The sequence below is a fragment of the Pistacia vera genome, unplaced genomic scaffold (genome assembly GCF_008641045.1).
Source record: "Pistacia vera cultivar Batoury unplaced genomic scaffold, PisVer_v2 Contig1118, whole genome shotgun sequence".
In the NCBI taxonomy this organism is placed as follows: domain Eukaryota; kingdom Viridiplantae; phylum Streptophyta; class Magnoliopsida; order Sapindales; family Anacardiaceae; genus Pistacia; species Pistacia vera.
This window is the reverse complement of record NW_022195158.1, coordinates 5531-77619: the sequence shown is the minus strand read 5'-3', so window position 1 is coordinate 77619 and position 72089 is coordinate 5531. Positions and strand designations below refer to the sequence as shown.

Below are 72089 nucleotides of genomic sequence, written 5' to 3'. Positions count from 1 at the left end.
AAATATGCCCAGATCTATGATCACTTAAGTGATCATTTTGTATCGCTTAAGCGATTTTCGCTTTTACTCTTCGTCGCTTAAGCGATTTTAGATCGCTTAAGCGATCTTTTCCGAGGCAGAATCAACATCATCTATGATCGCTTAAGTGATCCTTTGGTATCGCTTAAGTGATTTTTCGCTTTTACTCTTGGTCGCTTAAGCGATTTCAGATCGCTTAAGCGATCATTTCCGAGGCAGAATCATCTGCCCAGATCTACGATCGCTTAAGTGATCCTTTTGTATCGTTTAAGCAATTTTTCGCTTTTACTCTTGGTCGCTTAAGCGATTTTTTCCGAGGCAGAATCAACATCTGCTCAATTCTATGATCGCTTAAGCGATCCCTTGGTATCGCTTAAGCGATTTTTCTCTTTTACTCTTGGTCGCTTAAGCGATCATTTCTGAGGCAGAATCATCTGCCCAGATCTATGATCTTTTAAGCGATCATTTTGTATCGCTTAAGCAATTTTTCACTTTTACTCTTGGTTGCTTAAGCGATTTTAGATTGCTTTAGTGATCTGTTCCGAGGCAGAATCAACATCTACCCAGATATATGATCGCTTAAGCGATCCCCTGGTATCACTTAAGCGATTTTTCTCTTTTACTCTTAGTCGCTTAAGCGATCATTTCTGAGGCAGAATCAACATCTGCCCAGATCTACGATCGCTTAAGCAATCCCTTTGATTGCTTAAGCGATTCTTCGCTTTTACTCTTGGTCGCTTAAGTGATCATTTGAGGAAAACTCTTGGTCGCTTAAGAGATATATGTGGTCGCTCATATATCACTTAAGCGATCATGGGCAAAACAGATTTTTCCTACATTTCTCCTGAATTATGTAATAATCTGTCTTTAGAGAGCTAATTTCGAAGTAACTGTGATTGTGATACATTTCGACCTCACTCATTTTCCTCCCAAATTCGAAAAGAATAAGCAGCAAAATTAAGTAATTTATATCAATCTAATTCATCACAAATCAAAATAGACATCAATGTAATTGAAAGTTTAAACTTAAAATCATCCATAATAGTGCCAAAGCACAATAAATCCTAAGACATTTAACTCTAGTTCTGATTGTAATAAAATTTCCTCCACCTAGACAATTGCAAAGAAAAACCCAATTCCAAGTACCATTTTTCCTCTCATTTCCCTTCCATACATTCTCATTTCCCTCATGTGACAGACCCTGCCACTTTGAGAAGTTTTTGAATTCTATATAATCACTGTCTAAGACCATTGTTTCATACCATGCCTTGTCAGCAGCCTTGATTACAGATGCCGCCACTTTGAGAAGTTTTCAAATTCTGTATAATCACTGTCTGATATCATTATTTGGTACCATGCCTTGCCAGCAGCCTTGATTGCAGATGCCGCCAATTTGAGAAGTTTTCAAATTCTGTATAATCACTGTCTGATATCATTGTTTGGTACCATGCCTTGCCAGCAGTCTTGATTGCAGATGCCTCCTCTTGGCCAGAAGTTTTCTAATTCTGTATAATCATTGTCTGAGATCATTGTTTGGTACCATACTTTGCCAGCAGCCTTGATTGCAGATGCCGCCATTTTGAGAAGTTTTCAAATTCTATATAATCACTGTCTGAGATCATTGTTTGGTACCGTGCCTTGCCAGCAGCCTTGATTGCAGATGCCTTGCCGGCAGCCTACTCTGACAGCCCAAGCCAGTTTGAGAAGTTCCCTCTCATTGTTTACCAGCAACCTGCAAAATTATGCAGCACACCTGCAGCCACGTCAGCTTTTCTAAATAAATAAAAAAATCAAAAAGTTTTTCAAGGCCAATTTGTTAAATGCATACTTGGGATGTCCGGGGAGTAAAATTTTCTCTCTTCACAAATCCAAGTTATGGAGTGCAAGATTGAGAAGTTCACTGACTCCGTCTATTTCGGTAAAGCTCTGTATAAGCATGACACATGTAGCATCAGCACTACAACCCAAGTATCAACATCAACATCACATAAACTACAAAATTCAAAGTCCAAGTTCCATACATTTTGATTGGGTTGTGGTAACTCCAAACGGATCCATTTCCCCATGGAAGAACTCAACAGCCTTACGCTCCCGACAGTTGCTCATTGTTTCGTCATTCAAGCCATCCACTGAGGTATTGGTCGTGTCGAACTGAATAAATTTCAGGGCATATGCCCCACAATCAGCACTACAATAAGAAGAATACATTAGCATTAGAATCAGCTTATAGAACAATTGTATTATGTAAGTTAGTTTTATACAAAATTTACCTTGACTCATTTGTTGGGACAGGAATGCGCTTGACTGGCCACTTTCCGGTCAGTACTTGATCACTAAAGTGCTCAAACATCCCGTTGTCACTTAACAGACTCAGGAACAACATGGATAGTGGCTCCAACTTGGTCTCTAACTGCTTGTCTTGGAAAATAGTTGGGCTGCAGTCAAGGATGTTCAGCAACCCCTCATCTAGAAGCGCGACGACTGCTATCCAGTGCATATCCCTGATGTTGATGATGCAGTAGACTCTTTTAACCTTTGCCCAACTGTGGCCATATTTAGGCCTTTCCCCCCGTACATACTGCATCATCCTGTCATCAAACTTAAAATCATTAGGGACGTAGTCCAAGTCTTCTAGGCCCAATCTTTTTCACTTGGCTCCTTTTGCTGCACCTCTACCAACGACCTTTTTAATTAAATTTTGATATGTCAAAACAAGCGTTTGGTCAAATGCCACAGTGGTGATGGCACAGTCGGGATACAATAGATCACCATTACCAGTCTGTCGTAGCCTTATCAGTGTCAATACCTCATCAATGTGCTGCATCAAATAAAAACAACATAATAAGTATGAAAAACATAAGCAAAAATAACTCACCGAGTTCTCAAGCCACCTGCCCATCGTCAACAACTGTTCAAACCATTCCCGACGATAATCCCTTGTCTTACACTCTACATGGGCATCACTTCCTGATTCATTGTAATAGACATAGAAGAGTTTTTTATTTTCCTCCTCTATTGGTCTATACAGATCGACCTTTGAGTCCATTTTTGCTTGCCGACTTCCTCCCCCTTCCTCCATTTATACATCCTCGCTTCCTTCGCCTCCCACCTCACCCTAATCCATTATCACTGCCCTACTTCCTCCACCAACCTCCTTAACCTCCTCCATTTTTTCTTCTTCCTCCATTTGTTTCTTAATTTTCCTCTTCTTTCCATGTGTTACTATCGTGTAAGGCGATTTGACAAACTTGCTTTTTCGGCTCTCTCTTTTCAGCCCAGGTTGCACTTCAACCGCCTTTAATACTCCACCAACTTCCTCCTCCACCGTACTAACTTTCTCTGCCACCTTATCCACTTTGTCCTCCACTTTTTTCATCCTCTCTTCCATCTTGTCAAACCTGTCATAAACGGCTGTTGTAAAACTCTCAAACAGGCCATTTATGAGGTCAACCACCTCATTCTCCTGACGTCGACGTCTCGGCAAAGCGGTACTTGTTGTACCAGTTTACTGAGGAATACAAACCTCTTCCCTCCCGCCGATTGGAGCTTCATCATCCTTAGCGTCAACCACGTTCTCAAGCAGTGGCCCTGCAACTGCCGTCACATGCGTGACCCCTGCTAGGTCCCGCATCAGGTGGTCTATTCGTTCATCCCTTTCATCCTCCAGTGGTTCAAAAGATGTGACATACTTCTTTTCCGCTTCATCCCTAGTAGCGGTGAGAAAGGGACGAACGACTCCCTGCAATAAGAAACAAAATCAATCAAATTGAAGCGACATTTTAAAGCAACTGCATATTCAAAAGCTTAATCCTTTAATCTTACCCGAGTCGCTTCAATTTTAATGTCTATTTGGTCGTATGGGTACACTTCTCGACATGCCACCGCAACATCCTAGGAAATTATTGTCGCACATCCGAACTCCTCCTCCTCCCCCCCTCTCGCTTTAGCGAAGACAAGGATGACCTCATACATCCAAGCCTACATTGTAAAAAAACAGTCCATATCATAATTCAAACACATATATTACAAAAAATATAACAAAAAGCTATTAATATTTACCTGCATTGCCCATGGGAAGCCAAACAAATTGTACGTGTTCGGTTTATCCTTCCTGACCCATTGAGACTGCTTTAATGCCATGTCCTTCCCTTGCAGGGAGTCTATAGTTCACTTAAATGATACCCGTCCCCACGGATAAGAATTAAAGAAGTCCAAGTTGCTTGCAAACCTCACCCAAACCATATCAACAGCTTTTGTTTAGTCACCAGCCATTAGGATCGAATGTAAGAACAATACCAAGCACAGGTTGAACTTCTTTGAATCCCTAAACCGAACTCTTTCTATCCTCTACTCTAAATCACGTCCTATAATAGACGCTTCCCCTTGTAAAACCTTGTTAGCCAACCTTATGGCTACCGTACTCTCCTTTATTGCCTTTACCTCATCCTCATCTGGTATTTTCCCACATCCTAAGCCGATCACCAAGGCATATTCCATCATCCCAAAACGTAATGGCTTTCCATCCACCACGAACCACATTTCTCATTTTTTTTTTTTTGCATTTTACTGAGTGCAGCAACATATAATGCACTCAATGCCCCCAGAATGCCTTTTTCCAATTTGTTTCGATTTTAAAAAACTGACCGAAACAGGTCTCTTTAAATCGTTCTTCACCATTCCTCAATCCATCTAAAATCCCCTTTATTCTCTCAAAAACGTCCCAACTCGACCTGATCGTCACCCTTACAAGGAAGTACGGTACATTATCGCTTACAATGTCCAACCCGTAGCCTTTATAGTTTACGGTCCGCACAATCCGCACAATCGATATAAACAAAATATCAGCAACAAAAATAAACCAAAACAACTAATAAACAAAATATCAGCAAAAAAAAATTACCTTTGTGGTCGCTTAAGCGATTTCGGATCGCTTAAGAGATCTTGATTCTGCCTCGTGCAAGATCTCTTAAGCAATCTAAAATCGCTTAAGTGACCAAGAGTAAACTGAATGAATCGCTTAAGCGATACAAAAGATCGTTTAAGCGATTTTAGATCTGGGCAAATGATTCTGCCTCGGACAAGATCGCTTAAGCGACCAAGAATAAAGATGAATCGCTTAAGCGATCTTAGATCTAGCCAAATGATTCTGCCTCAAACAAGATCACTTAAGCGATCTGGAATTGCTTAAGTGACCAAGAGTAAAGATGAATCGCTTAAGCGATACAAAAGATCGCTTAAGCGATCTTAGATCTAGGCAGATGTTGATTCTACCTCAGACAAGATCGTTTAAGCGATCTGGAATCGCTTAAGCGACCATGAGTAAAAGAGATGAATCGCTTAAGCGATACAAATGATCGCTTAAGCGACAGTACAGAGCAATACTCCCAAAACAAATACGTACCCTTTCTTCGCCAGCCTCCTTGTCGCCTACATTCTCGCTGGCCTCCTCCTCTTCAAAACCGTTTTGCGATTCTTCTCTCAGTTGTTGTGCCTCCATCATCTCCTCTGCCTGTGGACCACCTTCACTGATCGGATGATCCACCGGAGCAGCCATTGAACTGCTTGCGCCACCGGACTCTAGGATTCAAAGTGGCGTTGGGTTTTCCTTTTGATTGTGAATGTCAGCCATGGTATAGGATTGAATTTGGTGTGAAAATTTGCAGTTTCGATTGTGAATGTGGACTGTGTCGCCGGAAATGGCAGAGATTCCGTTTACGGTTCAAGAAATCGATTTTAGGATTGAATATGGTGTGAAAAATTGCAGTTTCGATCAAAAATCACAGAGTCTCCGTTTAAGGTTCAAGAAATAGATCTTTGCCCTAATCAGTTTCGATTAAGCGATTTGAATGGGTGGGGCTCATTTTTAAATTTCAAATTTTAAAAAACTTTCATTAATTATGATTTTGCCACATATGTTTTAATCTTTTCATTTTAACCCATTTTACATGTTTAATGAATCCTAACTGTGTCACGTCAGCTTCTCTAAATTAAAAAAAATGAAAAACATTTTCAAGGCGATTTTGTTAAATGGAAACTTGGGATGGCCGGGGAGTTAAATTTTCTCCTTGTTTTTACACCCTCATGGTAAATTAAAGAGAGCGAGGCGATGTTCATAGTGAAAAAGTTTCTGAAAAATTATGGCACTCTCTTGGTCTACAGAGTGCAGAGCATATGGTTACAGAGTTCAATTATATATATCGATTAAGCGATCCTATATACATAAGCCATGATTTGCTTAAGTGATATCTCGCATCGCTTAAGCGATCATGCCTAATTTCCTTTGTATTGTACAATAATCATTCTCAAATTTAAGGCTAGAGATTTGGGTCGAAGAGAACTAGATAAACATGCAAGCTTAGTGAATATATCTTCTTCTTCTTTCTTCAGAACATAAAGGGTGTGTTTGATTGAATATTCCTATCCATATTCCCAATCCTATTCCCAAAATATTTGTTTGTTTAATTATTTAGGAAATATTAGTTAATTTTTTTAATTAATTAAGACCCCTTAAGTTTATTAATTTCATTAAATACCCCCAAAAAAAAGTTTAAAAATTAACAGAAACACCCCCACCCACCCATACTTGCCAGATTTCGGAAACCATCGTTGGTGGTAGCTGGAATCTGTATTAACAGCCTACAAACAATCGTCGGTGGTAATTCACCGATGTGGCCTGTTTTGGCCAGATCCATAGTGGATCTCGCCGGAAAATGCTAGATATGGTCGTCGTTGACCGACAACGACGACAATATATTTGGTCGTGGCTGATGGCCAGATCTAGACTTTTGCGGCCGTCGACGGCCAGATCTGGCCGTAGATCTAGTCTTTTCCGGCAAGATCTATGTCGATGTGGCTGGAAAAGGCCATATCGACGCCCTACCCACCAGATCCGATTGGTCTGTGTCGTAACGCCCTTTTCCGGCCACATTCCGGCAGTGGTGGCCAAAATCTGGCACCGTGGGTAGGTAGGGGTGTTTTTGTTAAATTTTAAAATTTTTCCTAGGGGTATTTTGATATTAATGAACTTAAGGGGTCTAAAAATAATTAAAAAATAAACTAATATTTACTAAATAATTAAACAAACAAATATTTTGGGAAGAAGATTGGGAATATGGATAGGAATATTCAACCAAAAGCACCATTTATGTTCTAAAGAAAGAAGAAGAAGATATGTTCACTAAGCTTGCATGGTTATCTAGTTCTCTTCGACCAAAATCTCTAGCCTTGAATTTGAGAATGATTATTGTACAGTACAAAGGAAATTAGGCATGATCGCTTAAGCGATGCGAGATATCACTTAAGTAAATCATGGCTTATGTATATAGGATCGCTTAACTGATATATATAATTGAACTCTATAACCATATGCTTTGCACTCTATAGACCAAGAGAGTGCCAGAATTTTTCAAAAACTTTTTCACTATGAACAACGCCTCGCTCCTATTATCACAATAAGCGTTTCAGCACAACTGTTGTAACCTTCTTAAGTGACCAAGGCTAAATAGACGGAATCGCTTAGCTGATTAAGGGTAATTTACTTCAATATTTATCTCCCAAGTTTATGGACATATGTTTAATATAGACGTAAATATTCTACACCATATATGTTTAATATAGACGTAAAAGAACTATATGTTTAATTAAAATATAATAAAGGTCATGTTCCACTGAACGAATCATACACCCTATATATTTAATATAGACGTAAACATTCTACACCATATATGTTTGATATAGACATACAAAAACTATATGTTTAATAAAAATATAATAACAGTCATGGTCTACTAAACAAATCGTAAACCCTATATGTTAAGAGTTCGAGCAATAAAATGGCTTCACAGTTGAGATATGGATGAAAAAGAAGACGGTGAAATTTTTAGAGCATTGATAAATATTACACTCTTTTAAGATTCTTCTCGGTCTGATTTTAAAAGAGTTATTATTTTAAGGAGTAAACGAAGTTTGAATGACTAATCAATAGATTGTTTCTGCAGATAGTTTTGCACAATTACAGCTCCGTACGATTCATTCAATAAAGAATACTTTATTGCCAACAACTAACAAAAATAATAGAATAACAATAGATCTTTCAGTTTTATGTATGGTGTTGACCGACAAAGACCGAAGTGTTACTTTCACATTCTATTGAAATGAAAAAAATAATTAATCATAATAAATATTAAAAAAAAAGGACTAACAACAGTAATATAATAAGTGTAGATATTTTAATTTTATGTACAGAGTTGTAACTCTGCAAAACCATTAGCACAAACAATCTGTTCAATAGTCAAAGGAACTTCATTTACACAGGGTCGCTTAAGCGATTTTCTATCGCTTAAGCTATCAAGTCCGACACAGAATAAATTTGCCAGATGCTCAATTGCTTAAGCGATTTAGGGTTCGCTTAAGCGATTCTTTGCTTTTACAAAGTGTCGCTTAAGCGATCAAGTCCGAGATATAATCAATATCTGGCCAGGTGCATGATCGCTTAAGCGATCCATGATATTGCTTAAGCGATTCTTCTCTTTTTCACATGGTCGATTAAGCAATCGTAGATCGCTTAAGTGATCATGTGATGGGCAGAATCAATATCTGCCCAGGTGCATGGTCGCTTAAGCGATCCGTGATATTGCTTAAACGATTCTTCTCTTTTTCACTTGGTCGATTAAGCGATCGTAGATCGCTTAAGCGATCATGTGATAAGCAGAATCAATATCTGCCCAGGTGCACGATCGCCTAAATGATCCATGATATCGCTTAAGCGATCCTGTATGAAAAACCCTTTGTCGCTTAAGCGACTAAGTATATCGCTTAAGCGATCATGGGCAATACATACTTTTCCATCTTTTCTCCTGAATTTTGACATACAAAAATTACCAACACATATTAATTCCATACTTTCTTCTCAATTTGACAACATATTTCCAAACTAAAATCACCAACAAATATTTATGTCATGTAACAAGAATACTAAATATAAAGAATGATTTATTCAAGGTAACAATAAAATTTAAAACATCAATAATTGAAAACAATAACTCATCAACGGTTGGCCTTGGCAACTCCTTGAATTTCATCGTTCTTCGAACCTAATTTTTTGGATCTGCATGTGATTACTTCTGGCAATTGCTTCTCTTGTGGCCAGGTTGCTTGCAAATTGAGCACTTATTCATCTTCCGGGGAACCTCAGAGGCTGATGGAATACGCTTAACTCTTTTTCTCCCCTTTACTGTCTTCTTGAATGGCAAATGAATGGTAATGTCAGCCAACTTTGGCGGCACTACCCACTGCTCTTCTGGAGGCACTAGATATATCGTTTCTGAATAAGCTAGCATGTAGTGATTTGCCATGTAGAGAGGGGAGCAAAGTCCCATGTACATTCTTGAACCAAAATCCGGCTTCCGTTGGTGTTTCAGTGCTGCTAGGGCATGAGGACATCGTAAACGTTGAATGTCAAGCACTTTACAGCTGCAAGTTTTACTAACAAGGTTAACTAGGGCATCCGGACCATAGCCGCGCACAGTGAACTCTTGAGCATTAAGAGAATAGGCAAACAGTGCATTTGACAGTTCCATACGTTCTCGCAATAATTTTTCAGCTGACGGAACAAGGGTTGTAGTAAAATTATCTGACTCCGTACGACGTTCATGGAACCACCGTGACAATGTCTTCTGGATTGCATCAAAAAGTGCAACTATTGGAAACTCTCTTTCTATTAACAATTTTGAATTTATGGATTCGGCTATTTTTGTGGTCATGACATCAAACCTTCTTCCAGGAAAGTAAGCTCTACTCCATCACTCGAAACCAACATTATGCTCAAGATACTTAGCAACTCTATCATCCTTGATTCGGATTTGATGGAAGTGCTCTTTGAACTCATCAACCTGATAAGCTTTTGCTGCCATGTAGTATGTTTGAAGGAGGTCGACACACTTAAACTTTTGTTTTAGGTTCTTACCAAGGTGCCTCATACAGAATCCGTGATGTGCTTGACGGTAAATAGTGGCAATCCCCTTCTTTATAGAGTTGTGCCTATCGGATATTATGCACAACTCGTCACTATCAGGCACTATCGTACGTAATTGCTGAAAAAACCAAGTCCACGACTTGTCATTCTCAGAGTAAACCACACACCATGCAACAGGATATGTGTGATTCTCGTTGTCCTGTGCAATGGCCATAAACAATGTACCTCCATACTTTCCCGTCAGAAAGCAACCATCAACAGCCAATACCTTTCTCATGTTTACAAAACCCCTTATAGTAGAACTGTAAGCAACAAAAAAAAATTGAAACATCATATTCTTATCCCACTTCAAAGCCGTCTTGCTACCTTGGTTTGTCAACTCAAGCATATAACGGTACGCTTCTAATATTGCGTACCCGTGCTCTGGCGTGCCCCTCACAAAATCTTGTGCATGTTGTCTCCCTTTCCAGCATTTCTAGTAACTAACAACACATCCCAACTCTGTGCGCACAAGTCTCTGAATATCTTTAGGAGACGGACCTTTCCCTTCAACGAACTGACTCTTGACAAATTGTCTAATAACATCAATGGAGGCTTGTCGATGCTCACTTGAAATATGTCCCAAACCACATGTGTGCTCACGGGTATATGTGCTAAGAATAAATTTTTCCGACTCCGCCAACCTTCTACAATAAACCCGCCACTTGCACTTTCGGTCACGACATGCAACCGTTACAGCCAATGAATTTGACTTTTTGGTGATGAACTCAAATTACCTCTCACGGCAGCAAGTTTTAGCTTCCTCACCACTTCATCTTTGTTGTCAAATAAATACCCTATGCGTAACTCTGATCCATCCGTAAAAACATGAGCTGATTCATTACTACCTGTAATTGCCCCCTCTAAACCTACATAAACGGCCAATGTGTTCTCTTCCTCACAAACTACACCTTTTGCATAATCTGTATTTAAAGGAATCTCTACATCCGTGGGAACATGTACGGGGTCCTCCTCCTTAACATTTTCATTATGCCCCCCATGACCAACCTCTTCTACAGTGTCCTCCTCACCATCCAATTCACCATCTACTCTTGATTTTTCAACTAACAAATCATTGTCGCCCTCGTAGTTCAAATTAAAACCAGGCAAATCTCTGCCAACTTCCTCGTTATCCCCTTCCTTTGAACCAACTTCCAATGGTTTTTCTACAAAAGAAACCCTTAAAATCAGCCTCGAACCATTATCGGCGACATCAATCATGTATAACTTCACACTTTCATCCGACTTTAATATAGCAGGAGGTACCTTATAATGTTGAGGAACTCTGCTTAAAACATACTTCACAACTATATCACTACGTGAGCAACTCAATTCACCTCTTCTAATTATTTCATCAATCAACTCATCAAAACTAACCTTTAGGCTCACAACAATTGGTATAACTTCTTTGCTCTTCCCAATCCACTTCCAGCGGCTTTCTTCCTCCACCCACTCACCAAAATATTCAACACCCAAAACAACTTGTCCCATGTCTCATAATAGCCAACTACCTATAATGTAAGAAAAAAAAAACTATTCTTAACTGATGTACTAAGGGATGAAATATTTTAAAAAGCATATGCACAGTCGCTTGACAGATCTGGTGTATCGCTTAAGCAATCTGATATATCGTTTACTAGATCACTTAAGCGACATCATGGATCGCTAGTATAAATAAGCATGATCGCTTAAGTGATCTTATGCCATTTACTGATCGTTTAAGCAATCTGCTGCTATACACCAGACTTTTAGCAGATCGCTTAAGCGATCTTATGCCACATACCTGATCGCTTAAGCAATCTATCTGCTATATTACCAGCGTACCAGATCGCTTAAGTGACACACCAAATCGCTTAAGCGATCCATCATATCCAGAACACATTTTCAGTCTCTCTGCCTACAATCGATGCTACCACCCCCAGATACCCATAATGCAAGACATTTTTTAACAAATTTACTCATTTCAAATTCCATTACATCAAACACAACCTAAACAACTAAATCAAAATCATAACCCAAACCCAATCCATCATTAAATCTTTGTAAATCAAAATATAAAATCGAAAGGGGAGATACACATACCTGGACGAAATGTCACGAGGAGGAGGAAGAGGACGACAATGACGACGATCTGTGTTGGAGAAGATGTCAATGGCAGAGGAATGTGTTAATGTCGCGGGAGGAAGAAGAAGGTGTTTGGGTTTGTTTGCAAGAATTTTGACTCTTTGGGGACATATCATAATTTTTAAAAGATTACACAATTATTCATTATTCGTAATTAACCCCTAATCAAGTTTAATTAAGCTTAATAAAAAACATGGCTATTTAGTTAAATTTTACAAACTGTATAGCCTTTTACTTAAATTTTAACTCTAAATGGTCTTTTAATAAAATCCCCCTAAATTAAAAGCTTTGTAGAAAAACCTCATAAAAAAAGCGCGAAAATTAAGGAGAGATAAAAAAATTATTGTCAATTTTATATTTTGGGGAAAGCTATTTCCAAGAATAAAATCTACTTCTAAGTAATCTATTATTAGGACTTCCCTTAGAGTAAATTTTTTCTCGTTTAATAGTACAATCACGTTCTCAACCACATCCGTGATCATACTTTGACCGCCATCTGCAACCGTATTTAAAATTGGTTTTTCCAATGATTTCCAAAGTTCCTTCGGAAAACATTGCTTCCTTACAATACATTTGGTTGCTCCTGTGTCTACAAGAACATCTAGAGTATATTCCTCATATTCTGGAAAACAAAGTTTAGTACGAATGCAACTGTCAATAGTTCCCTTAACTATTGCATGACAATGCATTTCATAACTAAGGGAAGTCCTAATAGTAGATTACTTATAAGTAGATTTATTCTCGGAAATAGTTTTCTGCGAGGACAAGCGAAAGTTAGATTGTTTACTCAGGATAACGACCACATATCCTTGGAGGTCATAAAATCCCTATTCTTGCTAAGCCTGAAGTTTCAAAAGTTAGGAGCGGTTTTAGACCAGTGAAACTAAGGCAAGAAGTTGATCACATTGTTTTCCAAATTTTGGAAAAGGAAAAATGGTGGTTGAAAACTTTTGAAGTAGAAGAAGTGGATGAGGCTTGTAATGTTTTCTTTTAGAGATTGTATCCTAGTCATCATACAAATCGGATCGCAGGAGGTTGGTCCCTCTGGAGCATGCCCTGAGAGCACAGATAAATTCACACATAAGGAGATAATCTTGAAGGCCGAAAATAAAAGCCAAAAGGACTCTTTAAAGATTGAGGAACTTGTAAAATCTTTTAAAGAGGAACTTTCTCCATGCTTTGATGATCAATAGTTAAAGTTATGGGAAAGGAACGGTATATATGCTTCGCTTAAATTAAGGAATGATGATGATACGATAACTACCAAGTCCTATCCTTATACTCTTGATGCAGAGGAAGAATTTAGCAAGCAAATACCAGAATTGCTGGAAAAGCAATTAATACGCGCTAGTAAAAGCCCACACTCCTCACCAGCATTCATGGTTATGAATAGAGCTGAGCGGGAAAGAGGAAAAGCGTGGATGGTTATCGATTATAGGCAATTAAATGATAAAACTATTAACGATGCCTATAAGATACCAAACAAATCAGCTTGTTTGAATAAGGCTAGATTTGGAAAAATCTGCTCAAAATTCGATCTAAAGTCACGTTTCTAGCATATTAGAATGGAGGAGTCAAGCATTCCTTTGACGGCTTTCACCAGTTCAAAATGATTGTTTGAATGGATGGTTTTGCCTTTTGGGCTTAAGCAAGCACCATCAATATTCCAGAGGAAGATGGATAAGGTTTTTGGAGACTTATCTAACTTTTATGTAGTCTATATTGATGATGTTCTGGTTTTTAGTAAAACCAAAGAAGAGCATGTAAATCATCTTAGACTAGTAATCAAAAGGTTCCTTGGTAATGGAATGATTATATCTGAAAGAAAGGTAGAATGGTTTAAGAACAAGGTGAAGTTCTTAGGCATTGAGATAGGTGAAGGAGGTATTCAACTTCAAGAACATATCTCAAAGAAATTGTTGGAATTTTCAGATGTGATGGAAGATAATCAAATGTTACAGCAATTTCTTGGATTAGCCAATTACATGCGCGAGTATGTTCCTAATCTCGCTAATGTAATCAATGGCTTGACGCTTAAGCTTAGTGATAAAGTGCCCTGGGATTGGACACTTGAAGATACTAATTGTGTTGAGCGGACCAAAACCTTGACAAAGCAATTAAAACCTTTAAAACTCCCGGAAGATGAGGATGCGCTTATTATAGAAAGTGACGCGTCTCACTTGTACTGGGGAGGTGTGCTTAAGGCTAAGGATACTGATAATATTGAACGAATTGTTCGATATGCGTCAGGAAAATTCTCTCATGCTGAGATAAACTATCATGTTCATGAAAAGGAAGTTTTAGCAACGAAAGAATGTATTGACCGATTTCGATTGTTTGTGATCAGTATGGAATTTACTTTAAGGACAGATTCTAAATATTTAAAAACTTTTATGAAACTATCTTTAAATGATGACAAAGCTAGACTAATCAGATGGCAGATTTGGTTTGCAAATTATATAATCAAATTTGAATATATTTCTAATAAATCTAACTTTGTTGCTGACTTTTTGTCCAGACATTTCTCTGAAAAACCACAGGATAATGGCGGACAGGAAGGAAACTGGAAATCACTTCTCATACTCCAAGTGTAGACAACGAGGACACTTGAGAAGGAATTGTCCCTTAAAGATAACTTCAGCTCCAAGGGTTACTGCTAAAAAGGAGAAAACTGCGGATAAACAGGTAATCTCTACTCCTAAGCAGGTCACTGCAGCAAAACAGGTTAAAGAAGGAAATAGTCAAGATTATGACTTTGATACTTCGGAAAGAAGAAACCCAAAATTTCAACATTTGAAAGGTACTTCTATGAAGGAAATTAATTCTAAAAAGGAGGATACTCCTAAAAAGGAAAAACAAAAAACTCATAAGAAAGCAATAGTTTGCTAGTCTTGTAAATAGGAAGGACATGAATAGGCTTATTGTCCATTACCAAAGACAAAAACTTCTGAGGATTCATCATCAGGCACTACAAGCGTGGTGACTCCACACACTCCACAAAAAAAGTGGTTAATTGATGCGGATATCTATGAGAGGTTTAGCTTTCTAGAAGGCTTAAGATTAACTTCAGCTAGTCAAACACTCTGGGAGGATTTGGAAACCCAAATTAGAATCGCATTGGCGACAAGACAATGGGAAGTATAGCTGCAAAGGTGTTTAGAGAAGCTAGCAAGAAGGTTAACTTGGCTGGAAGCTGATAAACTGCTTTATGAGGACGAGGAGTTTAGAGGAACTGCTCTGCTTTATGAAGCAGGAATTCAAAAACTCGAGGTAATTAGAAAATGTCATTTGTTTGACATGGTAAATCTCAAACTCGAAAATTTGAATGATCTAATAGTGAAATTGGGAAAAACTAACTTGGCGGATTTTGTCCAAGGATTAGCAGTTTATCCTAATAGCGCTATGGAATTGTACATTCCATGGAAAATCTTTAGAAAGGGTTATTGCAAAAACCTTTTGGATAGAGGATGGATCGATACAATGGAAATTGAAGTACAGGAAGCGATGGTGGACCCAAATATGTCGAACGCAGTTAAGCAAACGCTCTGTGTCTTGAATCGAAAGGTCGACACTTTCACTTGCATGATTACTTCCTCATTACAAGAGAGCAATAATGTTCAATCTGTACAAATATGGGAATTTCTTGTAGGAGAACCATGTACCGAATTATGCTTGATAACGAGGTAAAAATGAGTTCTTATGCATTAGAAGAAATTCAAAGGAAAGAAGAGGAAGATTGGACCAGGTTGCATATTGCAAAATTGCTATTGGTTAAATCCAAACTAGATGAGCTTGTTAAACCAAATGCTACTGTCCATATCCATAATGGGATGGTGGTAGTATTACCAGACAGGTATGCGACAATCGAGGATACACTCTTCAAGCATAACCAAGCCCAGTTAAGAACGTTATTAGAAGGGTTTGATTTAGCCCATCTACCAAAGCAAGCTTTAATGGAAGGTACTATTAATCTTCTGAGGATGGTCTTAGCCCACGACCAGGAAACCCAAGAAGATAAAACTCTAAAAGATTTTATTGATCTTATAGAAGTGGATAACTTCAAAGACTAATAAAATCTAGAAGATGGAGATTTGGACAACCGAAAATGTCCAACACATAATACGCTGACATGTATCAAACAAGCGGAAGAAAATGCGTGGACATCCAGGATTTTGCCGACAAGATTCAACGATCCAGATTAAAAGAAGGCATTGGATGTTGTCCTCTATAATAATTATATTCTGACTTTTATATTTTGTCTTGTCTTTTGTAATAATTAAAGATGTAATAATTTGTCTTTGTATGACATGTGGGAGACATGTGGACCCCAATGTCATTATCTTTGTTTTGATTTGTTTTGTCTTGTTTCACAGATTTAATACATTTGAAATCCAGACTTCTCTATATAAGGAAAAGCTTATGTACAATTTTAATCAGAGAAAAACTAATAATATTTTCAGTTTGTGAAAAATTTATTCTCTCAATCTCTTGCTTTACTTTTGAATTACAAACTTGAGGCAAAGAAAAAGGTTCATTCAAGAAGATTGATGCCCATGAATGAATTAATCTTTAAAACTGAATCTATGTCTTTTTCTCTCCAATTAATTAACTATGTTGTTTAGTTATTAATTGTAATAATATTTGTTAGACTGGGTATAACAAATATTATGTGGGTGTAAATGGCATCAGAGCTTTGGAACACGGGGGGTATTTAAACCTGTTAACCTGTTGAAAGTTCTGTAGCATGAATAATGATTCTAATGATGAAGTTTGTATGAATAAGACTTGTTTTCATTTGGATCATGGACTTGAGGGAAAACCGGAGATCAGTTTGTTAAATACTGTCATAGATAAGTTAGAGCTTTTGACCCAGAAGCTTGATAACTTAGACAGGAGAGTGAATTATACGGTGTATTGTATATTTGCTCTAAACGAAGAACTGACCCAGATCGGAAAACATATTGAAAAAGTCAATTCTGCACTTCAAAAGGTCAAGACACTAGAACGTATCATAACTATTTTACTAAGTCAGTAAAATAGGAGATGTCCTTGGTTCTAAGTGACATCGAGCAAGTGTGGCCTATTGAAGGATATACACAACTAGAGGTTAAACGGGTTGTGATAGACCTCTGTAACGGGAACCCAAATATTCGAGAAGAGTATTTGACTCGGCTAGGAGTAAAGCGACTTTTGGATGTTATCCAAAAGGCTTTTAGTCAATGGTGCACAAAAATTTTGTGCTTTATCTGCTGAATTTCAACCATTGAAGTTGCCGAGTTGAAACTTCGGAATAAGTGGTTAGAAAAGGCTGAGGCGATAATTCCTTATTGGTATGGCGAATCCCAGCCGGATCCAGATCCTGAACCATATAAAGAGTCAGACTTTGCAGCTAGTTTAAGGATTGATTCAGATTGAACATGGGTGGTCAAGACGTTCTGGATCAGTTTGCGGCAAGTCTGCAGGAAAAATATCATGGATTGCCTCCAGTGTATGCACAGTTCGTAGCCAAAGAAACCCAAGGTGATTGGGAAAAGGCGGAAATGCTCTTTATGAAAGGAGTAAAAAAAGAAGACTTCGTTTCTAAAGTGGATGGCAAACGGAAGGTTGATATTCCAAAAATTTTTACCTCTGATGTTGAAAGAATCAGTAGGTATTATGAGGAAGAAATGAAGAAACAAAGGAAAAAGGAAGAAACTGGAGGTTTGAAAATTACTCCAGGACCTAAAAAGGCGGAGCTCGATGAGTTAATCTCTAGACTTAGGGAATCTAAGTTTAAAGATGATCCGCTTGAAGGAATTCGTAACCCTTTAAATTCTTTTGAAGGATTCCTTAAGGAATCTCCAAACCCAAATATAAACAAACTTATCCCACAAGGATAAGGTCGAAATTTATACCTAGGGGAGTACCTATAATGGTGGAGATACAGTCTAGTGGAAGTTTCCTAAACATCGATTGTGTTACAGATGCAATTGAGGCATAGGAAACTGTTAACTGGGTTCATGTGCAAAATAAAAATGGTGGACTCAGTGATACTTATAGATTTCTCAAATCCACACTGTAGGGAGCTTTTGGCGAAGTTTAGAAGCTGGTACGGGTCTGTTAGATACTATAAGGGACTTGAAGAATGCAGAAGCTATTTTTGCACTCTTCAAGGATATGCTCTGTCGAGAATTTACTGGAATAACCATAACCATAACCAGTAGGAATCTTGCAGAGGTAGTTATCTTAGAAGCTTTGACAAAGCTTAGGCTTTGTGATATGTGTCTGTTTGAAAATTCCGTCTATGAATATAGACGATATTTCTATCAGTTGCCTAGTGGCACACAGGAAGTCATGAAGAATACTTTCTTTGTTAAGCTTCCCCACGGATGGGATAAGGCAGCAAACGAGGCATTTAAGCTTCTAGTCGAAAAGAATCAGGTTGTTGATTCTTTGGGAGGAAGAATAGAAGCTGTTAGACAACTCGTGAGAACAAGATGTTTGAACGCCAAATTGGATAAAGAGGCAAAAAGGCTTGAGTTCAATGAATCTTGTTGTCAAAACTTTGATGGAGTGCCAGGACAATATGGTTGTGAGTCGAGGAATTCGAATAAACATCAAGGTTGGAAAAACCATATAAAAAGGAAAGGATCATTCGGTAAAAAGAATTTTAGGCCGAAACGTTTCCGTAATATGGTAAAAAGACATGTTACTAATAAACGAAATCTTCCGGATCATGGAAGGTTTATTAGACGAATAGGGAAAGGTAGACTCAATGCTAAGGAACGTGGAGCACGTAAGTTTTGTGTTACCTGCCCATCTGGAAAAAACGCAAAAGATTGTAATTGTTGCTGGATTTGTGGTGACAAAAATCATTTTGCGGATAAATGCCCACATAAGGGAAAGAAGAAGGCAGCGATAAGATTTTTGGAAGTTAACGCTGAAAGCCAAACTTCTGAATTTGAGCCAGTTTGGGGATACGAAATTGATTCAGATGATGAGGTTTATGAATTAATTTCGGATTACTTTGACAATTCAGATTCTTCAGAGGATGACTCAAAAGGTATGACTTTTGAGGAACAATCTTCATATCTTCAATGCATAGGTATATTCATGCAAAGGACTAGCAGTCTTAGTGAATATCCTAGGAATAGCAGAATTGGTGATGAGGATGATCTTATCCCAATTAGAAATGAAGATGAAAATCCTAACTCGGTAATTAGTTCATCATCTAATTACGAGGATCACTCAGGTAGCCTAGAGAATTGGGTAATTCCGAGGTTAACATCTAGAGAAGTTTTAGAGAAACGCTCTAAGTCGTTATTTAAAGCTGAAGGCTGGGAAGATGTACACGAAAAACCTATTCGTGTAGCTTTATCTCAGTCTCGAGAAGGTGAATTGGTACTCTCGAACGATGAGTGGCTACAGAAGGTTAGAAATCTTGCCAAACGGGCAAATGGCAAGTATAATTATGTACAACTTGGTGCTGTACAGATACATGTACAAGGATTATTCTGTGGAGGAATGAATGTACCTGTTCAGGTTGCTTTACTGGACAGACGATGGCTTACGTTTGGAAAGCTTTAGTTGGCGGTTTTCATGCTAACCTGGCTTTGGGAGATGCCTACGGGACTGTTAAACCAGGATATATGGTTAGTCTCAAGGATCCAAATCTCAAACAAATTATGGTTCTTCATATTCATACTTCAGGACTAGAAGACTTAATGGCTTCTAGTGACGGAATATGTAACGCCCCGCTTGAGGTACGTTGTTATTGTTTCCTCTTTTGCCCTTAATCGAGTTGGTTTTGTTATTAATTGTTTGATTGAGTGTTGTGTTGATGTTTGCCCTGAAAATTGGTTGAAAACAGAAGAAGTTCAGTCTGCCGTTCTTCGCCGGGGCGAAGAAGAAGCTTCGCCGCGGCGAAGATGTGTTGAAACCAAGGGGAACTCCCTGGACAGTTTCGCCGCGGCGACAGAGGTTTCTTCGCCGCGGCGACGGGCCGAATAAAAGGTTGATTGAGTTTTAGATATTTTCTTCCTTAAGGACAATTTGACCTTTCTACCCCTAATTAGCAGGAAAAGTGGGGAGTTAATTGTAAGGATTTTTCATGGAGAATAGGTTGAGATAGGGGTGAGTTTGTAATGAATCAAAGGATATGGATGGAATTCCCAAAGTAGAACAAGGGCAAAATGGGAATGAGTGTGTTAATATTTCATTAAAAGGAATTAGAATCAAAGAAACCCCTCATTTCTTCTTCTCAAACGTGACTCTTCATTCTTCTCCTCTCAACTTCTCTTTTCTTTTGATCAAGGTTTTCCAAGGGATTTTTGAAGGATTTTGGGGTAGAAAAGCAACCTAAGGCTTCCTAAGGTAAGGATTTCTTCTTAAGTTGTGTGATTTGGGAGTTTTAACCCATATTGAAGTTTGAGGGTTTTCATTCTTTTGGTTAAGATTTGAGGAGAAATCAAGCTAAACAAGTGAAAGGAAGAATTTGTGAAGTCTCTCCTTAACAAGTAAGTAAAACCCAACCCAAGTTGAGATTTATGAATTTTCTTGATTAGGGTTTTGATAGAAATGATGTATGTATGTGATGTGCATGTAATATAGCATGTATGAAGGATTAAATAGAGATTTCTATGCTTTGTGATTGTTTATACCTTGCAAATTTGAGAAATGGGTTGTTGGTTTGGCAAGGTAGTTGAGATGGAATTTAAGGGGTATTATGTATTCCCTTTTTGGAAGTGTTTTCTATGGCAGGTTTTGTGACTTTGTGAAGGGGTTTTTCCCCATTTTGGATGGTTAAGAAAAGTTTTAGAATCATGGCTATGATAGAGTTTTGTAGTGCACATGAGTTGTTTGATGAAATGCCTAATAGAGGTTTGAGTGTGAGAAATGAACCTTAATTCTTGCAACATTGCATGTTGGCATCTCATAAGTGCATTGGTGAAGATGAACCATCCATAGGCACTAGTTGTACATGGAAAAGTGACCTAAGAAAGTGTAAGGAAATGGTTTATGCAATTACCCTATGAGTAGAGAGCTTAGTGGGTAAAATTACTCTAAGGGTAGAGAGCATTGAAAAATGCTACAATAGAATGAATTAGAAGAGTAGTATAGTTGGGATGATGCTTTGTGATCATCACCCGACCGTTATGGGAATCGGATTGATGCTTGGTGATCATCATCCGAATAGCCCTTAGAGTGATGGGTCGATGCTTTGTGATCGTCACCCGATGAGTAGTAGAGATGGGTAGATGCTTTGTGACCGCTACCCGGTTAGTGATAGATAAGTAGGTTGATGCTTTGTGATCATCATCCGATATTTAGTAGAAACGGGTTGATGCTTTGTGACCATCACCCGATAGTGACTAGAGACGGGTAAATGCTTGGTGATCGTTACCCAAAATTCATGAGGAACGGGTAGGCGCTAGGTGATCTCCACCCGATAGTTAGAAAGAACCGAGTTGGTGCTTTGTGATCCTCACTCGGTAGTCACTAAGAACGGGTTGGTACTGTGTGAATTCCACCCGATAGCCATAGAGAGTGAGATGGTGCTGTGTGAACGCCATCCGGCCGTACCTCCGGTAAGATGAGGCCATGATGTTATTAGAAACAGAAATAGAATCAGAGATAGCATAAGGAAAGAATTAAGAGTTATTCATACGGGGACAGACAGATAGAGAGTTTTACTTACTGAGCATTATTTTGTGCTCACCCCGTTATTTTCCTTTGTGGATGCAGGTTCTAGATGATGTTGCGGTCGGAGGGGCGTCGGCAAGCAATGAGGAATAGCTACACTGTTTCCCCTGTTTTGTCTTTTAAAATACATTTTTGTAAACAGTACTCTTTATGTATAAAAGACACATGAGTTGTAATGAAAAGAAAACTTTGGGCCCAACTTTTCTATTGTTATTATGCATGCATTGTACAGTTTTCAGTAGGTGTTACAGAATAGCAGTCCAATATAGGTTGATTTATCGGTTGATAAATTCTGTTAATCATATATGAATGAACTCCTGTGCAGATACTGAGGTTCATGGCCCAACACAGGATTCTGTAATTCCAATTCGACCTACCATAGTCAATGATAAGGCTCTTTCATGGCCGAAACGATGGGTTTTAGAATATTTGACATAACCCAACGTGGTGGAATTAAACCCAAATCGGGGAATTCAAATCCAGGAACTTGATAATGAGGTTGAGGTTACTCTTCCTATGCCTAGAAACTCGATGTCTCTAGAGCGGAATAAGGAGGTTCAACCTATCATATCAAGGAAAAATATATTGGAAGCAGATGACACTGTTAGTGAAGCTAGGAGCAGCAGTAGCAAGAAAATAGTTGGATATAAATCTGTACAAATTCCAATATATGAAGATGAAACTCCAAGCACGAAAATGATGATGAGTTATGAAATGCATTGTCATGCAATAGTTCAGGGAACTATTGACACTTGCATTCGTGCTCAACTGTGTTTTCCAGAATATGAGGAATATACTCTGGATGTTCTTGTAGACACAGGAACAACCAAATGTATTGCAAGGAAGCAATGATTTCCGAAGGAACTTTGGAAATCATTGGAAAAACCAATTTTAAATACGGTTGTAGATGAAGGTCAAAGTATGATCACGGATGTGGTTGAGAACGTGGTTGTACTATTAAACGAGAAAAAATTTACTCAAAGGGAAGTCCTAGTAGTAGATTACTTAGAAGTAGATTTTATTCTCGGAAATAGCTTTCTGCGAGGACAAGCGGAAGTTAGACCGTTTACTCAGGATAACGACCACATTATCCTTGGAGGTCATAAAATCACTATTCTTGCTAAGCCTGAAGTTTCAAAAGTCAGGAACGGTTTTAGACCAGTGAAACTAAGGCAAGAAGTTGATCACATTGTTTTCCAAATTTTGGAAAAGGAAAAATGGTGGTTGAAAACTTCTGAAGTAGAAGAAGTGGATGAGGCTTGTAATGTTTTCTTTTAGAGATTGTATCCTAGTCATCATACAAACCGGATCACACGGGGTATATCGCAGGAGGTTGGTCCCTCTGGAGCATGCCCTGAGAACACGGATAAATTCATACATAAGGAGATAATCTTGAAGGTCGAAAATAAAAGCCAAAAGAACTCTTTAAGGATTTAGGAACTTGTAAAATCCTTTAAAGAGGAACTTTCTCCATGCTTTGATGATCAACCGTTAAAATTATGGGAAAGGAACGGTAAATGTACTTCGCTTAAATTAAGGAAGGATGATGATACGATAACTACCAAGTGTTATCCTTATACTCCTGATGCAGAGGAAGAATTTAGCAAGCAAATACCAGAATTGCTAGAAAAGCAATTAATACGCGCTAGTAAAAGCCCACACTCCTCGCCAGCATTCATGGTTATGAATAGAGCTGAGCGGGAAAGAGGAAAAGTGCGGATGGTTATCGATTATAGGCAATTAAATGATAAAACTATTAACGATGCCTATAAGATACCAAACAAATCAGATTGTTTGAATAAGTCTAGATTTGGAAAAATCTTCTCAAAATTCGATCTAAAGTCAGGTTTCTGGCAGATTAGAATGGAGGGGTCAAACATTCCTTTGACGGCTTTCACCAGTTCGAAATGATTGTTTGAATGGATGGTTTTGCCTTTTGGGCTTAAGCAAGCACCATCAATATTCCAGAGGAAGATGGATAAGGTTTTTGGAGACTTATCTAACTTTTGTGTAGTCTATATTGATGATGTTCTGGTTTTTAGTAAAACCAAAGAAGAGCATGTAAATCATCTTAGACTAGTAATCAAAAGGTTCCTTGATAATGGAATGATTCTATCTGAAAGAAAGGTAGAATGATTTAAGAACAAGGTGAAGTTCTTAGGCGTTGAGATAGGTGAAGGAGGTATTCAACTTCAAGAACATATCTCGAAGAAATTGTTGGAATTTCCAGATGTGATGGAAGATAAGCAAATGTTACAGCAATTTCTTGGATTAGCCAATTATATGCGCGAGTATGTTCCTAATCTCGCTAATGTAATCAATGGCTTGACGTTTAAGCTTAGTGATAAAGTGCCCTGAGATTGGAATAGCAACAATAGACTTAAGCTAATTAAATAATAATAAGGTCCATCATAACTAAGGTTAAACAAATTATCTTATTACTTAGACTTATAATTAGTTATGTATATAAATTATTTATTAAATTATTCACATTTAAAAGATAAATTATAATGAAGAAAATTAAATTCTACATATTTAAGATAAATAATTTGAATTGTAAATGATGAATAAGATAAATAATCTTTACATAGTGGAGTCGTTACAGAAGCTAATCATAATTTAATGTGAATCACTAAGTTCAACTTTTATAAAAAAAACTTATATTCTTATTATAAAGAATACGAAAAGATATTGTGAATTAAATCACGAGTGGTTTAAATCAATTGCAATTGATACCTTGAGAATGATTTATTAAACAATTTATTAAATCACAAAAAGGGGACAGCCACTTAAATCCTACCCTTGCTAAGCTCCCTAATAAATATATTTTCAAAGCTGAGATTTTTCATATGAGAAATTGTGGAAAGTTTCACAAAAATTTTTAGTTATTAGAGTACAACACTGTACACAGGACATGCACTTGTGCAGACTACAGAGTGCTTACGTTTAGACAGACAAAGCATATACAGTCATCAACCATAATTCATTTAGTGGATGGAAAAGCCTTTCATATTTTAATTTGATTGGAACCGACTCATAATTTAACTTGACAAAAAGTTTTAAATTTTGCTCAAATTATGAGAGTTACTCTGGGCCAATCGGGGTTTTTCATATGTGTATATCTTCAAGACCCTTTTTGGTTATCTGAAATTCCAATTTAGTGAAAGAAAATTTAATGTAGGTGGTTAAGAAAATTGAATACCACGCGTAACAGATAAAAAATCAGACTGATAACTGATTGATTTAATGTCGTGCCAAATTAAATGACATATACCAAGTGGAGTATCATTGAAGGGCAACATTCAGCCTATTTTTTTGCACTTCAATTGCCCTACACCCTCAGGCAGAGGGAGCTCTATCCACCATAGCTCCTGCTAAACATCCCATGACTTTGAGGTTCATATTGCTTGATTCTTAGCAGAACAGACCCCACAGATCAATTAAAACTTGTCCAAGTCCTTCTCCTTCTTCATAAATGATGACCAATCAACAATACCATCTCACAAAGATACCGTTCTTCATAAATGAACGACATGATGTCAATTTGTCATGTATTATATATATTGCATTATATCAGTCCAAAAACTGTTATTCCTAGCAGCTGAATAGTGAGTATTCCAGAGATTTTAAAATGAACACTTTTGAGTTTAAGATGTGTTCCTGCGGGCATATAAGTGAAATCACAATTCTGTAAGTTGTAAATGCAAGAATAGAAGAATACATTTTATTAACCAGCTTTAATTTTCTTCTTCTTCTGTTTTGGACAATTGGCAAGTGCACCAGTTGTAGAGAAAGAATTTCGGAACTGATGCTATTCTCCGCCAACTAACACAAAATATGGTAGAAAAGTATAAAGATCACAGCGGTGACAGATACTATCTGTAATAATTCACTTACTGAAATCAAGATATATAGGAATATTTTTACAAGATATTAAGTCCAATATTGCATCAGAACGTGACGCTAGCAAGCTTCTCTTTGAGTATTGGTGGAATATTGGTGTAAAAATGGAGCTAAACTATTCGGCATCAAATTGCCATAAAACATTGGCTTATTTTAGCAAAGGTTGTAAATAACGTTATTTAACTATTAACTATCTAACTAATGTTTAAGTAAAGTATCTTCTTTATTCGCCATGGAAGATCACTAAAAACTTCTTTAATCAATTCTCTAGTTTTTTCATAGCACATCCTGAAACTTCATATTATAAAAGGGTTTGACAAAATCTGAAAGGGCTTCGGTCCCACAAATTATAAAAACTCTTATAATCGACAAAGCCATCACTAACTTGGACGATTCTCCATCTATATAAACTCCGTTGTTAAACTTGGATCTTTCAGTCTTCAATAATCTTCAACAGGGTTGTCCTTTAGGAGAGCCACGTACCTCTTCTCTCCTTCATAACCTGTTTCCTTCAATATCCAGACTCCAGTCATGCTTATAGTAAAATAAATCAAAATTTTCAACACAATACCACTTTTGCCTTTTATTACATACTAATGGCAACAACGTACCACGCTGAATCGGTATGGGGGGTGCGCTTGGGCTCGGCGCTAAGGACAATTCTAGCGTGCACCATCGTAGGCTGCTCGACGCTTTATGGCCCCGAACCTCTCAGGCGCGTATCGTCATTTCCAGCTTTTTCTTATGTGACAACAATATTGATTGTGTCGGATGCTACACTTGGTGACACTCTCAAAGGATGCTGGAATGCGTTGCTCGCCACCGTGCAAGTTATGATTCTTTCAATATTGTGCTTGCAGCTGATTGGACCTGGGAGGTTCAACAATGGCCTGGCGGCAGCAGTGGCGGCGGTTACTGCCTTCATGGTTGCGTTGCCGGAGTCCACTCATTTGATGGCGAAGCGGATTGCATTCGGGCAGATTGTGATTGTTTGTGTAGGTACAGTTATTCATGGGGCAGAAACTGGAGTTGTGATGCACCCTATTCATGTGGCATCGAGTACTGCTCTTGGAGCCTTTGCATCTGTTTTGGCGATGATGGTTCCTTATCCCAACCTAGCTTACTATGAGGTAAATCACCATGAATGATAGCTTTAATTCTTGAATTATTTAAATTTCTTTCAGATTCTTTTGGTTGAATTTCGTGCATAATATTGTTTGAGTCTTAGTATGAGTAACCGACAATATTACATCACCAGACTAGCTATAGAATCTTTTAATGACTAAATAAGCCAAGAAAATTGGAAATGAAACTTGTTGCTACATTGAATTTGATGCTATATAGGTCTTTCGAGATTGTTTTTTCATAATTTTTAATAAACTTGGATATGTTTGATGAGATTAGCATAATTCTCGAGGCTCCATAATAGTTTTTGAAAAGTATCTGGCTCCGTTTGATTCACTCTTCCAGAATAGTATTTTACGTAGTTAAATAGTAAAATTGGTTTATTCTCAACATATTATTCTATATTATTGAATTTCTTTTAAACCCCCCTAAATTTGTTAATTTAACTAAACACCTCCAAATTATTTTTTTTAGAAATTGCAAAAACACCCCAGCAACCCACATTTACCAGATTCTAACCACCATTGCTGGAAGCTGGCCAGAATTTAGTATAATGGCGCACTACCGGCTAAATCTGGTGCGCCGATCTAGCATTTTCCAGTCAGATCTACTGCCAAAGATCTAGCCGTCTGGCCGTCAACGGCCAGATCTTTGGCTGTAGCCAATCGCCAACGATGGTCGTATCTTTGGCTGTCGTTGACGACCAAATACGGCTAGATCTAGCCGTCAATGGCCAGAAAAGGTCATATCGGTGCACGACAGGCAAGATCCACCTGGTCATGCGCTGATACGGCGACTCCGACCACTCTCCGGCAGTGGTGGCCGGTTGTCCATATTTAATGGGTGGGTTAGGGGTGTTTTTGTTAACTTTTAATATTTTATTATAGGGGTGTTTAGTAAATAAACAAACATAAAGGGTATTTTTGTTAATTTCTAAATCCTACATCGTAATACCCACCCAATTTAACTTTTTTCAAAATATTATTCTAAAAAGTATAGAATAATGAACCAAACGGACCCTCTATTTTGCATGTTATATATATCTTACCTTTTTTTATAAAGTAAACGACTTTTTCCCACCCAAGGTTTGCCTTAATGACACTTTCTCACAAAAAAAAATTAAAAATACCATTTTCCCACCTAAAGTTTATATTCCGTTAAGACTCAAAATACATATCACTTTCTGAGCCGGCGTTCGACAAATTACCAGGAGTCAAGGCAAGAGAGGTTTTGTAAAGTGGAGATCGGTGGATCAAATAGTAGTGAACGATTGAATATTCGTCACCAGAGTCAACTGGAAAAAAAAATGATATTTTGAAACTTTTTGGACGAGAAAGGTCATTAAGGCAAACCTTGGGTGGGAAAAAGTCGTTTACTCACTTTTTTTTTTTTTTTTTTTTTTTTTAATTTTTTATTTATAAGAGAAAGTTTGTCGTACACGAGCATAATATATACCATAAGTTGATGTAGATCGATTAGAAGTCATTATATTGCTAACCCTTATCAACGTGCTACCATATCACATTTCACACTGATGAGCATGAAAAGTAATGCATTCAAATTAACATTTGGTATATATACCAAACAGGCATCTTTTAATAGGTCACCACTAAAATTGATTCTAGGAAAAATCTTTTCTCTTTATTGAACTATGCCAATCAAAAAACCTTTATCCAAATAGGTAAAATCTGAATAAAGTAATGTTACATGTACAAACAATTATTACAAAAATTTATGTACAAACTAATATGGTAGAAAATGAATAGAAAAGTGAGAACAAAAAATCAAACTCATCATATTAACTCTTTCATTCATTTTCTGTCACATCAATTAATAATGTGACAAGTAATATGACAAGAGTACTAGATTAGGTATTGATATGGAAGAAGAATAAGAGGAGATAACATGTTTTTGAATAAATACCATGTTGAGTATATATAGTTGGATCAATTCCATTTGTGCAAGTAAAATGCTACTATTCTTGAGCTTTAGGATTGTTGGAGGACACGAAGAATAAATCTGAATCGTAAACCCAGTATCTAATATTAATTCTCAAAAATGCCTTTAGCATCCACTTTCTGGCCCACTCCCAATATGCTTCCTTCAATAGGATGTATTAAACCTGTAATTCTGATTCATTAAATGTTTTTATGAATGTCAATTTAAGTAACTTAAAAGTGTTATTGTGCAGATTAAGAAAACATGCAGATTATATGCTGAAAATGCCTCAGAGAGGTTGAATCTCTTGGTCAAGGCGTTCTGTGCAAACGATAACACAGCGGCATTCGACTTCATTTTAGAAGCCAAATCTCTCTTCATTGCAGGGGCCAAACTGCTTTTGAGTATCAAACAAAAACAGGTTAGTGGAAATGAACTCTCAATTTAAAGGCATTTCCTCTTCAAATTTACATGGTAAAATTAGCTAAAAGAATTATTTTCCTTGATTTTCACAGGATGCCATGTTGTGGGAGAGACCTCAATTCAGGTTCTTCAAACCCGACTGCTTAAGCCCAAGTGAAAAATTGCAAGAACTGGAAATATCAATTAGAGGAATGGAACTGTCCCTTAATTCTTGCCGTTCCTTGCCTGTTGGCATGATTGATGAAGAGCTAAGAGATGTTTTAGAAACTTCGAAAGCACGAGTTGGCCTTAAACTAGAACAAGCTAAATGTTATGCGTCCTTTGATGCAACAACAGTTCCAGAGATCAAGAATGAATGCACAGACAAATCCCTGTCGACACTCGCAACCATTTCCTCAACCGAAGATGCTCCAGCTTCCTTCTTCTTTTACTGTATGGAACTTCTTCAAGCTGGTTTTCCCATTTCTAGAAATTCTGAGTGCGTTGTCAAGGAAAAAAAGAAAACTAAAATGGAAGAATTGAGTAGTTCGCAGAGTCAAGGAAAAAGTATGAATTTACTCGAAAGGGGTCTGCTCATATTACCAAGTAGTGAAAGCTTCATTTTTGCTCTTAAGTGCTCGATTTCTCTTGGTCTTGCTGTGCTCTTCGGTTTGATTTATAACAGAGAGAATGGTTACTGGTCAGGACTGACGATTGCAATCAGTTTTGCAAGAAACCGTCAAGCAACATTTACAGTTGCGAATGCTCGAGCACAAGGGACAGCTATGGGGTCAGTCTACGGAATCTTGTGTTGCTTTATGTTCAAAAAATTTGAGAATTTGAGGTTCTTACTGCTGCTCCCATGGATCATTTTCACAAGTTTCTTAAGGCACAGCCGAATGTATGGTGAAGCTGGTAGTATTTCAGCTGTTATAGGAGCATTATTGATTTTGGGTAGAAAAAATTATGGCACCCCAACTGAGTTTGCAATTACTCGAATCACAGAAGCCACTATCGGATTGATCTGTTTCATCATGGTTGAGATCCTCTGTCAGCCCGCCAGGGCAGCAACTCTCGCGAGAATTCAACTTGCACAGAGCTTGGAGGCGCTTGAAGAAGGCATTAAGGACATAACTCTTTGTGCTGACCAAAAGAAGTCAACTAAGTCAAGAGCACTGGGAGACAAACAGAATAAACTGAAATCACATGCTCTGAAATTAGAGAACTTCATTGCAGAAGCCGAGAAGGAGCCTAACTTCTGGTTCTTGCCTTTTAATGCTACTTGCTACCGGAAGCTCTTGGGATCTTTATCAACGATGGCAGACCTCTTACTCTTCGTCGCTTACAAAATTGAATCGCTCTCTCAAGCATCGGAGAGGCATGGGGTTGCCTGGGAGGAGTTCCATGAACAAATAAACGAAGAACTGGAGCTTTTCAAGGAAAAAGTTGGGTATTCAATGAAATGCTTTGAGAAGGTGATCTCAATCAAGTCCCTCGCAGTACTTGAGAAAGAGCTACAAAAGAGAAACATATCTTACGACGTTGAGTTGGGAAGATTACCAAATGAGGATGTGCATAGGAGTGTGAGTCCTAATGAAGAAGATGTCCTGGAGATTTTAAGCTTCTTTCTTCAACTTTCGAATGAAGTTGCTAACAAAATCAACACTGACGAAGGAGATGAAAAGCTTAAGAGCCAAATAGTTGTTTGTTTGAATGGCCTTGGGTTCTGCATCAGTAGTCTGACGAGGGAAACGACAGAACTGGAGAAAGAACTCAAAGAACTGCTAAAATGGGAGAATCCGACTAGGAATATTAATTTGTATGAAATTTCCTGTAAGCTTAATGCTCTGTACAAAAAGTAATCTTGATACATTGTCTCCCAAGTGACATAGGGGAGATCAATGAGAACCATTATTTAACCTTAAAACAGATGAGGTCTAATTTATAAAAGCCTGAGTTAATTATTACCAGAATATTTTTCTCCACTCCTAGCCTAACTTACATTACCAGACTCTTCTATAGGGTGAATTGTGTTTTGTTCAAACACTCACAAGTCCAATGTCAAAAACTTTTTTCTAAACATTGGCATGTAGCAGTGTCTTCAGACATTCTCTCTCGATGGAATGTGCCAAACTTGTACTAGAATGTCTATGTTTCGGATGATACGTTTCCCAAAAATATTCCAAATTTCTCATCCCAAGTGATGTGGCGTCAATGTATCATACACCATATCAACTCTTCATTTATACATAAATGCTGTATAAGACAATACATCACTTAGGATAAAAAATTTAAGATATCATATGGGAAGTGTAATATTTACTTGTTTGGGATTGTGGAGGTAGCCACCTACCCACATCAACGCACTAAAGCATACAGACACACCCATGTTTCGTCCAGCATAGCTGCTGCCTCAATAGAATTGTCCGTTTAAATACAATATGGCAAATACTAAGGAAATAGCCATGAGAAACAATATACTTAGAACAAAAATAAAGAGGTGAATATATATAATATGCCTACAAAATCCAAGCAATAAGATGCATTAAGCTCCAAGCTTGTTTATAATTACATCAAGTTATCTCTCTGTCAAACCACCCAGTCTTATAAAACTAAGATGTTTTTCATTGCAGCAAATGGAATCAGAATACCAAATTCCTCAGTTGCCTTCATATTTAGGGTCAGCCATCACGTAATGATACGCTATAACCAGTACAAAAATGAAGATGCCAAGAAAGTTGGCTATGAAGCCCAAGACCATGTCATCAATCATCTACAAAACACAAGCACAAATTGGTAATAGATTAGTACCAAGTTTCAAAGTACCAAAAATTAATCTATCTCTCTAAATAGAAATTCCAAGAGTAAATTACAAATAGTATTAAAACTATCAGTTCCAGCAATAACGTCATATTCAAGGTTTAAACAGACTTAAATCTACATTTGGTCACAAAGACGGGATGTTGATCAAAGCGACAATCAAAGTTCATAGTGACAAATACAATATATGAGATAACCTGTGCTGGGAAATAAATGAAACTAACAGATGGGAAGTTAAATTTCTTTCCTCTTTATGTGATCAAAAATAAAATATGTACCAACCAATTCAAACAATTGGCAATGTCAACAAATATTAAAGATAACAAGACAAGCCAAAATCAAACAACTACAAACGGGTCACAAAATTTACATAGAAACCCCAGAACACAAAAATCCATGAAAACTGAAAGTCTGTTATCAAAATCTCCACAATCAAATAATAATAAATTACATCTCTCTAATTTAATGTTAGAGACTCATCAATCAATAATTAAACATCAAGAGAGTAATACTCTAAATTCACAACACAATAGCATTATCAATAAAGTGGTATAGATCAAATGTGACATAAAGTTTTATGTCTCCAACAATAGACTCAGCAAATACCATTTTGAAGAATTTAACTAATAAATCAAGACTATCATAAGTGTAAAGCATGATACCAGGAATTACGATTTCATATTTGAGGCAAAGCAAAGTCAATTTGGCTATGCGATGTCAAGTTAAAATTAAAATTCTAAGCTCCAATTTGTTTTATCTCATTATTGTTTCTTTTAATAGTACTAGTTTAATGGTTGGATACTCATACACTAATTAGAATGACAACCAAATGAAGCTCCATCTTTATGATGAAACCCTCGTCTAAATAACTGAGTAATTTTCATAGTATATGAGAAAATGAGGACTATATCCTTAAAAAACATAACAATGTCCTACAGAAAAACCAAATAGGAAACTACAGCAATGAAATACATGGTTCATTTTAAAAGCAGCTTAAATGAGAAAAAATACAATTAAAAAAAAACCATAGATAACTCATAGAAGAAGTTACATGAATGCCGACCTTCTACCCTTTCCGAGGAGTTGATGACTATTCATAGTCACTACCTTGACACCAAAAAGAGGTTCGGAAAAAAGAAATGGAAGAACAAAAAATCAAAATTCATTGGACGATTGTATCATTAACTATTTCTTTATTTCAGTGAGTCTAACAGGAAGCATATGCTCTAGATCTGAATTCAAAGGTAAACGAAACGAAGTCAATTAACTCTAACACTACTCATATCGAAATCTAAATCAATTGAAATAGCAAATGACTCCGCGTAGAAAGGACACAAGCATTGTGATGAAACAGATTAAACAATTTAACATTATAGAGAATAGCAAGTGAAAGTTAAGGATCTTACTCTGATAGACTATGAGATCGAAGAAGATCACGAACCCTTTTTCTCAAAAAGGAGGCACTGTGTGATTAAACAAAGATTTAGGGTTTTATAGATGAGGAAATATGTTTTTGAAGGAAATTATTTGATGAGCGCAAGCAGACTGCAGATGCTACTAGAAAGTTGTCGTTTGAAAAGTTTATAAAACGACGCCGTTTGAAAAAGTTCAAAATGAAATGAAGCAGGCAGACCGCAGACGCTACTAGAACATGTCGTTTATCGTTAGCAAAGTGGGCAAACGACACTGTTAGTCTGTTAGTGAAAGAAACGTACCGGTAGTTTGAAATAAACAAAAATAATGTGGCTGCTGGGATTCGAGCCCAGGTCTCTACGGCCACAACGTAGAATTCTTACCACTAAACTACAGCCACATCAATGACAAAATTTTCCTTGTATATTACTTGTTATATGAATATACAAATTTCTTGGATTTTCCTTTAACCCCTTAATAAATAGTTGAAAATAAATTAACCTATAATTTTTTAAAAGTATTGTATAACCCCTGAATTATGAGTTATCCCGTCAAAAAATTCTCTCATATGGAGGTATACAGCACTTTTCAAAAATCAAGGGTGCATTCATTTCCCTATCTTTCAAGGGGTTGAAATAATAACCTCAAATTTCTTAGTTTGATGTTTGTCACGAAGCTATGATCTTAGTACAATTATGATTTATCGAACTAATATAATATTTCTTCTACCCTATTAACTTTTTTTTAATCAAATGTGAAAGTTCATAAACTCTATACGCATATAATGATCAAATATAACAATTAAAAATGGAGAAGATAAATGCATGAATATTTTATTTATTGATTTTTTTATATCTTGTAGTTTCTTTTCAAATCAAAGTAATGATTACTCTTTGAATTTCAGAGATAACAGTTTTAAATATATATCACACGAAACAATGTTCAATATACTAACCTAAAGTATGTTCTTCGAAAAAAAAAAAAAAAAATTCTAACTCATAAAATTAATATACTCATTTCTCATAAATTTAGTCATATATAATGTTTGTTCAATAAAGCCCCGTAAATTTGTTAGTGATAAACATGCTCTTTTTAGTACCATTATCATTATTATTTTTTTTTTAATCACGAGGGGTGTTTGGGCTAGTTTGTACGTACCGTAACTAATCTTTCGAGACTTTAGAACTGTCGATCGGGTAAGAATCTTAGTAGCCACTACTATTAGTGTCTAGAAGGACTCGAACTCAAAAGTTTATGGAACCTCATTTTGTTCTTTTATCATCAGACCACCTAGTGGTAGTTCTTACCATTGAAATTAATTCACACTGTCTACTATCTCTATTGACAATATTAACCCCTATTGTCACAACAATAATTTAATTGTTTTTCACATCATTTTTGTCTTCGTTGTTTTTGTTTTTCACATCATTTTTGTCTTTGTTGTTTTTGTTATTTTACAATACAACTACCACGTTTGACAGTGCAAGCAAACTCCCATCTCAGTACTTTGTAATTTCAATATGTTAATTATCTCAAAACTAATATTTCAAGTAGATAAAACAGAAACTCTAAGATAGTGAATACAAAATGAATATTTCACTTAGATGCATAGTTTCAATTATATAATGCTCAATTATAATGGAAGTCATTTAGATAAAATCTTGCATAAATTTATCTTTATGTATTGAAGTATCTTTGAAGTTCTTTTTACAAAACTTTATTTGGACTTCTCAAGTATTCAATAATATTATTTCAATTTCAAGAATATCCTAAACCTGTCTACAGGCTACAGCCACCATTATTACTAAACTTTCAATCAAGGTTTTAAAATCCGACCCAAGGTGAAACCCGACAAAGTGGCTTGATCTTGGGTTGATCAGTTGAACCAGTTTGACAGGCAAGTCAAGCCAGTGAGTCAACATGTCAATAGGTTTGAAATTCAACAAAAACAGCCCTGAAAATTACACATAAGTTCCTAAAGGTTTGAAATCCTGTAAAAACACCCCAAATTACAATGTTGAGTTGTCGACGTCGTCAACCCAAACCAAATAGGGCCTGTTTTTGGCATCAACAACACACCCTATGACCACAAAAACTCTCCCCTCAACCTCCTAACCAAAACCCATCTCACCCACCCTCATTCGCCTTGCCAATCATCGGCAATAGCCCGCTATTGTCATTGATCATTTTTGTGATTTCTAGTCGTTTCTCTCACAAAAAAACACCCCCATTGCCACCTTTCAACTCACTCGCCCTTCCTCTTCAAAACCCCTAACATCTCAACCACCAATTGTTTGCCAATCGGCATCCTAATCTCTAGGGATTACCATGAACAGTAAAATTGGTAACCCGCCTCGATGAAGACCTCGGGTCCCGATTGAATCGGTTCAACTAGCCAGGACAGGCCGGGTTTAAAGACATTGCTTTCGATTCAATCATTTGTCATAGATCTACCTAATACACTGTTAAGTAATGCATCTTTTTCACCTTCTCTTACCATTGAAAAAACTACGGATGAGCGGTTCCGAGTATCCTACGATTTTTGGGGGATCGAAACTGGAACAGTCGGTCCCAGGAAAAGGAACCGGAACTGAGAGGTTTCGGTTCTTTGATTCTTGGACTGGAACTTGTAATGCAGGTTCCGGTTTCTAACCCGGGTACCTTGTAAACAATCAATTACCCCCTATTAGTTTAAAAAATGACAAGCACACCTTAGAATTTTACAAATATACCCCTGACAAATTAAGAAAACCTGCATTTAGTAGTTTTCAACTTTTCATTACTCATTCACTTGTATCCAATGTGACTCACATATCTTCTAATCTCTAGGTAACACTTGAATTCAATCAATTCATTACAATTATAATACATTTTTTTAATAGAGAAATAAATTATAATTACTAATAATTAAGTTATTTCGGAAAAAGTTTCATCACAATTAGTAGGTGGTTTTGATTTTTGTATTTTAATCGATTCACAACCAATGGCGGATCCAGGATTTTTGTTGAGGGGGGGCCTCCGCGACTTCATCATTGTTTGCTAAACAACTAGTAAAAACTTAAAAAAAATCATGAAACCTTAAGCAAAGAAAATAATACAATATCAAGAACTTGAGGAAAAAGAATGCAACAATACAATACTTTCCTATTTGAATAAATTCATGAGAAGCAAAAATTTGAGTAAATGTGTTAAGTAAACCTTGAGCAAAACCTTCTTTCAAATTTTTTTTTTTTTTTCCAAAGATTATAATATAAATTTTCATGACTTTGACCAGACCTAATTTAAGCTAAAGTCAACCAAAATTTAAATCAAATCAACATTGCCTTGACTTTTAATATGAATTAATAAAAAAAAATTTTTGAAATAAACATAAATAGTAACTCAAATTTCTTTATTTATTTTGAGTAGCAGGATAGTGACGTTTGAAATGTAGGAAAGTGGTGGGTAAAGGGTGAAGAATAACGTCTTTTAAAATATAGTTAAGATTTTAATTTGGGGAAACAAGTTAATTCTTAGACACAAAACACAAAATAAACTCACAAGATCCATGTCTTTTCCCCTCAAATTAGAATAAAAAACTTCAAAAAAAANCACATTATCCTTATTTAATTTTAAAATTATATAGTATGCCCTTGTTTAATGTAGTACCTTTTTTAGTAATTTTATAATAAAATGTACTTATAAGTCATATTTTACCAAACACGTCAATTACTTATCAGTCCCTTATAAGTACTTTAACCAAACACGTAATTGCTTAAAATTTCAAATGCTTATAAGTTAATTTTAGCTTATAAGCAATTGTTGCTTATAAGCTAATTTTTATAAGCTTAGACAAACACCTCCTAATTACCTCCATTTTCTTAGGTATTCTTGGATTATCAGGGTAATCTTTTTTTTGTTACAATTGTATCCCTTATTAATAAAATTTTGGGATAATAATGCCCTTATTTTTAATTTTATTTACATGAATATAGTTTTTACTATTTTATCCCAATTAATTAACTTTTGGGACAAAATTACCCTTGAATTCAAAACAAATTACACCCCACCCCACCCAAGCCACCGCCCCTACCCACCTGTCGATGCCTGCGGCCAGATCGTGATAGATCTGGCCGTTGACTGCCAGATCCGTCGATCTAACAGTCAACGGCCAGATTGATAGTCGTTTTTCATTGATGTGGCTGTTGACAACCGATTGACAGATGTGGTCGATGGCAGCTAGATGGAGATCGATGGTCGTTAATGGCCAGATTTTTCACGATTTGACCATTTTCAGCTAGATCTCTAGTCGAAAATGGCCGTACGGCACACGGAGGCCATTTCTTGCCTTCTGTGCACCGTTAGGTTACCGGCTGCCAATAGTGACTGGGTTGGTGGGGGTGCTTTATTGATTTTCCAAACTTTTATTATGGGGTTGTTTTTGCTAAGATTTTAAATGTAGAGGGTTATATAATCCAAATAATAATCAATATTAAAAAATAATATTTAATTAGAGGATAATTCAGTAATTTAAATACCATACCCATCAATTTATTCCTTTCAACCAAATATATTAATATAATATACCTATCAACTAACCAAACACATTTTCCTAAAGATTCCAATAATCTTCAAAGTAATCTAACTTTCTAGTAATCCAACATTCTCTTAACCAAACGCACCCTTAATCACAACCTGACCCTACTTTTTTTTAGGTAATTAACCTGGCCCTACTTTCACTTATCTAGAAGTCTCCATTCCAATACCTTTGTTAGGATTAAAAATTTGTAAAATTATGTAAAATATTACAAATTTTAAAAGAAATAGAGGAAAAAACAGAAAAATATGAAATAATAAAAAATGCAAAATGTCTGAAAAATGGAAAAAAAAAAAAAGATTATGAAAAATGAAAAAAATCTGGATTAATACAAAATATAAGAAATATCTGTTTTAAATAAAATGATTTAAAAATAAAATAAAAACTTAATTTTTAACAAATTAGATAATTAACACAAATCTGAAGAAAACAAACAAATAAATAAATAAAAACTTTGAACTTGGCGAATATTTTTTAGATTCTAGCTTTTTTTTTTTAAAAAAGGTATTCTTGATTTTTTAAAGTTGTAGTTAACAACATTTTCCCAAAAATTTGAAGGGGAAGTCCTGATTGAAAACACAAGATGCTCATTTAGAGGTAAAGGATTCAAATTCAATCATTTTTAGAAAAAAAAGTGTTTGATTAGAATATGAACGAAATTGAAAGACCCCTTAACTATTAAGGAGGTTGATAGAACGAATCGCACTTTATCACTAAACTGCACTTGTTACAATGCAATTATTATATATAAATGGGCCTTTTATCCAACAAAGGAATCAGATGTAGTCAACATAGGAGAGAAATGAAAACTAACCATGAATGAAAATTAGAGATTAGAGCGTTGACGTGTTTATTAGAAGTCCTAGTGAAACTAGGAAAAAAAAAAAGCTCATTAAGTAAATGTCCATGTTTTATTTTCACAATCCCATTTTGTTTAGGTGTGTTAACACAATTCTTTTTATGTATAATGCCTCTAATTTTAAAGAATTCTTCTATATCAAATTCCAAGCCATTATCAAAACGTATGACTTTAATTTTCTTATTGAATTGAGTTTCAACAAAAGAATAAAAAGATTGCAAGAGTAAAGGAGTTTCTCTTTTATATTGCATAAGAAATACCCACGTGCATCTAGTGTAATCATCCATAATGGCGAGGAAACAAAATGTTAACATTTACATTATGGTGCATATAGGGCACCATAATGTAAATGTTAACAAAACACAAAATGTTGAGGAATAATATATCAGAGTGTATAATCTGAATTAGATTCTACCGAATATTATCATATTCTTATTCACATAAAGTATAAAACAATTTTCCCAACAAAAATTTCCATATTAATACACTATAAGAAAAATGGCATTTGGTGTCTATTGAAAATAGATGCTAATAGTCAAATTTAGACGCTGATTGTTTGTCGCGTCTAAAATCCCTAGTCGTTGACTAATTGCAAAATCACTATTGCAGAAAGTATCCACGACAAAAATCATGGTTAGATGCCAAAAAAGTTTCTTTAGCGACCAGCAATTTAGTTACTAATTGCCTCGAAAAATAGTCTCTTAGATTAGATGTCAAATGAATAAGGGTAATTTGATAAAATTGCATAGCAACTATTGATTTAGTCGCGGAATGTAGCTTTTAGTGACTAAAAAATGGATAGTAATTTCCAAAAAAAATAGATGCTGAATGCTTAAGGGTAATTTGGTAAAAGCATTTTGCAACTACTTTTTCAGTTGTAAAATGCCTCTTTTAATTACTAAAACTTTAGTTGTAATTGTCAAAATTTTAGTCGGTGAATGTTAGACCGAAATATGATAATTTCTTTTCCACAACCATTAAATTAGTTGCAAAAAGTGTGTTTTAATGACTAAATTATCAATGGCCAAAGTAGCTAGAAGTGTTTGGCCAATTTGCTTTCTTTGATTTCATAACTAATCATTTGGTTAGGAGAATGATTTTTCTACATATTGCTAGACCTGGCAAAACGAGTCCAAACTCACAGGTCGATCCATACCCGGGTAGAAAATATAGGGTATGGGTCCAATTTATTAGGCTCGTTTTGTTTTTACTCATACTCGCCCCAACCTGTATAACTGAGAGGGTTATATGGGTGAACCCGCGGGCACCTGCAGGTTTAGTTAGTAAATTCGCGTATAAAACACAAATTTTCGTATGTTTTCAATGTGGTCGAATAATTCGTGAATTATATGCTTCAGCGTATAATTGGCGAATTATTTGGCGTATCCGTATTTTTGAAGAAAAATGTTAATAAATGCTACTTCCTGCTTCTTCTGGGTAGTGTAATTGTTTGTCATATCAATCACTTCAATGGTCTTTATGTGTTCAGCTTAGCAGAAGAGTTATTTTCTCCCACCTCTTTTATTTCCATAAAATTAATTAATAAAATGCTCCTTCATGCACCAATCTCATTCATACACTTGGAAATAATATCCAATTTAAATTTTAAAAAGCCAATGATGTTAACATGTTGGCGGGATGATGGGATGGAATCAACATATTATCCTGCATGATCACTATCAATTTGACCATTCATCCATGTGTCCCTACTCCATTCCCCGTTTCATTTTTAGCCATCAGGAAATTAAATAAATTAACAAGAATACAGAGGCTCAAGCCGCTCAACCATAATTTAATCACAATTTTAAGTCCACATAATTTTTTACCATTTTAATTATTTTTTCTTTTCAAAAGAATATTTGAGAAGTTAACACCCACCCCATGATTAGAGGCATTGTCATGATTTAATTCTTTCTAAAAAATTAAACCATGGATTTTTTTTGTTAATATGCTAATAAAAAGATCTCTTTTAATTGCCGTATTTTTTAAAACGTATTATTGACAATGTGTCGTATTAAACTCATATATATCCGTATCGTATTTTTTCCGTATCCAAATTTTATGACCGAATTTTAACAAACGTATTTTTTACCATTTGCTGTATCATACTCGTAAAATTCCCGACCCTTTTTTTTTCGTACCCGTATTTACTAACTAGGCCCGTAGGTACTCGTTTTTGCAAATCCCTAACCCTAAGTGGCTAAGTCCCTAACTCAGACTTTAAAACAAATCTTCATCTTCAACATAACAATTCTCTCTCGCAGTCCCGCCTCTCGATCTCTCATCACTGCATCAATCATCACTCATTCATCATCAGTATACCTCACGGTCCTCACCTGAACCTGATTCATTCATTCTGTAAACTCTCAATCTCTCATCCAATCCGTGATTCCCATTGCCAATACCACCGTCCCCGGTAGCCCTCACTCATCCTCGTCGACTGGTCATCTCCTCTCTCTCACATCATTGGGACTTGGGCATCGGCTCGTCATCTCCTCTCTCTCTCCGTCGCAAGACTCGCGACTCTCTTCCCCACCATTACAGTAGATCTGTGAGTTGGGTTTCAAGATCTGTTTTTATTGCATCCATCTTTGTTCCAGAAAAGCTACAACTTGTTTGACATTTCAAGATTTGTATATTTTGGCTGATTTGTGAAATCTTTGTCTGTATGAAGTATGAACAGTAAATGTTGAGAATTTTTGTGCTTAGAATTAGTGAATTGCAGATTTGCAGGCACTGTTTTTAGAGTAATAGTTGTTCAACTGTCCTTGTAAATATGGTTTTGAAATGAAGCTGTTTGCCTATTTTCACAAGTAGAATTTTGTAAATGTGTTATGCACTTATGCATATGCTACGAAATTGGAGCCATAGTTCAAATTTAGAATTCTATAATGAATTATTTCCAATGTCTTGTACAATTTTTAGAACTATAGGAATTTTAGAGGTGTAACTATTATAAGTGAAAACTATTAAGAGTGAAACTGTAAAAACTGAAACTTGGAGAGAGAAAAAAAGGGTACCCACAAGTCCACCCGTACCTGTATGACCCATATGTTTCAACCCGTATTGGAACCGTACCCATGTGGCCCGTACTCGTGATGACCCGACCCATGCGCAACCCACCCACCCGTTTTGCCAAGTCTACATATTGCACATAGTACATGAGATTTGCAAACTAATTTTGATAGTAATAATTGATTAGTCCAAGATTGTTTATTATTTCTATGACTAAAATTTAGTGGCAAATAAGATTACATTTAAGAGCAATGTTGTTGCTCCTTGTAATTCACTTGGTGAACACATTAAACATCAACAAAATAAGAGACACAATACAAAAATGTGGATCAATAACATCAATTATCTTCATTGCATATAAAGTCAATAGTCCATACATGGATTTTTTAGCAACATGAGCAATAAAAATCTAAAATTGCACTATCATGTGTGCATAACCAAAAACAAAAATGCATAACCAATCAGTTCGGTCACCTTTTGGAGCTTTACCTTGGTGGAAAGCCAGTGTCTTTATCATCCCCACACCTTAACTATTGTAGTGAATAGGTCTATAATTTCCTATGGTCTTCCAATACCCAAAGTCAATAGCACAATTCATTCTAACAAGTCTACAGAAGTTCATTTACGTAGCAACAGAAGTTCATTTCAAATAATTGAAAATAGAAACCTAGAGGAATTTCATTTCTAACAAGTCTACAGAAGTTCAATTACATAGCAACGGTATTTGCAATAAACAAGTAGTTGACCTTGGGCAAACTTTCATGCATTTCATCAAGCAACCATCTGCACATGTAAGTCATAAAAATATCAATTAACACTAGAAGTTCCAGAAAATGTGAAAACCATTTTAATAGATGCATATAGAGTGACCCATCTAGGTATATACAAAAAGTGGAGCATCCCAATATTATAGTTATTTTTCATGCAAATAAATGTTTTATCAATGACTGGAAGATGAAGGGATAATTAACAAGCACATGAACCATACAGAAACATACCTATAGTCAAAAGAAGGAAAAAACTTATGAAGGGTATTCACAATCAGCTCCACAGTGGCATGATTTGCAGCCGCAGTATCAGTCATGTGAGTATACTGAACCTGAATATTGAGGAAATAATTTTGACATAGAAAGTAATAAAGAAACATTCTAGTCCTATATTTGTGCATAATTTGCATGGAAACTTGGACTCTACTTAGCATACTAAATGAACTTTGAGGTAAAAATAACAGTGAACAAAACCTTAACAGCAACTTTTTGCCATCATGCGTACAAGCAACATGAACTTGTGCAAGGGAAGCACTTTCTATAGGGACATGATCAAATTCTTCAAAAACCTGTACATAAAGACTTAAACATCAACAAGCGCATATGTCTCCATTGGGAACAACAATATGACCACTCAACATGAGAATTTGTGCATAAATCTCATAAGCACCAATATCACTTGTAAACAATTCATGAAGTGAAAATTAAATTATTGGCTGTCAAAAAGCAAGCCAGATTCATGAAAAATGTGCATCCTTGGTAGAGAAACCCAAGTTGGACAAATAGTAGGAACAAGTGACAATGTGGACGATGGACCAGAGCACACAATTAGTTTTATATCTGATACATAAACTTGTTGAACATGTAAAATTATGTGTTCATTCTAACATCATACCATAATATATACTTCAACAGTTCATGTACAGTGATACAAAATAGGATTCTAAACTAATAATGTCAATTAGCTTTGATGTAAAGGAGGAGAAAAAAAAAAAAAAAAAAAAAAAAAAAAAAAAAAGGTTATTCTTTACAAGTTACCACTAGTGTAGGAAATTTGCAGGAAAGAACTATCACGTTTGCAAAAATCAGTAGCAACATTCAATAGCTATCTTTATCTTCTCACCATACCCTGTTCGCTAATAGCCTCTTTATAAAATCCAATCCTTCTTTCACGCTGCCAACAGGAATTGGACATAATTAGAAAATGAAACCCCTCAATCAAAGTTTACTAGTATTATGCATGACTTATATGTCGAATTTAAAACTTAAACCACCATAAAACAGGAAAGTAAAAAGGAAGCCAAAGAACAAATATACTTTGCATATGAGTAGAAGGCAATAAGAAGTTTAAGAAACTTACTCCTATTTTAGTGGTGAACCCCAACTTTAGCCAACATCGCATAGTACTCTATCTCAGACTTCTGAAAAGGAGGGCGCTTGTTGGTAATGATAACAGCTTCACTACAACCCAATAAAGAAAAAAAAAAAAAATGTTCATTTAACAAATCCCAAGAAATGAAATATTCCCATAACAAAGACTAGATCCAGTCAGAACCAATAATTTCTAAGTTCTCATGAAAATAGGGTCACAACCTAACAACTAAAACACAATTTCTTTCTAGGTCCCAGCTAAGAGTCATTTTAGTTCATAAAAGAAGCTCAAAAATGCGGAGATAATATAATCATCAATAATGAAATAAAACGAAAAATAAAGTTAATAGGTTAGGTTACCTTTGGAGCTTCTTAGGGTGTGAAGCACAGTTTTGTAACCCAAAGTGTACTTGCCACTCTTCATGACACAAGCAACCTACTACTGATGCTCTCATGGGACTTCTTCTACAAGAGTGAGCCATAATCAACTTATTTCTATTCTTTAATTAAGATTGAAATGGAATAAAGAAGAAAATAAAGAAGAAAGAAGAGAGACAGAGAAGGAGATGAGTTACAATCTTCTTGGCAGCCACCATTGCGTTAAGGCACTAGGGTTCTCACAAAACAGTTTTAAAGAAAAGCGAAGAGCTGTCTCAATGAATTTCCCTATAGTTTCCCTAACTCCAAAATCTTAACATTCAATCATAACCATCAAATTGAACACCAAAATCAACAGGATTTTAATTAAATCGATGAATTTTCTCCCATTACAATCTCTAAATTTAAAAAGAAAGAATGAGAAAGAGGCGAACGAACCAGATTGCGAAGAGATGGAGAAGTAGAGGGAAATTGATCATGAAGAAGAGAATTGATCTTGGAGACTGAATCTTCAAACCTTTGTTTCTCTCCGAGCTTTTTTTGCAATTCTCCCACGTTTCCGAGAATTGATCGGATTGGGGAGTTGGATCCAAAGGATCGAGGAGAGTCGGATCCATCAAAGTCAGAGGATTTCTTGGAAGAGAAGAAGAGTTTGTTCTTGAACACCATTGTTATGGTTAATTAAAGAGTGATTTTAAGCAGCCCTAGCATGTTAGAGATGTCAGGCTGCTGAAGAGAAACATTGAAGAAGATGAAAAGAGAAGAAAGGGAAAATTTTGAAAAATGGGTGGGAAATTTTGCCTTAATGAAAATTGGGGGGAAATTTTTGCCTTAGTGAAACTTTTGATGGGTGGGAAATTTTGTCTTAGCAAAATTTTTTATTTTTTATTTTTCAATTTAATCCTCGATAGTTTTAAATATCAACGATTGAGACTACAATTGACAAGAAAAAAACTCGTATAATTTATTTTTGACCAAATCTTTGACAGTTAATAATTGTCAAAAATCAAATAAAATAATCAAGAATTACAATTCTTGACATTTTTTTAGGACAGTAAGAAAATATGTCAACTCATTCTGTCAAGGAAAGTGTTTTTTTTTTTTTAATAGTGACATATTACAAATAGAACAATTATTTTAAAAAAGAATCATGAAACAAAGAAAACCCTTTAAAGCTTACCTCTAAAAGAATTAAATCACACTCAAATCAAAACCTAAACAAAAAAGAGATCGAAAGAACAAACCCACAAAAGAGTTTAAAAAATTCCCAGAAGATACACAAAAATAAATGTATAGAAAATAAAATAAAAAATCTAAAGAACAAGAAAGTGAATAAAAATGCGAACCTTAGTTGGATAAATCGATGAATATGAATCTGTCTCAAATGAGTATCCATAAAACAGAAAACTTAAATACCCAATTAAGAAAATAAATAGATATTATCAAACACCATTTGTTTATCAGCAACAATAAATTAATTTAAAGCACCCATTACAATTATAAAAGCCATTGCAATGTTAGATGAAAGAGAAGATAAAAGTAAAATCACCCATTACGAAGTTATAGCCACCCATTTAAGAACGTCATAAACAACAAATACTTAAACAAATTAAAGCAAATGTTGTAAAGAAATGAATTGAAAATAAAACAATAGAACCGAAATACCATCTGTAAAAGAATGAGTTTTGACATAAAAATAAAAAGAAGTTACCTTCAATGGGGTAATGTAGGTGGCAAAAGTAGAATCGAGGAGATGGTAAAGTGAAGAGGGAAACTGGATACAGAGGAGTGTGTGGAGATGAAGAGGACTCGAGTAAGAATAGGGAAATTGGGGTATTAGGGATTTGGTTTTAAGTTGGATTTATATAGGATGGGCTTTTAGTAATTGTTTCTAAAAACATAGGCATTTATTTATTTGATTAGTTATTTGTAACAACCAGTTTTAGTCACCATCTGTAACTTTCATGATGTAAACCATCAATTGCAACTAATATTTTAGGAAAAAAAAAAAAATTGCAACTAATGTTGTAGTTGCCACTGTCAAATTTTTGATATCTTAACTTTTTGTAACTAATTGATTTTGGTTACTAATAGTATATATCATTTTTAATAAACAATATTTAGTGGCTAACATTTTGTTTGCAAAAAAAATCATATTAACAACTTTAACTTTAGTTGCCAAAATAACATACCAAAAATTTCAATTTATTTCAAGTGGGAACATGGGGCGTCCAAACTCGCAAAATTTACTATTCATTTGGCAACTAAAATCTTAGTTGTTAAAAGAAGATAATTTGCAGCTAACTAATTAATTACGCAATAGTAATTTTAGTCACAAATTAAAACATTATTTTTTAATTTTACCGGGAAAGTGTGGCCCAAAAAAATTCACCAACTTTTAGCGACTAAATACATTTTAGTTGCTATACATGAGTTTTTGCAACTATTGTAATATGCACAAAATAATTAGTTGCCAAATGTACCTTAGGCCTTTCGTAATTATTGTTAGAAGCTTGGATATTTCGGTAATTGTATTATTTTGTAACTAATAAAAATAGTTACAAATTAATTAATAAATATTTGCATCTATATTCAGTAGTTACAAATAATTATTTTCCGTAACCATAATTTTAGTTGCTAAATCTCTTGTTGTAGTTTTCAATTGTGTTGTAATGCTTGGAAAATTTACCACGTAAGAATGGACAACCAAATAAATTAGTTGCTAATGTGATATTTTTTGTAACAAATCAAATTAGTAGCAGAATATTAATTTTAGATGCTAAAGACGGGAATAAATGGGCCCTAGAATTTTATTTCCCTTTAGCTGACCGATTGGAATTTAGTTACTAAATATGGGGCATTTGCAACTATTTTTGCCTAGTTGCAAAAAAATTGGTTACAAAAAGTACTTTTTCTTATAGTGATACTGTTATGCCTGAAAAGGTAGAGCTGACATAGAGCCTCATCAGTAAAGTATGGTCAGAGCTCAGTAGGATTCTATGCCGTCCAAGCATGGCCACGTCGCACCCAACGCAAGTGGCATGGATCATGTCAATGCAGTAGGTGGGCGCCAGACTAGCAAGCGGTCGGAGATTGCCCACGTGTTAAAACCCTGCTTTCATCGAGGAAATCCCTCGGGCAGGTGAACAATGGGACACAGAGAAAGATTTGCACGGCATCTACCCACTTGTAGCATTTGCAATCATTACCTTGAACTCTCCCACTATAAATAGAGGACTTCCCTCTCATTCGGGGGGATTAGCTAATTTTACACTTAAATAGCTCTCTTTGTCTGTCGGTCTATATGTCTGTCTGTCTATCTCTGTCTCTCTGTCTGTCTGTCTGTTTGTCTGTCTGTCTCTCTCTCTCTCTCTCTCTCTCTCTCTCTCTCTCTCTCTCTCTCTCTCTCTCTCTTGTATTCTCACTCAAATTGTAACTCAGCTCGTTGAATGCGACTTGATCCCTCTTTTATTAATACAATAGCAGTGGATGTAGGATTCGCTTTTGAGCATCTGAACCACTTTAAATACTGTTCTTCGCTATGTGTTTAATTCAACTCCCTTATATCACGTGTGACTTCTAAGTCCTTTTAGCATGTTACAAGTGCAAGTAGTTAGTGTTAAAATCCAACATCAACAGTTTGGCGCTAGAAGGAGGGTCTGATTTAGTACCTACTATTCATCAGAGAAATCTTTGACTAATCGGTCCCATAACAGCAAATGGCTCGTGACTTCGCATCTGAGCAAACTAGCCAGGGTAATGAAGCAATCCCCTAGGTACAGAAGGACACTTCTCCCAAAGTGCCACCAGTCCAGTAGAATATCCTAAGGAATATTCCTTCAAGCTCATAGCCCGACACAGCCGTTATGAGCTACCTGGAGAGGTTAAATAATACTCTTCAAACGGTCAACCGAAGGCTAGACTGATTGGATCGGGTCATGCCACCCGAATCTAATGAGACGCAACGATTGAATTTCCTCATTAAATTTGGGTGGCATGACCCGATCTAATCGGTCTAACCTTCGGCTAACCGTTTGAAGAGTATTATTAAACCTCTACAAGTAGCTCATGACGGCTGCGTCGGGCTGTGAGCTTGAAGGAATATCCCCTAGGATATTCTGCGGGACTGGTGGCACTTCGGGAGAAGTGTCCTTCTGTACCTAGGGGATTACTTTATTACCCTGGTTGGTTCGCTTAGATTCGAAGCCACGAGCCATTTGTTGTTATGGGACCGATTAGTCAGAGATTTCTCTGATGAAGAGTAGGTACTAAATTAGGTCCTCCTTCTAAGGCCAAACTGTTGATGCTGGATTTTGACATCAACTACTCGCACGTGTAAAATGCTAAAAGGACTTAGAAGTCACACATGATATAAGGGAGTTGAATTAAACACAGTATGAAGAACAGTATTTAAAGTGGTTCGGATGCTCAAAAGTGAATCTTAAATCCACTGCTATTGTATTAATAAAAGAAGGATCAGGTCACATTCAGCGAGCTAAGTTACAATTTGAGTGAGAATACAAGAGAAAGAGAAAGAGAGAGCTATTTAAGTGTAAAATTAGCTAATCCCCCTTAATGAGAGGGAAGTCCTCTATTTATAGTGTAAGAGTTCAAGTTAATGATTGCAAAGGCTGCAAGTGGGTAGGTGCCGTGCAAATCCTTCTCTATGTCCCATTGTTCACTTGCCCGAGGGATTTCCTTGACTAAAGCAGGGTTTTGACATGTGGGCGATCTCCGGCCGCTTGTTGGTCTAGCGCCCACCTACTGCACTGACAAGAGCCATGCCACTTGCGCTGGGTGCAACGTGGCCACGCCTAGATGGCATAGAACCCTAGTGAGCTCTGACCATACTTTACTGATGGGGCTCTACGTCAGCCCTACCTTTTCAAGCATAACAATTACCTTGAACTCTCCTACTATAAATAGAGGACTTCCCTCTCATTTGGGGGGATTAGCTAATTTTACACTTAAATAGCTCTCTCCCTCTCTCTCTCTCTCTCTCTCAAATTATAACTAGCTAGTTGAATGCGACCTGATCCCTCTTTTATTAATACAATAGCAGTGAATGTAAGATTCGCTTTTGAGCATCCGAACCACTTTAAATACTGTTCTGCACTCTGTGTTTAATTCAACTCCCTTATATCACATGTGACTTCTAAGTCCTTTTAGCATTTTACATGTGCGAGTAGTTGGTGTCAAAATCTAGCATCAACAAATACAAATTCTTACATGCATGCGTTTTCATTTTTCTAAGATGCTTGTAAGATAAAATTATGTGGCCCATTAAGATGTAAATAATATTATGGTTTAAAAAATAATTGCCCATTTACAATTTCTAATTAATGGGTTATACACATTGATGGAATGTGTGCCACACAATTTACTATAGCATGTGATGTACTATAGCACAACTGGTTTCTCAATAGTCGTCATATGAATAGTGGGCTGTCGATACTGTAGCATGTTGATGGAACTTCTATTTAAGGGAGGTTTATGCTCAAGAAAATTGGTCCTCTCTTTACCTGTTAAAGAATACCTGAATGTATTTCTCCGTTATTCAAAAATTACAGGTTTTGAGAATTAAAGAAAGGAAAGGAGAGAGAAATCAGTATTTTTCATCATAGAAATCATCATAACCAGTATCAATGGCTCAAAGTATATCTGCTGATTATATTTATTATTGTTTTATAACATGTGAAATTCATGAAATTCAAAGATCATGTGAGTTTAGAATTCATGAATTTTCTTGTTAAAGCATGTAATGAGAATTTGTGTTATTCGAGTTTAATTGCCAATATAATAAATATGTTTTTCACATGACTAATGATGTTTGATGTTTGACGATATCAATTGATGATTAATGATGTTTGATGAAACCGCCTTTGTGGTTGGATCTTGTTGAATACCGCCTTTACGACTAGATTTGTTTGTAATTTGTCTTTGTAATTGAAATATATCATTGTGTATTCACCAAAGCTACATATGGTACTATATCATAGCCAAAAACTTTTATGACCTGTTGGAGGTAGAAGAATAATGAAGAAGAAGAAGAACTAGGGTTAATTCGATTTTTCAAAAAATATTAAGAAGGTCCCTTACTGTTAAGGAAACATCATTAAGGGCTTAAATTGTTAGGAAATGATAAGGTCCCTAAATTATTGGATAATATTTGACCCCTAAAGTTTATGTTAATTGTGTTGTGGCCCCTAAAATTTGTTGTAATTTTTGGGTCCCTAAAGTTTATTGTACTTACTAGTGACCCTAAATTCATATAACAATTACTTTTAGAATTTATTTTTATGTATATTTGTTAATTACCAAAGTTGTCAAATCATTAAGATAAATAAATTTTAAATTACATAACATTATTTCAATTGCCTGTACAGTTTGATGCTATGAAAGACATTATAATTGTTTATTTGTGGGTAAATTGAATTCATTGGTACAAGACATTTTAGGATCACCCAATGGTTGATTAATTGTTCTTATAACTAATGAAAATAATCATTGGTAATTGAGATGTGCTATTAGTTTCATTTACATATCCAAAGATAGTTTATGTTTCCATTTAGTGCATTTATAATGACTAAATTACGTGTAATTTAATTAGCATCATTACATCTATTATGTGTCGTTGTATCACTCAAAGGAGATCACTAATATATATCTATTATTTAGTTGAATTATGTGTTTGAATCTTATTTATGTGTTTAATTTTATAACTCAAAGCATTAATATATGCAGTGCATATTCATGTTTCTCTTCATTTGCAAGCCTCATTTGTACCTATGTTTAATGGACTTAATTTCTCTTATTGGTGTGAGCAAATACAATTCCGCTTAGGCGTTCTAGATCATGTTTTGTCACCTCAATCAGAGAAACCATATGCTATTACTAATGCTAATAGCGAAAAACAAATGATCTACAATTATGCTTGGGTAAGATCAAACATATTGAGCTTAATGTTTATGCCAATGAGTTTAGTAAACAGCATCAAGTCCACTCTTCCCAAGACTGATAGTGCTAAAGAGTTTATGAAATTTGTAGAAGAGCGTTCCCAAACAGTTGATAAGTCTCTTGCCAGGACATTAATGGCCACTTTAACCACCATGAAGTTTGATGGTTCTCATGGCATGTATGATCATGTTATTGAAATGTCAAACATTGCAACAAGAATTAAGTCCTTGGGGATGAATGTGGATGAGAACTTCCTTGTTCTGTTTATCATAAATTCACTGCGTCTTAAATATGGTCCATTCCAAATGAACTACAATATCATGAAAGATAATGGAATGTTGCAGAACCCTAATATATGACAAATATTCCGAGAGAGGGGGGGGGGGGGGGGGGTTGAATAGGAATTAAAAAAATTTAATGCGGAGTATCAATACTCAACAACCCAAAAGCAATGAACTATTGATAACAATAAATATAAGCAACAAATGTGTAGGAAATATTAAATGAGTTGAGAGAAGAGAAATGGTTAGAGATTATAGTGGTTCGGAACTTTGATCAAGAGATAGTCTGACAAGATTTTGTCTAGCAAGATGTATAAAAATATTTTTGTGAATGATTCCCTCTAAGCTAGGCTGATACACAATATGAGTTTTAATTTTTCTCTAATACAAGTTTGAGGACAAATGATGTTCAAGATTGAACTCTAGGGTTTGTAACAATGATAGAATAAATGTTGCACTCTTCTCCTCTTTTTTCTTTGAAAAATCTCACTCATTTATATCTTGAACAATCCCTGAAATAAATTAGCGCCCTTTCTTCATTTAAGGCATTATTGTAGTTTTCTGAAAAATCCCAAAAGTGGAACGTCCATTCTTGACACCAGCGGTCATTTTTCTTTGAATTTTAGGGTTGGAAAGGTCGTTACCCTACTTGAGATGATCATTATCCTATTGTGAACGGGCGTCCCCAATCGAGAACGGTCGTTCCTTCTTGAATCCTTTGAAGCCCAAAAAATTCTAGAATTGTGAACAACTTCATGAAATGGCATCATTCCACTTGGAATGACTTGATGAATTCTTGGAATGGGAATTAATTGAGGTCGTTTGGGTATGACTCTTTGAATTTTCAAATCCTTGACTTGAGCTCGATTCTTTTAAGTCCAAAGTCTTGACTTCATATGGAACGGGCATTCCCCTCATGGAATAGGCATTCCTCTCTGATTTGTGGAATTTTTTCAAGATTTTAGAACATCGAACGGTGTGATGAAATTACGTTGTTCATGATGCAACGATCTTGAAGAATGGCCGTTCATTCTGGTTGTTCCTTCTCCAGACTTATGTTTCAACATTTTCTTCTAAGTCTTTAGATGTGCTTGGAACGACTTGAGGAAACAATCATTTGGTCTAGAACAACTTGACTAGAAGTTATCTTCATTTTGGATATAATGTTGAATAGCTTGACTAAACGATGTCATTCCACTTGGAATGACTTTACTAGGAGTTATTTTTCAAAACGTAATTGATTGGAATGAGTGTTCCAGTTCCACCAGGAAAACTGCATTTTCATTTTGGTTATGACTTATGTCATACCTTTGTACATTTGTTAGTCCTTAAACAATCTTATGAATAGTTTTGGCACATTAAAACACATGAGGGCTTAACGATCTCCCCCTTTTTGATTGATGACAAAACTAAGCAAAATTGACTTTAGTAAAAAAATCAAGAAAATGCAAAAACTCTCCCCTTTTCTATAAGCATAGCCTTTCAACAAGTTTAAAGCAAAAATAACTTCATTTTTTTTAGCAAAAGCTCCCCCTCACATCAAGCTTCCCATACACATAAACACAATAATCTCAAAATACTCAACACATGTAAATATTCATTCAACAATAATTCATCAACACAAACACTCCAAATGAATATCTCTCTCGTCAACACAGCAACTTCTCAATATCAACACAACACAACTCAATACTTGTCCCCCTGTTTGTCATCAAACAAAAACAAGTTTAAGGTATCAAGTTGCATCAACATCCACATAATCAATATCCACAAAGTATGATGAAAAGAAATTTAAAGAAGATAATATCATTCATTCATAATCATGAGAATTGTAAATGTAAACAACAATAAAATCAAGTGTACTAAAGTACACCAAAAGTATCCTTGTGTGCAAATATAACAAAATAAGAGTCGAAGATAAAATATGGAATAAATCCTATGACTCTAAAGTTGAGGTGGCTGAGGTGGCTAATGTGTCATGGAATCTTGGAGGTGATTAAGCTCAATAGTAACCTTAGACATTTGGTCGCTCAGCATGAAGAACTTTGTATTTACTTCTGTTCTTAGCTAATCGAACTCCTCAGCAAAAAGAGATTGCATTCTCTCATAAACCTCATCGGCTTGTCTTGGAGGCATAGAACTTGATTCGGCCTCAATCCTTGTCCTTTTTCTTCTTTCATCCGATGGTGTTGCTTCACTTGATGACTCAGTCTAATAATCTTGCCTTTCCTCACCTTGTCTTGGCCTGCCCTCTGGAGGAACCATCTCCCATTCATCATTTCTTTTTAATCTCACCATTTGCATCTTTTGTAGCACATTTCCATTGAGAAGATTTGAATCATTAAACGTTTCTTTTTGTGGTGCATCTATCTCGATAATCTCTAGGTTAAGCTCGTTGCAAAAGAATGTGATCAACATCCCTATTGGTATCTCGTCGGAACCTTTCTTGATTTCCTCATCTTTTTATCAAGAGGGGTTGTGTTCACTTTCTTCTCCATTTATACAGCTTCCATAGTAAATCCTGTGGTCACCTGCCTTTTGTTTTCTTTCTGGCGTTGAAAAGCATATAAATCTGTGAAATATCCTAGGGCAAGATCTATAAGCTTGGTTGACTTCGACCTATGTGCATCATATGACACTATATCGGATACCATGCACCATGCATTGCCCCAACTCCAATTTCTAGAGGGCCATACAACCTTTTATAGCTACACTCTAACCATCTAGCCAATGCTGCAAAAGATTCACCATGCTCCATTTTTTTCATCTAACTTTATGGTCTAAGGAGGATATTCTTCAGTCCCAATCTCTACTACCTCCAAACTACTAATATATTCATATACTAATGCTATTTCCATCTAAATGTATTCCTACCAACTTCCTCCAGTTTAAATTTCTGTCCAACCAAAATTCTATTTTCTAAACAAACTTCTCAAATAGCCAATCAAATGTTCTTCCAAGGAATATACCTTTTCCTCCATCTTTCTAAATCTCTCTTGTATTCAGGATCTCTAAAAACTACACCATTTGGACCATTGAGGTCCCTAAGGAGGTAGGGTTCCATTTGTAGCCCTTTTGTCCTAGGCATGATTGTTGAATGTTTAGGAAAGATTTGGAATGATTTGGTAGGAATTTGGTGAAAAAGTTGACAGAGCAAGGAGGTTATGCGTGTTCATTCGTAAAAATGAAACGTTTTATTTATAGCTTCATTGGAATGACCATTTGCGATGTCAAAACGGGCGCTTCTAGGGTTTTAACCTTGTTTTAAGGCGTTTAACATGAACGAGCATTCCTAGGATTGAACAACCTTTAGATTAGATGACTGAGGAAAGACCGTTCCATCAAAACTCTTAGGAGAAATTTCAATATTTTTGACCTTTTTTGCACATGACTACAACATTATCTGATAAATATCCTAGACATTTTAATCACTTGGAGAGTGTTTATGTGTGAAAGAATATCAAATTGACAACAACCACAAGGTTCCATCAACTCGATTTCTTCAATCAATTCAAACAAAGTTCATCAACTAGACATGCGTTGGACCCTTGTGTGTTTGATGCCAAATCAGCAAATAATTTATAAGGACTAACAAAATTCTAAGGCATGACATAATTCATACCAAAATGAAAATGCAGGTTTTAATCTTGATTATCCTCTGGAACATGACAGGCTATTCGCAAGTGTCGAAATCGACAAGTAATAAAGCTCGAGTAACGAGTGTCGAATCCCAAGAGAACTACTTACCAAGTACCAAACTAATCTATTTTATTACTATTGATAAACAACATTTTAAGAAGGATTTAATGAAAATAAAACAAACTAAACTAAAACAGAGCAGAATTGTATTATACTTTGGTAAAAAATCAATATGATAAACCTAGGCACATATTTTACACTAATTTATCCTATGCATTAACAATTATTGCTAACCTAATTAAATTATTCTAAGGTCAACTCCCTAAAATTTCACTAACTTTCTCTAGACACATTACGAATTAACCCTTAAGCAACAACCCAAAATATCTCTAAGTTGGATTTAGAATTTAAAGATCATTAAATTTATGGAATTTACAGAGCCTCACAGATCGCGGTAACCTATCTCTAGCATTCCTCAATTTATGTTTTATTACCTTAGATTAATCAGGTTTCATCTCTCATCTCAACCCAACCATAATCATTCAACTCTCGGATTATAAGAATTGAAAGCATTACACACAATAATAAAACTTAGAATTAATGCTCAATTAAATTAACAACAATAAAATCAACACATATTCATAAATTAGGCTACATATTTAGCCCTAGAAAAAGAAATTTAGTTCATAATTGCAATACTAAAAACACCTTGTATTCTAACATAATTTCAAGAAAAAAATAGAAAAAATTCTTAATTGTGAAAAAAACTACAGAATTCGATCTCCAAATAGTGCGCTCTCTCTCTTCTCTAATCTCTCTAAAAACTAATTAAAGAGCCTTATTTATAGTGCTAGGGTTTTGGAGGTTAATTAGGAAAGAATTAAATGCTTAAACAAGTCAATATTCGGACTAGAAATAAAATAATCCAAACAGCCGCTCCTCGCTGCAGCGACATAAATGGTTATTGCAGCATCGTTCTTTCTCCCACTGACTCTTAATCTTCAAAATTGGAAAAGTCATCAACACAAACTTTTAGCACTCTTAATAAGCTTTCCAATGCCAAAAGAACATCAAAGTCTAATTTCTACAGCTCAAGTACGTCAAAAAATCAAAGCATCTCATCTTGAAGAATTTCTAGGTTTTAAGCTCATCTTCAACGCATCATAACTTCCTCATTTCAATTTGATTCTTGCACCATTTGATCTACTCGTCACAAATTCCATCAACACCATTCTTCTTCTTCTCAAATATTTTTTTAACCTAAAAATACTCAAATACACCCAGTGACCCCATAAAATTTATGAATATAATATTAACCAAATTTCGTAGTTTAACACATTCACAATAATCCATTGAATCACTAACAAAATATGTATTTTCAAGCTTTTATCAGAACACTCTTCAATATTTTGAAGATATCTTGGCTAGAGAGATCCAAATACGATGATTCTTGTGGTTGGAAGATAATTCAAAGATCTAAAAGTGTATAACATAAGTTCACCAATCAGCCAGTGTCGAGGAGAAAATCTAGCTACAAGCTTACAATCTAGAAATCAACATCCAAACTATCTTTCATGTAGTTTAGGTATAACTTTGGCTACAACATCATAATGATTGATGTTGTGAACTTGGAAATAATTATAGTATAAACTTTTATGTTCATACATTCACCCATTTCAGCAGGGTCAAGAAGGAATCAAGTTGAGTCTGGAAAAATTAAGATCTAGAACATCTCTTCGGTATTTCAAAGATAACTTTTGCTACAAATATCATAATTACATTATTCTTGAGGTGTCAGAAAGATAATTCAAAGGGTAAAACTTTCATGTTTATGAATTTGCCCAAATAAGTTGGAATCATGGAGGAAGCTTGTTCCAAGACAATGAATGTCCATCATCTATTCTCAAGCCATTCTAGGTATGAAGACCTTGTTCCATTAAGTTGTTCATGGTTTTGTTGAATTTTGAAATTTGGAGATTCACAGGAATGACGTTCATCAAGTCTCAAGTTTTCCATGCATGAACAACACCGTTCCTCCAAGCCGTTCATGATTCTAGAAAATATGGACTTGCTCAAAGATTAGGCTATAGCTTTATCTAGAAACTCCAAATTTAACTCATAAAATGAGTTAGAATATGACTGAAATAGCTTTCCAATGATATATAGCTTGCACATATAAAAAGAAGGAACAACCACCCAAATCCAAATTTCATTTTATGACCATTGGAGTCAGGAACGGTCGTCGCGTAATGGACCCTTTCCACTGGGTTCTGTAGTTCATTAAATGAAGCAATGGCCATAATGTCTATATCTAAAATTAGAGTATAAAAATGCACTTTGAAGAAGAAAGATCAAGGGAGAAGAACACAAAATCTATTGCAATACTCAAAGTTTGTTAGTATATGCCCTAGAACCAATCGTATTGGCAGTTGTAGGACATTATTTCTTGTAAATATTTATTATTACAAAAGAAAGAGTTCTGTTTTTCACATGTTTGTTACTGCTTTGTTTACAATACACACACACACACACACACACACACTGGATGATGTGGATCTTAAGAAGATTAAATCATCAAAACATTCCCTACGTAAGTTATCTGGCAATAACATTGCATAGTAAACATGCTAATGTCCCCATTGAATATCATGTGAGGGTATTTGGTGGTGTTATAAGAGTTATGTCCCTAGGCTTAGCATGGATAAACAATTAGTGAACATTTTATCAATATGACGATTACATAAATCACATGGACAATTAGAATGTGGTCAATGATGCATTTGGATCGTACAAGTGTACCACTGATCCTTAGACATGAGATAATGGTTGGATTCGCACATAGGATGCATATGGTTCATATGGTATGTACCATGGGCTAGTCATGTCTTATGCAAGAAGCCAGTTTGGTCATATTTTTATTCATGTGAGGACAAGTGATGGTCAAAAGGATCCGATGACTTGAAATAGTTTGATCTTGAGTTCTGTCGAATGTCATAAACATTGGAAAAAGCGAATATCTAGCCACAGTATACAAAGATGTCATAGAAGTATTTCATGATATCACTTTATGTATTGATTGACGATTCGATTAAAATTATGTTAAGGGTTTTAACATACCATGAACCATTCTTAATAGGATTAGACATGGAGGGTTTACTACACGGTTACGACGAATAGGTTCATTGGAGTTAAACTTCATTGTTTCTTAGGTTATGGAGAATTGTTAGATGCCTACCATGATCGGTGGGAATTTTGATCATAAGTTATGACGACATATCAGAATACGATATTGGGCCCACAGTATGTTATAGTGAACCAAGTGGTCACACCTAAAAAAACAAGTATGAGAAAAAGGGTAATACATATCGTTAAAGGTTAACAATGTTTGGAGTAACGTGTACATCCGAATTAATGTATTGTGAGAAATGATTACTCATGGAAAGAAGCACTTATCAGGGTAATATGGTCATTTGGTCATTATTGAATTAGATTCATAATGGGCTAATATATATTTATTGGATTAATTCAATAAGGGGTTGATATTTATATTTTTTATTGGATTGGATTCAAGATGGGCCAATATTATTTTATTGGATTGAATTCAATATTGGGCCAATATATGTATATAAAATGGATTAAGCTAATGGGTCCTTGATTATAATTTTTGTTTGCAGGACTATTTTAAATTTAAATTGTTTCAAGGACTTGGAAAAAATATTGAAATTGTATTAAGGAGTTAATAACTTTCAAAATTACAAAAAAGGTTCCAAGTATAATATACACTATAATCCCATTTAACGTAATTTTTACATTATCTCTTCTCACCCAAAAGCCAAAACTTTTTTCTCTCTTCTTCCATCTTGTGTGGATACACTTTGATGAAAATCTTTCATCTCCAATCAAAGTAAAGTTTGTAAGCTTTAAAGGTACTAATTCCTCCTATTGTGTTAATTACATGCCATGTGAACTTTACTTCTGTCTCAACCTTTTTTCACATTTTACTTGCTTATCTATCAAGTTCATCATTGATCTTCCCTCACTCTATTTGTACTCAATCTTCTATCTTTAGAGAGAGAAACCTTGTAAAACATTGAGTGTATCAGCCTAGCTTAGAGGTAATCTTTCCAAACCTTTATACACCTTTAAGGGTGAAATCCTGTAAAACTGGGGCAAAATCTGTAAACTAGAGGCAAATCCTTCAAACTATTTGTTGCGAAATCATGTAAACTAGTGTATTTGCGAAATCGAGTTTAGTGGAACTTCAAGGAAGTTGCCTTGAAGAAGTGGATGTAGGATGCTTGTGGTATAGCTCTGAACCAATATAAACTCTGAGCATTTCTCTTCCCTTAACTCATTTATATTCCCTCCATTTTTATTGCTTGCTTACCATTACTGCTCATCATTATAACTCCTCATTGTTCATCATTATCACTTGCTCTTATTCATTGCTCATATTTATAACTCCTCTCATTTGTTCTCTTCATTGCTTATCTTTATGATCATTAACATTTTCATTCATTGTTGTTGAGTTTATTTATGAGTAATGCTTGGGCACTAACCATTTGTACTATCCAAGTACTAACATTGAAATTTAAATCCCCCCCCCCCCCCCCCCCCCCCCCCCCCCAAAAAAAAAATTCAAATTTCAATATTAGTACTTGGATAGTACAAATTGGTTAGTGCACATAGTATTATTCTTTTTTTATGCCATTGATTAGTCAAACTCATTGTTATTCATTGGCGTTGTTGATAGTTTTTATTTCCAATTATTTTTATAGATTCCTATTCACCTCCCCAGGAATATTTGCCATTAGGGTTTTACACATGCATATCAAAAGAAGTATTGAACATAATAGGTATACCATCTCTATGAAAGACTTTCCACTAATTTCTTATGTCCAATCCTATATTGTCCCTGAAAGGCTCATTTTAGGTGCTTGTATAGATTTCCTACACAAGCTATTGCAAAAGCAAATTTAGAGCACCTACTCTTCATCCCAACTTTTACCTTGCATTTGGATGGATCAAATCATTAATGAGGTTATATACAGAATTGCAATTTGGTTTTGTTGATGCGATTTCCTTATCGCTAAATCCCGAGAGTAAACATGTGTCACTAAGATACTCATTGACTCTGGGAGAACGGAGATGGGTGCATGATTCTTGGGAATCAGCATAAGGACTCGTGTCGCAGTGAGGTGCCAAGGTGGTGATGAGCCTCCAATGACATAGAAAAACTAACTGACATTTTTAAAGTGTTTCGGCTGAGAAAATGAATAAGCCTATGTCTACTGTTTATTATTTCTTTGTGTAGTTTGGGGAACAAAAGATGAATTTTTCAATAATCAGAAAAATCCTTTATGCGTTGATGCCTAGGATTGAGAAGAGAATGGTGCTTTGTTATTCTTTCCCTGTGTCTTTCTATGTATATGTTTGTGTATGTCTCTGTGTTTGTGTTTGTCTCCCTCTTCTCTCCTATGGTTGCTACCTTTTATATAGGAAGAGAGTTTTTGAATGTCATGATGGCAATGCGTCAGCCACATTGTTGATGTTGTATGATGGCTGGAAGCTCATGCCCTTAGTTCGTAGCAGAGGTGTGAAATCTGGTTAACCAAATTGAATTGCCTACTTTTCAAACGAACCGGTTTTTCGGTTCAAAGGATAAGCTGAACTAAACCAAACCTAATTATCCCTTGAATTGGTTATTAACAAAACCAAATTATTAGTTCAGTTATCGATTAATCGATTTTATAAAACTACCACTATATCAGTAAACCTAATTTGAATTTCTAAATATAATCCAATTTACCTATACACAAACCACAATTTCTCACGTTCTAGTTAAAAAATACACACTCCCAATGATCGAATAAGTAAATCAACCTTTCAATTTGCTGGAAATTTTCTAGTTCACAATCAATTCATTCCAAGGGCTTATGATGCTAGAGCGTCTAACGAACCCTCATACTTTCCTCAACAAAACCAACCCCCCACCGACTGTCCCCACTCGCCATTTGCTATCCACGATCCACTCTCATAGCCATGCAATAGTCGCCCTGTGCGACCTTTTTGCATTGCAAATCGCCCTTTTTCCCCTTTCTGTGCCCCCCATATTTCACCTTGGTTTTTTTGTGGTTGTTGTTTGTTGTCTATTTTTTTATCGCCAAATAACCTCCACTAACCCAAAATCTCCTCTCCAAAACGAAGAGAGAAAGAAAAAGAAAAAGAAAGAGAAAACTAGTGAAGGAGAAGAAATGGAGAAGTCAAAAAAGAAAAAGAAAGAGAAAAGTGAAAGGAGAAGAAGACGAAAAAGAAAAAGTGGAGAACGAGAGGAAGAGAAGAAGAAAAACTAAAAAGAAAGAGAAAAGTAGTGATAGGAGAAGAAGACAAAAAAGAAAAATAAAAAGTGGAGAAGCAGACCCAAGAAATAGTGGGGGAGAAGTAGGGATTTTTAGTTTTTTTTTTTTTCAAAACTGGTTTTCAAAATTTGTTTCAGTTAACCGGTTTGACATTGCCCTTAAACCATTAACCAAACCGAAAAATCAGTTTGATCATTTTTGAAAACAGAAACAGAATCGATTAATCCCAAAAACTAGTTTTTTGGTTTCGTTTCAGTGTAGTTTCCCGGTTTGGTTTGATTCTTTTTTTTTTTTTTGTTTGGGCAGCCCTAGCCGTAGCTAATGATGGATGTCCCCTCTAATAGTAGGTGCCTTTACAAGTATCCTTTTGGCTAGGTTGCATGGAGAGCACATAGAGCTTGTATGGCTGCGTACTATTCAATCGGAGTATGTGTAGGAACCATGTCGTGACAAGCACAGAATAACAATAAAAACTCTTGCCATGCACGATTCCCTTACCCAAGATCACGATTTCTACTGATAATCAACATAAAATAACCATACAAGGTTATGTAGTTTACCTCTGTTGGTGACTCCTCCTTTGGATCTCTCAAACAAGTTGCTATCAATCCAACATAGGATTGAGTCCGTCAGTATCCACACGAAGGCAGGCTCGGGATCACCCTAGGATTGACTGCTAGATCAATCGGAGGGCTTAAGTGAAGGTGGCGGAAATTGAGAGAGAAAACTCTTAGGGGTGACTAGGGTTTTTACATTTTGGGGAGAGAGAGATAGAGAGAGAATAGTTTGACTTTAATTCAACTATTTTTTCATAGNATGATTTTATTACCTTAGACTAATCAGGTTTCATCTCTCGATCTCAACCCAACCCATGATATCATTCAACTCTCGGATTTATGAGAATTGAAAGCATTACACACAATAATAAAACTTAGAATTAATGCTCAATTAAAATTAACAACAATAAAATCAACACATATTCATAAATTAGGCTACATATTTAGCCCTAGAAAAAGAAATTTAGTTCATAATTGCAATACTAAAAACAACCATTGTATTCAATAACATGAGTTCAAGAAAGAAAATAGAAAAAATTCTTTAATTGTTGAAAAAAAACTGCAAGAATTCTGATCTCCAAAATAGTGGCCGCTCTCTCTCCTTCTCTAATCTCTCTAAAAACTAATTAAAGAGCCTTATTTATAGTGCTAGGGTTTTAGAGGTTAATTAGGAAAGAATTAAATGACTTAAACAAGTCAAATTCGGACTAGGAAAATAAAATAATCCAAACAGGTCTGCAATCCATCGCTGCAGCGACATAAATGGTTATTGCAGCGATCGTTCTTTCTATCCCATGACTCTTAATCTTCAAAATTGGCAAAGTCATCAACACAAACTTTATAGCACTCTTAATAAGCTTTCCAATGCCAAAAGAATCATCAAAGTCTAATTTCTACAGCTCAAGTTACGATCAAAAAATCGAAGCATTCTCATCTTGAAGAATTTCTAGGTTTTAAGTCTCATCTTCAACGCATCATAACTTCCTCATTTCAATTCTGATTCTTGCACCATTTGATCCTACTCGTCACAAATTCCATCAACACCATTCTTCTTCATTCAAATATTTTTTATAACCTAAAAATACTCAAAATGCACCCAGTGACCCCATAAAAGGTATTTATGAAATAATTAACCCAAATTTCGTAGTTTAAACACATTTTCCATAAATAATCCAATTGAATCACTAACAAAATATGTATTTTCAAGCTTTTATCAGAAAACTCTTCAATATTTTGAAGATATCTTTGGCTAGAGAGATCCAAATACGATGATTCTTGTGGGTTGGAAGGATAATTCAAAGATCTAAAATGTGTATGAACATAAGTTCACCCAAATCAGCCAGTTTCGAGGAGAAAATCTAGCTACAAGCTTACAATCTAGAATAATCAACATCCAAAACTATCTTTCAATAGTTTAGGTATAACTTTGGCTACAAACATCATAATGATGTGATGTTAGTGAACTTGGAAATATAATTTATAGGGATAAAACTTTTATGTTCATACATTCACCCATTTCAACGGGGATCAAGAAGGAAATCAAGTTGATGGTCTGGAAAAATTAAGATCTAGAACATCTCTTCGGTATTTCAAAGATAACTTTTGCTACAAATATCATAATTACATTATTCTTGAGGTGTCAGAAAGATAATTCAAAGGGATAAAACTTTCATGTTTATGAATTTGCCCAAATAAGTTGGAATCATGGAGGAACGCTTGTTCCAAGACAATGAATGTCCATTCATCTATTCTCAAGCCATTCTAGGTATGAACGACCTTGTTCCATTAAGTTGTTCATGGTTTTGTTGAATTTTGAAATTTGGAGATTCACAGCGGAATGACTGTTCATCAAGTCCTCAAGTTTTCCATGCATGAACAACACCGTTCCTCCAAGCCGTTCATGATTCTAGAAAATATGGACTTGCTGCAAAGATTAGGCTATAGCTTTATCTAGAGAACTCCAAATTTAACTCACTAAAATGAGTTAGAAATATGACTGAAATAGCTTTCCAATGATATATAGCTTGCACATATAAAAAGAAGGAACAACCATGCCCAAATCCAGATTTCAAATTTTATGACCATTGGAGTCAGGAACAGTCGTGCGTGATAATGGAACGCCCGTTCCACTGGGTTCTGTAGTTCATTAAATGAAGCAATGGCCATAAATGTCTATATCTTAAAATTAGAGTATAAAAATGCACTTTGAAGAAGAAAGATGCAAGGGAGAAGAACACGAAAAATCTATTGCAATACTCAAAGTTCTGTTAGTATATGCCCTAGGAACCAATCGTATTGGCAGTTGTAGGACATTATTTCTTGTAAATATTTATTATTAACAAAAGAAAGAGTTCTTGTTTTTCACATGTTTGTTTACTGCTTTGTTTATACAATACACACACACACACACACACACACACTGGATGATGTGGATCTTCAGAAGATTAAATCATCAAAACATTCCCTACGTAATGTTAATCTGGCAATAACATTGCATAGTAAACATGCTAAATGTCTCCATTGAATATCATGTGATGGTATTTGTGTTGGTGATTATAAGAGTTATGTCCCTAGGGCATTAGCATGGATAAACAATTAGTGAACAATTTATCAAATATGACTGATTACGATCAATCACATGGACAATTAGAATGTGGTCAATGATGCATTGTATGATCGTACCAGTGTACCACTGATCCTTAGACATGAGATATAATGGTTGGATTCGACATAGGATGCATATGGTTCATATGGTATGTAAGCATGGGCTAGTCATGTCTTATGCAAGAAGCCAGTTTGGTCATATGTTATTCATGTGTGAGGACAAGTGATGGTCAAGAAAGGATCCGATGACTTGAAATAGTTTGATCTTGAGTTCTTGTCGAATGTCAATAAACATTGGAAAAAGCGAATATCTAGCCACAGTATACAAAGATGTCATATGAAAAGTAGTTTCATGATATCACGTTTATTGTATTGATTGACGATTCGATTAAAGATTATGTTAAGGGTTTTGACATACCATGAACCATTCTTAATTAGGATTAGACAGTGGAGGGATTTTACTACACGGTACGTACGATCGAAAATAGGTTCATTGGAGTTTAACTTCATTGTTTCTTAGGGGTTATGGAGAATTGTTAGATGCCTACCATGATCGGTGGGAATTTTGATCATAAAGAGTTATGACGAAACATATCAGAATACGATATTGGGCCCACAGTTAGGTTATAGTGAACCTAAGTGGTCACACCTAAAAAAACAAGTATGAGAAAATAGGGTAATACATATCGTTAAAGGTTAACAATGTTTGGACGTAAACGTGTACATCCGAATTAATGTATTAGTGAGAAATGATTACTCATGGAAAGATAGCACTTATCAAGGGTAATATGGTCATTTGGTCATTATTGAATTAGATTCAATAATGGGCTAATATATATTTATTGGATTAAATTCAATAATGGGTTGATATATTTATATATTTATTGGATTGGATTCAAAGATGGGCCAATATATATATTTATTGGATTGAATTCAATATTGGGCCAATATATGTATATAAAATGGGATTAAGCTAAATGGTGTGCCTTGATTATAAATTTTGTTTAGATCAAGGACTCATTTTAAATTTAAATTGTTTCAAGGACTTGGAAAAAATATTGAAATTGTATTAAGGAGTTAATAACAATTTCAAAATTACAAAAAAAGTTCCAAGTATAAATATACACGTATAATCCCATTTAACGTAATTTTTACATTATCTCTTCTCACCCAAAAGCCAAAAACATTTTTTCTCTCTTCTTCATCTTGTGGTGGATACACTTTGATGAACAATCTTTCATCTCCAATCAAAGCTACAAAGGGTTGTAACGCTTTAAAGGTACTAATTCCTCCCTATTTGTGTTAATTACATGCCATGTGAACTTTACTTCATGTCTACACCATTTTTCCACATTTTACTTGCATTATCTATCAAGTTCATCATTGATCTTCCCTCACTCTATTTGTACTCAATCTTCTATCTTTAGAGAGAGAAACCTTGTAAAACATTGAGTGTATCAGCCTAGCTTAGAGGTAATCTTTCACAAACCTTTCTATCAACCTTTAAGGGTGGAAATCCGTAAACTAGGGCAAAATCATGTAAAACTAGAGGGCAAAATCCTGTCAAACTATTGTGTGGGCGAAATCATGTAAAACTAGTGTATTTGGCGGAATCTGAGTTTAGTGGAACTTCAAGAAAGTTGCCTTGAAGAAGTTGAATGTAGGATGCTTGTGGGTATAGCTCTGAACCATATAAATCTCTGAGCATTTCTCTTCCCTTAACTCATTTATTATTCCCTCCATTTTATTGCTTGCTTACCATTACTGCTCATCATTATAACTCCTCATTGTTCATCATTATCACTTGCTCTTATTCTTGCTCATATTTATAACTCTCTCTCATTTGTTGCTCTTCATTGCTTATCTTTATTGATCATTAACATTTTCATTCATTGTTGTGTGAGTTTATTTATGAGTAATGCTATGTGCACTAATCAATTTGTACTAATCCAAGTACTACCATTGAAAATTTGAAATTCTCCCACCCCCCCCCCCCCCCCCCCCGGGCCCCAAAAAAAAATTCAAATTTTCAATATTAGTACTTGGATTAGTACAATTGGTTAGTGCACATAGTATTATTCTTTATTTATTGCCATTGATTAAGTCAAACTCATTGTTATTCATTGGCGTTGTTGATAGTTTTTATTTCACAATTATTTTTATAGATTCTCACCTCCCTCTAGAATATTTGCCATATAGGTTTTACACATGCATATCAAAGAAAGTATTGAACATAATAGGTATACCCATCTCCATGAAGAGACTTTCCACTAAGTGATTCTTATGTCCAATCCTATATTGTCCCATGAAAGGCTCATTTTAGGGTGCTTGTATAGATTTCTCTACACAAGCTATTGCAAAAGCAATTTAGAGCACCTATCTCTTCATCCCACCTTTTTACCTTTGCATTTGGATGGATCAAATCATTAATGAGGTTATATACAGATTTGCAATTTGGTTTTGTTGATGCGAATTTCCTTATCGCTAAATCACCGAGAAGTAAAATGTGTCAACTAGAGATACTCAGTTGACTCTGGAAACCGAGTAAGATGGGTGCATGATTCTTGGGAATCAGCATAGGGACTCGTGTCGCACTGTGATGTGGCGCAAGGTGGTGATGAGCCTCCTAATAGACGATGGAAAACTAACTAGACATTTTTAAAGTGTTTCGGTCGAGAAAATGAATAAGGCCTATGTCTACTGTTATATTATTTCTTTGTGTAGTGTTGGGGCACAAAAGATGAATTTTTTCAATGATCGAAAAATCCTTCTAATCGGCGTTGATGCCTAGGATTAGAGAGAGAGAATGGTGCTTTGTTATTCTTTCCCTGTGTCTTTTGTTTCTATGTATATTTTTGTGTATTGTCTCTGTGTTTGTGGTTGTTCTCTCTCTTCTCCTCCTATGGTTGCTACCCTTTTATATAGAGAGAGAGTTTTTGAATGTCATGATGGCGAATGCGTCAGCCACATTGTTCGATGTTGTATGATGGCTGGAAGCTCACATGCCCTTATGTCTAGCTGAGGTGTGGAAATGGGTTAACCAAATTGAATTGCCTACTTTTCAAACTGAACCGTTTTTCGGTTCAAAGGATAATCTCGAACTAAACCAAACCTAATTATCCCTTGAATTGGTATTAACAAAACCAAATTATTAGTTCAGTTATCGATTAATCGATTTTATAAAACTACCCACTATATCATTAAACCTAATTTGAATTTCTAAATATCCAATTTACCTATACACAAACCACAATTTCTCACGTTCTAGTTAAAAAATACACACTCCCATGATCGAATAAGTAAATCAACCTTTCAATTTGCTGAAATTTTTCTAGTTCACATCAATTCATTCCAGGGCTTTGATGCTAGAGCGTCTAACGAACCCTCATACTTTCCTCAACAAAACCAACCCCCCACCGACTGTCCCCACTCGCCATTTGCTATCCACGATCCACTCTCATAGCCATCGCAATAGTCGCCCTTTGCGACCTTTTTGCATTGCAAATCGCCCTTTTTTTCCCCTTCTTCGTGCCCCCATATTTCACCTTGGTTTTTTTTGTGGTTGTTGTTTGTTGTCTATTTTTTAATCGCCAATAACCTCCACTAACCCAAAATCTCCTCTCCAAACAAGGAGAGAAAGAAAAGAAAAAGAAAGAAAAACTAGTGAAGAGAAGAAATGGAGAAGTCAAAAAAAAAAAGAAAGAGAAAAGTGAAAGGAGAAGAAGACGAAAAAGAAAAAGTGGAGAACGAGAGCAAGAGAAGAAGAAAACTAAAGAAAGAGAAAAGTAGTGATAGGAGAAGAAGACAAAAAAGAAAATAAAAGTGGAGAAGCAGACCAAGAATAGTGGGGGAGAAGTAGGGATTTTTAGTTTTTTTTTTTTTCAAAACTGTTTTCAAAATTTGTTTCAGTTACCGTTTCATTGCCCTTAAACCATTAACCAAACCGAAAAATCATTTGATCATTTTTGAAACAGAAACAGAATCGATTATCCCAAAAACTAGTTTTTTGGTTTCGTTTCAGTGTAGTTTCCCGGTTTGTTTTGATTCTTTTTTTTTTTTTTTTGTTTGGGCAGCCCTAGCCGTAGCTAATGATGGATGTCCCCTCTAAGTAGGTGCCTTTACAAGTACCTTTTGGCTAGGTTGCATGGAGAGCAATAGAGCTTGTATGGCTGCGTACTATTCAATCGGAGTATGTGTAGGAACCATGTCGTGCAAGCACAGATAACAATAAAAACTCTTGCCATGCACATTTCCCTTACCCAATCACATTTCTATGATAACAACATAAAATAACCATACAAGGTTTTAGTTTACCTCTGTTGGTGACTCCCCCTTTGGATCTCTCAAACAAGTTCTATCAATCCAACATAGGATTGAGTCCGTCGGATCCACCCGAAGGCAGGCTCGGGATCACCCTAGGATTGACTGCTAGATCAATCGGAGGGCTTAAGTGAAGGTGGCGGAAATTGAGAGAGAAAACTCTTAGGGTGACTAGGGTTTTTACATTTTGGGGAGAGAGAGATAGAAGAGAATAGTTTGACTTTAATTCAACTATTTTTCATAGAAAGAATTCACTTACTCAAACTAAAACCCTTTCCTTTTATAGTGTATTTCAATAGATTCAATAAGATTACTTCCTTGAATCCCTATTTTGGAAGGATTCCCACTAATCCTAAGATATTATCCTATTTAATATTAAATGCTCAATTAAATAAATAAACTATTTATTTAATCCCATAAATAATAAACTAATTAAAAAAATGTATTTATTTAATCCATATATAATATTTAGGGTTTTAATACATTTAATTAATTAATATATATCTCCATATTAATTAAAATTAATATGAATCCATTTTGCTAAAAACTCTTCCAATAAATTGGATAATGGTGTCGACCCCTTAGCAAAATTACCAAGTGTGTTTTCTCCCATAATGACAAAAATGCCCTTGGACTCCCAAATTACTAAAATACCATTTTTGGCCCAAGGACAAGATTGTCCTTCCATTTCCATTTTTCACTTAACTACCTTCTATGGGTGTGACCCGAAGGCTCTTTACTTTGCCGGCGGTGTCCCGATAACTAATTAAGCATCAAGCAATTAGTGTTTTTCGTACAACAATTAAGATTGGCCTTTAGCAAGGCATCATGATTCTCCAGTAAGCAAAGAATCATCGATTAGGCTTACCTTGTCTGCAGTATGGTTACCGTGCAATCCAATCCATTTCATTATCTTATATCTCATCAAGGTTTTAGGTACAAAAATAGTGTCTACCTCAAAATGCTACCTTGACATGTTCTACATTTGGTTCTTGAATCTGACGACTATATAAAATTGGATTCGAGCACCAACTTGATACCATTATGGCCAAGGATTTGAGGTTGTAGTTCTTAACCAAATATCTCACCGAGATAAGATCTCTTGTAACCAGGAGTGATGAATCATTTGTTGATCCACCATAACCATAGTGTACTTCTCGATATTGTTAGTATATGCCCTAGGAACCAATCGTGTTGTCGGTTTCAGGACATTATATCTTGTAAATGTATTATGAATAAAAGAAATTGTTGCTATTTCACATGTTGATTTTTTGCTTCAGTTATATTATATTATTTTAATATTGCATGTGAAATGTCCGGATGACACGGATCTTCAGAAGATCAAATCATCAAAGACTTCCCTACGCAAGTAATGTTAATTGGGCAATAACATTGCATAGTAGGCACGCTGAATGTCTTCATTGAATATCATGTGATGGTATTAGTATGGGTGATTATAAGAGGTATGTCACTAAGGCATTAGCCTGGATGAATAGTTAGTGAACTGTTTATCGAATACGACCAATTATGATGAATCATATGGATATGTTCAATGATGCATCATAAGATCGTGTTAATGTACCACTGATCCTTAGACCTGAGACATCACGGTTGGATTCAACATAGGATGCATATGGTTCATATGGTGTATAAGCACAAGACTAGTTATGTCTTGTGTAATAAGCCGGTTTGGTCATATGTTATTCATGTGCGAGGACAAGTGATGGTCAAGATGGGATCCGTTAACTCAAAATAGTCCAATCTCGAGTTCCTAGACGAATGTCAATAAAAATTGGAAAAGGGAAATCTTTGGTCAGAGTATAATGAATGTCAGATGAAAAGTAGTTTCATGTTGACAAGTTCCATTGTATTGATTGACAATTCGATTAAAGATTAAGCTAAAGGTTTTGACATACCATGAACCATTCTTAATCGAGATTAGATAACTGAGGGATTTGACTACACGGTACGTACGATCAGAATAGGTTCATTGGAGTTTACACTTCATTGTGGTTTAGGGGTTATGAAACATTGCTAAACGTCTACCATAATCAGTGGGAGTTTTGATTATAAAGAATTATAACGAAACATATCAAAATCAGATATTGGGCCCACGGCTAGATCATAGTGAACCAAAATGGTCACACATAAAACCAAGCTCAAAGAGAGAGAGTAATACATATCATTAATCAGATTAATGATGTTCGGACGTAAATGGTTGCATCTGAATTAATGTATTGGTGAGAAATGATTATCCATGGATAGCNATAAAACTTATATTTTTCCTTGCAGTCTCTTCTGGTATTTTGTGATATTTAGTTAACGAAAATGAGCAATAACTTGATTTTGAGGATTCTCGATAACAACATGTTGATCGGACCTAATTTTAATAATTGGTTAAGGAATTTGAGAATTATTCTCAATTTCGAAAAAGTTGGGTATGTCTTGGAAGCACCCCTTCCACTTTCTTTGTCTCCTGATGCCACACCACAAGAAAATGAAGTTTTCAATAAGTGGCAGGAGGATGACTTACGAGCTCAAACCTATGTGCTAGCATTAATGAATACTGAGCTCTAGGTTGAGCATGAATAGATGGAAAGTGTGAATGAGATAATGATCCATTTACAAGAGTTGTATGGTGAGAACTCAGTGATGAAGCAATAGGAATTGTGTTTGACACTATTCATAATGAGGCTTAGGGATGGAGTTGCCCCAGATGATCATGTTATGAAAATGAGTAATATTATAGGGCAATTGCGTACACTTGAGAGTGTGATGCCACACAGTCTTGAGGTGAATTTGATTATGCAATCCCTTCCACCAAGTTTCAAGCCCTCCATCACAAATTATAATCTCAATAGAATTGAGCGCACTCTTGCAGAACTGTCAATGAGATTCAATAGTTCTATAAGCAGGGAAGAAAGGAAAAAGGGTAAGAGGATGTTTTTGTAGCTTCTTCTAGTAAGACTA

The 72089-nt window shown here is 35.6% G+C and overlaps 4 protein-coding genes, 1 long non-coding RNA gene and 1 other non-coding gene across 8 annotated transcripts; 2 read left to right on the top strand and 4 right to left on the bottom strand.

Annotated features, from left to right (window-relative positions):
- The first annotated feature begins 26147 nt into the window (after positions 1-26147).
- On the top strand, positions 26148-31065 carry LOC116141719. The gene is made up of 3 exons (XM_031427206.1): positions 26148-26868; positions 29055-29222; positions 29317-31065. The coding sequence occupies exons 1-3, from the start codon at positions 26335-26337 to the stop codon at positions 31063-31065; spliced, it is 2451 nt and encodes an 816-aa protein (XP_031283066.1). The 5' UTR covers positions 26148-26334.
- Positions 31066-31684: 619 nt separating this feature from the next.
- On the bottom strand, positions 31685-33567 carry LOC116141747 (dolichyl-diphosphooligosaccharide--protein glycosyltransferase subunit 4A). Of its 2 annotated transcripts, XM_031427238.1 has the most exons (3): positions 33430-33545; positions 33087-33130; positions 31685-31976 (listed from the first exon to the last, which is right to left on the bottom strand). In XM_031427238.1, the coding sequence occupies exon 3, from the start codon at positions 31974-31976 to the stop codon at positions 31863-31865; it is 114 nt and encodes a 37-aa protein (XP_031283098.1). In that variant the 5' UTR covers positions 33087-33130; positions 33430-33545; the 3' UTR covers positions 31685-31862. The 2 variants fall into 2 exon arrangements, 1 of the variants encoding a protein (XP_031283098.1); XR_004129875.1 differs by lacking the exon at positions 33087-33130 and having other exon boundaries at positions 33430-33567.
- Positions 33568-33764: 197 nt separating this feature from the next.
- TRNAH-GUG lies at positions 33765-33836 on the bottom strand. Its single transcript has one exon. It is a non-coding gene; the product is annotated as a tRNA-His (tRNA).
- An 8478-nt stretch (positions 33837-42314) lies between these two features.
- On the bottom strand, positions 42315-43761 carry LOC116141728. 2 transcript variants are annotated; one of them, XR_004129862.1, is made up of 3 exons: positions 43128-43638; positions 42885-42985; positions 42315-42669 (listed from the first exon to the last, which is right to left on the bottom strand). XR_004129862.1 is itself a non-coding variant. In XM_031427217.1 (3 exons), the coding sequence occupies exons 1-3, from the start codon at positions 43749-43751 to the stop codon at positions 42594-42596; spliced, it is 474 nt and encodes a 157-aa protein (XP_031283077.1). In that variant the 5' UTR covers positions 43752-43761; the 3' UTR covers positions 42315-42593. The 2 variants fall into 2 exon arrangements, 1 of the variants encoding a protein (XP_031283077.1); XM_031427217.1 differs by adding an exon at positions 43692-43761 and having other exon boundaries at positions 42885-43222.
- On the bottom strand, positions 43757-46227 carry LOC116141742. Its single transcript, XR_004129864.1, has 4 exons — positions 46114-46227; positions 44385-44489; positions 44014-44114; positions 43757-43827 (listed from the first exon to the last, which is right to left on the bottom strand). It is a non-coding gene; the product is annotated as an uncharacterized LOC116141742 (long non-coding RNA).
- A 4963-nt stretch (positions 46228-51190) lies between these two features.
- LOC116141711 lies at positions 51191-51718 on the top strand. The gene has a single exon (XM_031427194.1). The coding sequence runs from the start codon at positions 51191-51193 to the stop codon at positions 51716-51718; it is 528 nt and encodes a 175-aa protein (XP_031283054.1).
- Positions 51719-72089: the final 20371 nt, after the last annotated feature.

What these genes read in the sequence shown, in the direction of transcription:
- LOC116141711 (XM_031427194.1), top strand. Translation starts at nt 51,191, where the DNA reads ATGTTTAATGGACTTAATTTCTCTTATTGGTGTGAGCAAATACAATTC.
- LOC116141719 (XM_031427206.1), top strand. Translation starts at nt 26,335, where the DNA reads ATGGCAACAACGTACCACGCTGAATCGGTATGGGGGGTGCGCTTGGGC. An exon ending in CCAACCTAGCTTACTATGAG is followed by an intron (nt 26,869 to 29,054) that starts GTAAATCACCAT and finishes GTTATTGTGCAG; the next exon opens with ATTAAGAAAACATGCAGATT. An exon ending in TGAGTATCAAACAAAAACAG is followed by an intron (nt 29,223 to 29,316) that starts GTTAGTGGAAAT and finishes TGATTTTCACAG; the next exon opens with GATGCCATGTTGTGGGAGAG.
- LOC116141747 (XM_031427238.1), bottom strand. Translation starts at nt 31,976, where the DNA reads ATGATTGATGACATGGTCTTGGGCTTCATAGCCAACTTTCTTGGCATC.
- LOC116141728 (XM_031427217.1), bottom strand. Translation starts at nt 43,751, where the DNA reads ATGTTGCTACTGATTTTTGCAAACGTGATAGTTCTTTCCTGCAAATTT. An exon ending in GCAAATTTCCTACACTAGTG is followed by an intron (nt 43,223 to 43,691) that starts GTAACTTGTAAA and finishes CTTTATGTACAG; the next exon opens with GTTTTTGAAGAATTTGATCA. An exon ending in TTTCCTTCTTTTGACTATAG is followed by an intron (nt 42,670 to 42,884) that starts GTATGTTTCTGT and finishes TTACATGTGCAG; the next exon opens with ATGGTTGCTTGATGAAATGC.